Below are 72089 nucleotides of genomic sequence, written 5' to 3' on the forward strand. Positions count from 1 at the left end.
ATTATCTAGTTAATTCACGGAGTGCATTTTTAATTTTTAACATCATCAAAAACACTGAAGATGTCTTCGGATAGAAGTGTGCCAAGACAAATTCCGTATTACATGTTGGGGTGACACACTACACTGTAATCTTCCTCAGAAGAGGGGGTCAGATCAATTTTGGGACTGCCGCAGAAAATCATTTCTTTGTGTGGGATCCATTTAGTTATGTGGGATCTGTCACTTTGATAGATGACAGCCGCGTAATGGGTCGCATAATTTTCAAATCGTCGCTACGCTCACACTTATAACACATCATCTTTTTAGATGTGACAGGTCAATGACAATACGGAGTTATATAAATCTCTTTGAACTTATAGCGTAATCTGTCACCCCCTTAAATAAACCACTCACGTGTCAATGTCAAGTCAAATGACGTTGACTTGCGAAAATTACAGACAAAACTCGAACCCAAACCGGTTCTGTTATTTTCGCAGACAGAGAGACAAAGATCACACTGGTCATGATAAAACACAACATGACATGAGTAACTTTACCACATATAATACATTGTTTAATATGATATGTTGTATAAGCTGCGGTACGTTGTGGTTGTGTAAAGCAAATTGGTACCTAGGTAATTTGTAAATTAATTGGGTATTGCATGGACTGCGTGGTTGTTGTCGCTCTTGTTTATCGCTAAAGTTGTAATTTTATAAAAGTGTTGATTACGGAGTTTTTATTGTGAATAAACAGTTTAAAAGTAAGTCAACTGTTTACGAAAAGCATTAATATTGTGACGAAGTTGTTTTCTATATTAGTCGAGGCATTTCTGAAGTGAATATCGGTGTTGTTTTCATGATAAGAGTTTGCGTAAACAGGTCATAATACGAGTATTATTCTATCAACATTTTTAGTTTTTTTGGATTTGGGGACACAATACTCGACCAAACTGACAAAATATTTTTTTTTATCAAACGGTATTGCAAATATCTAGTACGTATATGTCCTAATATATTTATTTGTGTTTTTAATTATGAAATAGAGGCCATTAAATGGTGATGAAACTGCGCTATATAAATGCCATGTTATTATTATTATAATTTAGAGGCAACTTAGGCATTGTAATTGTTAAAAAATAACCTTACCCTACCCACTGTTTTAATATAATCTAATTATCTTCTTCTTCTATCTATCTGTATAAATGTAAACGTTCGTTTGTTCAAAATCTTAAATCTCAAGTTCTTCACAGATTGCTTTGAGATTTTGACCCAACGTTTCATTCAAATACGCGTGTGTTTTTATATAACCTGTATTATATAGATGTCTCCTGTGACAGGTTAAAACATGTTATTTTAAACAGTGTCATCTGTTGGACGTAAAAACAACATGCACAATCGTGTATCTATCAGACAGAGGGGGTACAGCGAGAATATATAAACAAAAATGTAAATAAATGTTAGTTTGTTCAAAACCTTAAATCTCCGAATGTTCTTCACCGATAGCTTTGAAATTTTGACACAACGTTGCATTCGAATACGCGTGTGTTTTTTAATATATCTATATTATATAAATGTCACCTGTGACAAGTACAACAAACTTTTTTGAAAAAAACAGGGATGCATTTACAAGACATTGTAAGGACATGGAGCAAAAAATAGTATTGTATTTTAAAGGAATGTAATCTACGAGTAATATTCTCTATTTAATTATAAGTAATCTGGTTAAAAACGGGACTGCAGACCGCTTCCTGATAATTTTTAAATAAACTCGTCTTTATTGGAACCCGTGTTGTTTTGCGTTTTTCATAATAATATATAATGACAAAATGCGAAAATGTTAGTATTTTTTATGGAAACGTTATCCGACATCGTGACAAAACATTGGTATTTATGAAAACGTTATCCGACATCGTGGCAAAACATTGGTATTTATGGAAACGTTATCCGACATCGTGGCAAAACATTGGTATTTATGGAAACGTTATCCGACATCGTGGCAAAACATTGGTATTTATGGAAACGTTATCCGACATCGTGGCAAAACATTGGTATTTATGGAAACGTTATCCGACATCGTGGCAAAACATTGGTATTTATGGAAACGTTATCCGACATCGTGGCAAAACATTGGTATTTATGGAAACGTTATCCGACATCGTGGCAAAACATTGGTATTTATGGAAACGTTATCCGACATCGTGGCAAAACATTGGTATTTATGGAAACGTTATCTGACAAAACATTGGTATTTATGGAAACGTTATCCGACATCGTGGCAAAACATTGGTATTTATGGAAACGTTATCCGACATCGTGGCAAAACATTGGTATTTATGGAAACGTTATCTGACAAAACATTGGTATTTATGGAAACGTTATTCGACGTCGTGACAAAACATTGGTTTTTATGGAAACGTTATCCGACATCGTGGTAAAACATTGGTATTTATGGAAACGTTATCCGACATCGTGACAAAACATTGGTATTTATGGAAACGTTATCCGACATCGTGACAAAACATTGGTATTTATGGAAACGTTATCCGACATCTTGACAAAACATTGGTATTTATGGAAACGTTATCCGACATCTTGACAAAACATTGGTATTAAGGAAACGTTATTCGACATCGTGACAAAACATTGGTATTTATGGAAACGTTATCCGACATCATGACAAAACATTGGTATTAATAGAAACGTTATCCGACATCGTGACAAAACATTGGTATTTATGGAAACGTTATCCGACATCGTGACAAAACATTGGCATTTATGGAAACGTTATCTGACAAAACATTGGTATTTATGGAAACGTTATCTGACAAAACATTGGTATTTATGGAAACGTTATTCGACGTCGTGACAAAACATTGGTTTTTATGGAAACGTTATCCGACATCGTGGTAAAACATTGGTATTTATGGAAACGTTATCCGACATCGTGACAAAACATTGGTATTTATGGAAACGTTATCCGACATCGTGACAAAACATTGGTATTTATGGAAACGTTATCCGACATCTTGACAAAACATTGGTATTTATGGAAACGTTATCCGACATCGTGACAAAACATTGGTATTTATGGAAACGTTATCCGACATCTTGACAAAACATTGGTATTTATGGAAACGTTATCCGACATCTTGACAAAACATTGGTATTAAGGAAACGTTATTCGACATCGTGACAAAACATTGGTATTTATGGAAACGTTATCCGACATCATGACAAAACATTGGTATTAATAGAAACGTTATCCGACATCGTGACAAAACATTGGTATTTTAGGAAACGTTATCCGACATCGTGACAAAACATTGGTATTAATAGAAACGTTATCCGACATCGTGACAAAACATTGGTATTTATGAAAACGTTATCCGACATCGTGACAAAACATTGGTATTTATGGAAACGTTATCCGACCTCGTGGCAAAACATTGGTATTTATGGAAACGTTATCCGACATCATGACAAAACATTGGTATTAATAGAAACGTTATCCGACATCGTGACAAAACATTGGTATTTATGGAAACGTTATCCGACATCGTGACAAAACATTGGTATTTATGGAAACGTTATCCGACATCGTGGCAAAACATTGGTATTTATGGAAACGTTATCCGACATCGTGACAAAACATTGGCATTTATGGAAACGTTATCTGACAAAACATTGGTATTTATGGAAACGTTATTCGACGTCGTGACAAAACATTGGTATTTATGGAAACGTTATCCGACATCGTGACAAAACATTGGCATTTATGGAAACGTTATCTGACAAAACATTGGTATTTATGGAAACGTTATCTGACAAAACATTGGTATTTATGGAAACGTTATCCGACATCGTGACAAAACATTGGCATTTATGGAAACGTTATCTGACAAAACATTGGTATTTATGGAAACGTTATCTGACAAAACATTGGTATTTATGGAAACGTTATTCGACGTCGTGACAAAACATTGGTTTTTATGGAAACGTTATCCGACATCGTGGTAAAACATTGGTATTTATGGAAACGTTATCCGACATCGTGACAAAACATTGGTATTTATGGAAACGTTATCCGACATCGTGACAAAACATTGGTATTTATGGAAACGTTATCCGACATCTTGACAAAACATTGGTATTTATGGAAACGTTATCCGACATCGTGACAAAACATTGGTATTTATGGAAACGTTATCCGACATCTTGACAAAACATTGGTATTTATGGAAACGTTATCCGACATCTTGACAAAACATTGGTATTAAGGAAACGTTATTCGACATCGTGACAAAACATTGGTATTTATGGAAACGTTATCCGACATCATGACAAAACATTGGTATTAATAGAAACGTTATCCGACATCGTGACAAAACATTGGTATTTTAGGAAACGTTATCCGACATCGTGACAAACCATTGGTATTAATAGAAACGTTATCCGACATCGTGACAAAACATTGGTATTTATGAAAACGTTATCCGACATCGTGACAAAACATTGGTATTTATGGAAACGTTATCCGACCTCGTGGCAAAACATTGGTATTTATGGAAACGTTATCCGACATCGTGGCAAAACATTGGTATTTATGGAAACGTTATCCGACATCGTGGCAAAACATTGGTATTTATGGAAACGTTATCCGACATCGTGGCAAAATGTTGGTATTTATGGAAACGTTATCCGACATCGTGGCAAAACATTGGTATTTATGGAAACGTTATCCGACATCGTGGCAAAACATTGGTATTTATGGAAACGTTATCTGACAAAACATTGGTATTTATGGAAACGTTATTCGACGTCGTGACAAAACATTGGTATTTATGGAAACGTTATCCGACATCGTGGTAAAACATTGGTATTTATGGAAACGTTATCCGACATCGTGACAAAACATTGGTATTTATGGAAACGTTATCCGACATCGTGGCAAAACATTGGTATTTATGGAAACGTTATCAGACATCGTGGCAAAACATTGGTATTTATGGAAACGTTATCCGACATCGTGACAAAACATTGGCATTTATGGAAACGTTATCTGACAAAACATTGGTATTTATGGAAACGTTATTCGACGTCGTGACAAAACATTGGTATTTATGGAAACGTTATCCGACATCGTGGTAAAACATTGGTATTTATGGAAACGTTATCCGACATCGTGACAAAACATTGGTATTTATGGAAACGTTATCCGACATCGTGACAAAACATTGGTATTTATGGAAACGTTATCCGACATCTTGACAAAACATTGGTATTTATGGAAACGTTATCCGACATCGTGACAAAACATTGGTATTTATGGAAACGTTATCCGACATCGTGACAAAACATTGGCATTTATGGAAACGTTATCTGACAAAACATTGGTATTTATGGAAACGTTATCTGACAAAACATTGGTATTTATGGAAACGTTATCCGACATCGTGACAAAACATTGGCATTTATGGAAACGTTATCCGACATCGTGGTAAAACATTGGTATTTATGGAAACGTTATCCGACATCGTGACAAAACATTGGTATTTATGGAAACGTTATCCGACATCGTGGCAAAACATTGGTATTTATGGAAACGTTATCTGACAAAACATTGGTATTTATGGAAACGTTATTCGACGTCGTGACAAAACATTGGTTTTTATGGAAATGTTATCCGACCTCGTGGCAAAACATTGGTATTTATGGAAACGTTATCCGACATCGTGGCAAAACATTGGTATTTATGGAAACGTTATCCGACATCGTGGCAAAACATTGGTATTTATGGAAACGTTATCCGACATCGTGGCAAAATGTTGGTATTTATGGAAACGTTATCCGACATCGTGGCAAAACATTGGTATTTATGGAAACGTTATCCGACATCGTGGCAAAACATTGGTATTTATGGAAACGTTATTCGACGTCGTGACAAAACATTGGTATTTATGGAAACGTTATCCGACATCGTGGTAAAACATTGGTATTTATGGAAACGTTATCCGACATCGTGACAAAACATTGGTATTTATGGAAACGTTATCCGACATCGTGGCAAAACATTGGTATTTATGGAAACGTTATCCGACATCGTGGCAAAACATTGGTATTTATGGAAACGTTATCCGACATCGTGACAAAACATTGGCATTTATGGAAACGTTATCTGACAAAACATTGGTATTTATGGAAACGTTATTCGACGTCGTGACAAAACATTGGTATTTATGGAAACGTTATCCGACATCGTGGTAAAACATTGGTATTTATGGAAACGTTATCCGACATCGTGACAAAACATTGGTAATTATGGAAACGTTATCCGACATCGTGACAAAACATTGGTATTTATGGAAACGTTATTCGACATCTTGACAAAACATTGGTATTTATGGAAACGTTATCCGACATCGTGACAAAACATTGGTATTTATGGAAACGTTATCCGACATCGTGACAAAACATTGGCATTTATGGAAACGTTATCTGACAAAACATTGGTATTTATGGAAACGTTATCTGACAAAACATTGGTATTTATGGAAACGTTATCCGACATCGTGACAAAACATTGGCATTTATGGAAACGTTATCTGACAAAACATTGGTATTTATGGAAACGTTATCTGACAAAACATTGGTATTTATGGAAACGTTATTCGACGTCGTGACAAACTATTGGTTTTTATGGAAACGTTATCCGACATCGTGGTAAAACATTGGTATTTATGAAAACGTTATCCGACATCGTGACAAAACATTGGTATTTATGGAAACGTTATCCGACATCGTGACAAAACATTGGTATTTATGGAAACGTTATCCGACATCTTGACAAAACATTGGTATTTATGGAAACGTTATCCGACATCGTGACAAAACATTGGTATTTATGGAAACGTTATCCGACATCTTGACAAAACATTGGTATTTATGGAAACGTTATCCGACATCTTGACAAAACATTGGTATTAAGGAAACGTTATTCGACATCGTGACAAAACATTGGTATTTATGGAAACGTTATCCGACATCATGACAAAACATTGGTATTAATAGAAACGTTATCCGACATCGTGACAAAACATTGGTATTAATAGAAACGTTATCCGACATCGTGACAAAACATTGGTATTTATGAGAACGTTATCCGACATCGTGACAAAACATTGGTATTTACGGAAACGTTATCCTACATCGTGACAAAACATTGGTATTTATGAGAACGTTATCCGACATCGTGACAAAACATTGGTATTTACGGAAACGTTATCCTACATCGTGACAAAACATTGGTATTTATGAGAACGTTATCCGACATCGTGACAAAACATTGGTATTTATGGAAACGTTAACCGACATCATGACAAAACATTGGTATTAATAGAAACGTTATCCGACATCGTGACAAAACATTGGTATTTATGAGAACGTTATCCGACATCGTGACAAAACATTGGTATTTACGGAAACATTATCCGACATCGTGACAAAACATTGGTATTTATGAGAACGTTATCCGACATCGTGACAAAACATTGGTATTTACGGAAACGTTATCCTACATCGTGACAAAACATTGGTATTTATGAGAACGTTATCCGACATCGTGACAAAACATTGGTATTTACGGAAACGTTATCCTACATCGTGACAAAACATTGGTATTTATGAGAACGTTATCCGACATCGTGACAAAACATTGGTATTTATGGAAACGTTAACCGACATCATGACAAAACATTGGTATTAATAGAAACGTTATCCGACATCGTGACAAAACATTGGTATTTATGAGAACGTTATCCGACATCGTGACAAAACATTGGTATTTACGGAAACATTATCCGACATCGTGACAAAACATTGGTATTTATGGAAACGTTATCCGACATCTTGACAAAACATTGGTTTTTATGGAAACGTTATCCGACATCTTGACAAAACATTGGTATTTATGGAAACGTTATCCGACATCTTGACAAAACATTGGTATTTATGGAAACGTTATCCGACATCGTGGCAAAACATTGGTATTTATGGAAACGTTATCCGACATCGTGACAAAACATTGGTATTTATGGAAACGTTATCCGACATCGTGACAAAACATTGGTATTTATAGAAACGTTATCCGACATCGTGGCAAAACATTGGTATTTATGGAAACGTTATCCGACATCGTGACAAAACATTGGTATTTATGGAAACGTTATCCGACATCGTGACAAAACATTGGTATTTATGGAAACGTTATCCGACATCGTGACAAAACATTGGTATTTAAGGAAACGTTATCCGACATCGTTACAAAACATTGGCATTTCACTAAAAGTTTATCAGGATACCTATTATTAATTCTTTTATGGCCTGCAATCCCGTTTTTAACAGTATTACGAATAATTTGAAGATTTTCTTAATAAATTTGCAATATTTGCAGTAATCTCTTTTATCAATGTGATGTGAATAATAAGTTGTAGTAAGTAGAGGTCCCGAAAAAAATTATAATAAAATTACCCCCCCCCATCTGAATGCTATAGCTACGCCCTTGATTACGATTTGCAAAGTAAAACTACGATTATGTTAGACGATTTTTTTTGTATTTTGTTTGAAAAACTTTGTTCAGATTTTATTTCTTTGCTTATCATAAATAATCACTCCAAAGTTTCGCGGTATGAGCGTTGAGCACGGTGTATACAAAACATTCAAACCAAGTTGACGTTTTTTACGTCCAGTTTGTCGAATATCTGAAATGTGGGTTAGTATAAAATTACATTGCTAAAAAATTAATTTATCTGTAGAAAAACACGTTAAACTCGATTAGGCAGATTGTGGGATGGACGCTTTCTGCGTAACTGCGTCCCATTTTTCTTACTTCTGGTGAAATCGATCCAACATTATCACATATAATTATTTTTTTAAATATATATTATCGTTAGATAATCATTTTTTGGACTGAATAATTGGATAATCATTTTTTTGGACTGACTATGAGTCGAAGAGTCTTCGCTTTCTCGCTAATAACAAAAATAAAGGGTTAACAATACAAATAGCTTTTTCTCAGTGACGTTTGGCAAGAACATCATAGTCAGAAGTGCGTATACATGCACCAGTAAACTGCCCTAGGTTTGTGTTGTTTGGGTAATCTCTAATTACGTAATATTTAAGTTACATACTAATAACAATTTTTGGTAAAGGTTCTGAACATTTTAAAGTAATTACTAGTATTTTTATTTCTGATTCAAAACTGATTTGTTCAATTTTTTTCATTCTTGACTTTACTTGTTAACTTTAAATTACAAAAAAAACAGTTTAGGTACTGACAGTAAGACGACATTTTGAGATTTGGTACTACATATGGCACAACGTGACACAACTGCTTTCGTACCGAATACAGCACTACGTGATACGAGTGATTAATATATAAAATTGATTTTTCTGTTTGTTTTTCCAGCAACAGCAAATCAGGCGGATAAAAAATAATCACGATGAAACCAGCGATTTTGGTTTTTATTGTAATTGTTACTTATGTTTCAACGGCCGTAGTTGACAAATATGAAAAGAAAACAATCATTTCAGATGAGAGTGTATTGGAACCAAACATAGAAATGGTTATATCCGAAGAAGAAGATTTTGAAAGTGAATTGAAACCTGTCCAGGAGTTTGGATCTTTGAACCCGGTTCAGGAAATCGCATTTTTGAAACCGGTCCAGAAGAAAAATGGTTCTTTGAAACCTGATCAGGAAAGTGCGTCTTTGAAACCGGTTAAGGAAAGCGGATTCTTGAAACCTGTCCAGGAAATCGGATATTTGAAAGCTAATCAGCAAAGCAACTTTGACGAGACTGAGAATGAATTAAAACCTATTCAGAAAGGTACTGAGAATCCCGTTCCTGAAGAAATAAACAATGGAACTCCATTGAAAATTTTATTTGGAGGTAAGTTACCTGGAGGATTTTTCATTTGATTTTGATATAGTTTTGATTGTAAAGTTGCTGAATTCCGTTGCACGCATAGACATATGAATATTAGTAGACCTGCCCTAAGTGATTAAAAGCGTATTATCCCCACTCCCCATACCGGTTCCATTGGAACCGGCTGTGCTGGCGTATGGCCTCAAGTGAAATTTGAAAACGTGACGTCATCATTCTTGTGCGAACTATGGTCGAGGCATCATCGGTTCATTGTACGAAATAACACGGCAAAATGTTGACTTGTACCATGAAAACTTGTAAAAATAGATGTGAAAAAGAGAATAAACCCAATTGTCGTATTACATTCCATATATAAGCATTATTTTACTTTATTTTAAGCATATTCACATCGTATAATATAGATCAGTTTTAGAAACATATTATACTATCACATCGAGTAACGTCTGGACGCGAAACACAAAGCTGGTTGGTTGCTGGGAAGTAAATTATGAACATTTATAAAAGTGTCTTAACTAAATACTTAAACGAAATATTCGACTCTGAAAATACAACCGAATTTTTTTGCCGAATTTGGACTTCGCAAATTTGTTCATAACGTGGCGAGTAATTTGCGCTCCCATGTAAAAATGTCTGGTGATATTATAATGCGAGATGCCTATTTACTGTCAGATTGATTTATTGACGAATCACAGTCAGCTTTACGCCCTTCGTTCTTCAACAGTTGATTTTACCCCTCGCCATTATCTTCTCGTCTATTAATTCCTATGTCTGTGGTTGCATGCTCTAATTTTAAAAAATATACATTTATTTCATATTTTAACTGCTGTAATATCATAAAATTTTCAGAAAAATGGGTCCCTCTCAGGTTTTTTTTTTACAAAAGTTCTCTAGCGACCCCCTTTCATGTTTTTACACTTTGAGGAACCGGTTCCAAAAAGTAACTGGATAAATAACCGGTTCTACTTTGATGATGTTGTTCCACCACCGCGATGTTGCCATCTAAAACCGTTTAAAGGATTACAACACCGTCCATACTATCGTAACGAACTATTATAACAACTTATTATCAATTGAAACACTTAAAATAATTTATATGTCAATGGCAGAATCTATTATAAGATATGGATTAATCATATGGGGAAATACTACTATAACCAATCTGAAACAAGTCCAAGTTGTACAAAACGCAATTGTAAAATTACTAGTCGTCCCTAATATTTTTAAACAGAGACATAATACACCGTTGCTGTTTCAGAGTGCCAAAATTTTACCTGTTAAGGCTATTCTATGGCAAAAAAAATCATAATTCAGTATATATTTACCCCGCAGCATAAAGAAAAATTAGAACATAAATACAGTACTAGATTCACGCGCAATGACGGGTTAATAGTTCCGAAATTTTAATAATAAATACGGACAGAGAACGTTTGAATACAACAAACCGAAGATATTTAATTTATTACCTGACACTATAAAGCAATGTCAGTCTATGAATAAGGTTAAATATATGATGAAAAATTGGCTATCGGAAAAAATATTAACTTTAATATGTATGAAAAAATTATTGATTCTGTAGATATAAGATGTAAATTATAACTTATAAAGATGTATATGTAACTAAACTTTAAGCACCTGTTGACAAGCCAATTCAATTGGCTTAGCAGGACTTGTTTGTTGATATGTATTAACTATTTATTCAATAAAAAATTGTAATTTCAGGTAACAAATGCAAAGAAGTAATCTCGAAGAACGCAGATGGAAAAGTGTTCGTATCGTGGCTGGACAAGGACTGTACCAAACCAATTCCACAGACGCAAGCGCCCCTCTTTAACTCCGGATTTGGACTCCTTCCTATCCCCACAATACCCCCAAGGATTCCGGATGACTTTCCGAAACACCTTCGTCCTCTTGTACCAGTTCAATAGAGTTAAATAACAATCGCAAACGGAAAGCAAGCACGTATTAAGGACTCAAAATGAAAATTATTTTTATCAATAAAAAATGTAAACTTTAAATAAATTTATTTTTATAGGTATGCGTTTTCTTTTCTTGTATTATCTGTTTAAGGCGATCGCACTACGTAGTAATGCGAAATCATGTGTTTTTAGTTTGAAAATTTGGTCGCCTAGAAATGTTTCAGATGCTTTAATTAAATACTGCGAGTAGAATACATCTTCGCCTTTGAAATGATCGAATATTTTTTAGATAAATCTTTATATAAGCCCAGAAAAAAATTATGTATACGGCCTATGAAAACTGCTTTAAAGTTCAAAATCTCCTACTTACGAACCCATTTTCGGTTATGATTTTATTGTATAATGTGGCAAATTTAGTTATTTATAAAATGATAGGAAAAAAATTAAATATTTATGCCTGAACATCCACAAAATAAAATAAAAGGCACTTTTTGGCCATGTTTTTTTCTTGCATAAATCAAAGCAGGCGGATGGTGTTAAGCGGGAATTTAAACCTTATCGCCATCTACGTAAGGGGTGTTATTGATAGCGGCTCAATTTAAAATATTACACATGCTGCACAGATGGGGCCTTAAAGAGTCAACGATGTGTGAATGTAATGCGGTGCAGACCACCGAACATGTGGTCAACGAATGCCCGCTCCATTCATTCCCTGGCGGGATTGATGAGGTTCACATGGCGACGCCTGAGGCAGTAGAATGACTTGCAGACCTATATGTCCCCCTCTGACCCCCCACCATACGAAAGAAGAAGAAGATTCCCAAAACGAAGTCAGAAATGTTTTGTGCTTATTTTTAGTTTTTGTGAACATTGAGATATTTTGAGAAACGCTTCTATTCTGAATTTTATGTAACATGGCAATACTGAATAATTTAATACTATCGATTTGGGAGGCGGGTATGGGTAACGCCGCTCGGGAACGATTTATTGGATAACTAACACCCCTGCCATAGGTATTTATTTATTTATTTATTATTTTTTTTTTTATGAACCACTCCAAGTGGTTTGCCACGCTTGGTGACTTAGCAGGGGTTCCCGGGTCTTGGCGGCGAATGCATTTGCGGTCAGGATCGGGAAAGACTGGTTGAGGGAGACATTTCGACCTCTCCAGCCAGGCAATGGGAGCGATGGATACATATGCCCGTCATTCCTGGACGCAGATTCCTACCTGCCCCTCATTCCCATTTCTTCCAAGGACTTTCTCTCATTCCCTTTCCCAAAAAGACCCTCCACAAGCACCCCCAACGATGACATAGACCTCGAGGATTTTTCAGGGCCTCCTGTGTTGACCTAATGTAAAAGAATATATATTTTTCATCATCAAAAACTTGAAGCAAATTCGCTATGATATAAAAATTTATTGAAATATTTTTTGTAGCTAATGAAGAGTATTTGTATTTATTTCAACTGTCCACGCCGGGTTTCGAACTTGTCACTTTTGAGTCTACAACAGTTGAAAACAGTTCTGCCACGAAGGTATTTAATTATGTAAGTATTGAAAAATTATTGGTTTTAATCAATAACAATGTTTATTTGAATCAGTCATAATCAATATTAATTTGCAATTATTTTTCTCATAGATGCTGGTTTACAAAAATTGGCGTAAATATTAGTAAACCAGCATCTATGAGACATGGGGTTCCACAAGGAACAGTTATAGGTCCGCTTTTGTTTCTAATTTATATTAATGACCTATGTAATATTAGTATTCCGGGAAAACTTTTCTCGTATGCTGATGATACTGCAATCACAGTTCATGGTAAATCCTGGGACGAGGTCTCTAAAAATGCAAATAAGTGCACAATTATTGTCAAAGAATGGCTCAATCAAAACCTTCTAACTCTGAACTGTGAAAAAACTATATATATTCCTTTTTATAATACCAAAAAAGCGGCACCCTTAACTCATCTAAGTATAAGGTTTCACAAAAATACTTGCAATCCTGTCTTATGCACTAACTGTACAGAAATGAAATCGGGGAATACAGTTAAATATTTAGGAATTATAATAGACAGCCAACTCAAATGGACAAATCATGTAGAAAAGCTTGTAAATAAACTTAGATATTTAACTTATATTTTTAAACGTTTAAATAACATAGTAGATATCAAAAGAATCAAATTGGTGTATCATGCATTGGTGCAATCATCAGTATCTTATGGAATAATTGCATGGGGGGGGATTTATAACACCCATATTAAGCCACTAGAAATAACACAAAAACTAATACTAAAAATAATGTTGCATAAAGATATGACCTACCCCTCCTTGCAATTATTCGAAGAGGCTAAATTGTTAGAGATAAGAAAAATTTACTGTACACAATGTTTAAAATATATATTTGCTCGAAATTTTCTTTTTATAAAAAATGAAAATCGGTCTAGTAATAGGGTAAATAATGTATTTAAAGTTCCACTGTGCAAAACAAGGCTTGCGCAAAGACATGCTTATTTTATTACACCAAAAATTTATAATGCACTCTATACCAATACAGAAATCAAATGTGAAAATATATCATCCTACAGGAAACATAAAAATGTAATAAAGTTTTGGATAAATACCATAGATATTAATATTTACCTGCTGTAACATCTGATCTTAATCTCTATTAACTTTTAACAAATCCTTATTAACTTTTATTTTTCATATTTAATCCCGTAAATACAGTAAATAATGATTTTACTATAAATATTTTCATTCTTTTCTTTTCAATTTTCTACAAAGATAAAATATGTATATTTAGAGTAATTTTAACTGAACTGCCTTAAAGAAACACAAGTATACCCACGAACTGGCGATGCCTATGTGGGATTTTTTTTGCTATCATACATTTATGCATATTATTATTTTTATGTATATGCTGTTTATGAACTCGTGTGTGTGTACGTGTATTGTGTGTGTATGTTATGTATGGTGTGTAATACACTATATATGAATACATATGTGCATGTGTACATATACTTTTCTGTAATTCGCATTGTTTCTTTCTTTTTTTAATATGTATGTAAAAAACATAATTTGTATTTTAAAACCATGTATGTAACAAAAAAAAAAAAAAAAAAATCAGTTAATGTTTAAAGCATCAAATACCGAAATAACTAAAATTGAATTTCAAACAGTACTCTTTGAAAAGGTAATCAAACAAAAAACCATAAAAGAAATAATGAAATAAATGGATGTTGACTAACAAACTTAAGTATCAAAGACATCTAGGCATATTTGACTCAACACCTAACGACCAATGGCCGCTCCATATCTGTCACCTGACAACTGTCAAAGAAACACGAAACATAACCACAATCGCCCTTTCGCTGGTCGACGTCGCTCACGTAAGGTACGCTCCGCAATTTCACACATTTAATCGTTATTAATCAATAATACAACCGTATAAACGCTAAAAATCAACCCTTATAACATTAATACAACCATTTACACTAATATTATCTCTTTATATTGTGTTTTTCCCTCATTTTTACCTGTTTTTAACGCAATTACCGCACGTGATAGCATTTTTTTCGCACTATTTTACGTGCTCTACATTTCCAACTCCGCCCTGTTCACATAAATTGTGTCAGAACGTAATAATTGAAGTAATTTTTAAAAGGTTTTAAACATTTTTAACAACATTTTAAAAAGCCGATATTTTTACTAACAAGTTTACGTAATTCGGGCTGTACTGCAAACCCATGTAAGAAATTCAAGGACAAAGGTTAATTTCTATACTTCATAGGACTAATAGTTTTAAATTAAAACTCTTTTTCGCTTATTATCACTCCGAAAGTAACATTTGACTAGTTTAATTTGTTTGCTTCAGTTCTGGTATTGATTAAATTGACATTTTGTGTCTTCGACTTTATCTATGTTATTATGTAACAAGATTTTGAAGCCTTTTTGATGTTTGTTTTAAACGCCTTAAATTTCAACTTATGTTTTTTTCCTCAACAGAAGCATCGTGTTTATATCAATTATAATCGTTTTTAATGTTTTTTTTTTTTAAATTTAAAGTTTTCGTTTTTAATTATTAGAGATCATTGTTTTGTTTGTTGACTCTGAATGGTGGAAATGCTGTCCTTGTTCTACCGATGTTTCAATGGAAGATGCTCTGAGGAACTAGCATTATTGATCCCTTTGGCTCACTTCGAGACACCAAACACATATCTGACATTTGCACATGGTTGATGTTTGTCACATAAGAATGGGTCGCTTCTACGATTTCTCGAGTTCAACATCTCGGCTATGGAATGATGTGCCGGCATCTTCTCAAGATCCAAGTTCATTTGTTCACTTGAATAGACTCCACACAGCATTCCCTTAGATAGTTTTGAATTAAAATGTTCACCTTTCTGAAACCAAAGGTTCCGACCGCAATTTGAAAAAAACTTATGAGATTGTGTGAATTTTACTATCAATTATTTTTTTATGAAATGACATAAAAGTGAGGTTACTTGTTTCTTCTTCTTCTTTATGTGCCGTATCAGGTCCCCCTGACGTTGGCGATCACTCTAGAAAATGTCTCTTTGTCTTGCGCTGCCCGGAATAGCTCCTCCACACTTCTAATGCCAGTCCACTCTCGTATATTTCGCAGCCAAGACATTTGTCTCCTACCAGGCCCTCTGCGACCCTCTATCTTGCCTTTCAATATTAACTGGAGCAAGTGATACTTCTCCCCTCGAAGTACATGACCCAGATATGAAATGATTTTTATTAATCTAAGCAGTTCTCTCTCTGCTCTAGCCCGCCTGAGAATTTCTGTGTTGGTGATCATGTCGGATATATCATGTGATCATGTTACTTATTTAACCTCTCAGAAAGGGACTTTTATTTACTTTGTGTTCCTTTGCGAACTGTCAAAACGCGAAAATTTTTGTGTTATTCACGAGTTTTGTTAAAAGCTTCATAACTCACGTTTTGGGAAACGTAGCCTCATTCTAAAAAATGTTTTGGAAAGATTATAAAATCACTATCGTATTGTTTTGTTATACGTAAATATTTGCTTTTCTAAATATACATTTTCTGAAAACGTCAAAAATATGTAAAAATCGCTGACCATTATTTCAAAGCTGTGAAAAATGTACTTTTTTCTGAGTATCATAAAGAAATAACACTTTATATATTGAAGAAATATAATTAAAAACTATTAGTCACCTCAAAATATTAACCGTCCAAACTAAAATATTTTTAATAAATTATTTAGAAACGCAATAAATTATGAACGAACAAGATGACAGATCCAATCGACTTAGATAATGCACCTCTACATTCCATAGATATTGTTGAATACAGACGCGTAGCGTTATTCATTATCGATACTCTGTTTTTTAAATCATGGCAATCCGTATACTAGTGATGGAAATAAATCGATTTTTGTAAAATCTCGCGCGTTTACGTGAAAAGACGTTCTAATGTCTTGACCGCTATTATCATATTTACGTCTTTTGACGTTCTAATGTTCCGAGTGGTTAACACTTGTAAAAAATTTATCTAATAAAATAAGTAAAAGGATTAAAATAAATTTTTGGCATCATTATTTGTTATTTTGACCTTGTTTGTGTATCTGAAGTGTAATGATAGTTGTTTCGCCTGCAGGTACCCCGCCACAATGTTCTCCTCGTTTGTGGACCTCGCCCGCAACAGTCCCTTCAGGGGGCCCGTTGCCACCGCGCACTGTGACAGCCGCGAGACCGTACACAATGCCCTCGTGCCCGTGAGTATACCATGCTTCATCACAACCACATCAGCTGTAATGCGTACTCATTTCAAATTAAGCAATCTTATTTTGCTAATTATAATAATATATGTTTATCTGTATAAAAATGCGGTAAATATACATAAAAGTGAGACACAGTTAATACGCACACTTTGTATAAGTTACAAAAGTGGGACACAGTTAGTACTTACACTTTGTATCAGTTAAACTTCAGCAATAACTGAACTATGCGTCCCGGAAAACACTGGTCTGAGGCAGTCAACTCTTAGATCAGCAACATCAGCTGTAGGCAGACTGATGGAACCTAAGCGCAAGCCAAATACTGAGTTTGGTGATCGCGCTTTCGGAGTATCTGGGCCGAAGGCTTGGAATAAACTCCCTCCGGAACTAAGATCCATAACAAGTCCAACAGAATTCAGGTCTAAACTAAAAACTTACCTTTTTAAGCTGTCATATCCTTAAATTAAATGTACCATTCCTGAGAGAAAGTCCAGTTATATTCAATTTTCCAATTATGTCCTAAATCCTGTATCTAAATTTCGCTAATAAACAATTAGATAATGTTAATTAAGTGTTAATCTCAAGTGACCTACCAGGCAAGTATTGTACTGTATATTATCTCTATAAATAGTTAAGTAATAACATAGATCACTGTAGAAATGTATTATAAGTTTGTACAGTGACCTTGAGGTTATTTTGCACAAAAACGGCGCTATACAAGTCATCCAATTATTATTATTAATAAGTCAAACTTAAGCAATAGACAGCTTACTTTAAGGTCAGCAGATCTAGATGTTAGTAATCGTCTAATCGAACTTTCTAGGTGAAATCGAGCCGTTTACTATGATCGCTCTTTTAATGTAACAGGCCCGCTCATCTGGAATAGACTTCCCTCAGCTCTTACTAATCTCCAGAATTTGGCTGAATTTAAACGGGCTTTAAAAACAAAATTATTTAAAAAATCTTATCATTCATAAATCTAAACTTCTTTTCAATATTTTAAAATAAGCCATATTCTAAAACTTCCGGTAAGTGTTTGGTTTCGGTTGTCTCCTTATTGTACCTTTTATGTAAAATGTTTGTTCAGAAGATTCTCATTTCTGAGCACAAACTGCCTCCTGTTTTAAATTATGTTTTAGTTTTAATTTTCTTGTTTTGTCCTTTTGTGCTGTTATTGTCAATCTAAGTTTTGTCATCACTTTGTATAAACAGTGTATTTAGTGTTATAATATTAGATCTGTATTGGGTAAGGCACACTGTAGGAATAATTTTAAGAATATGACCACTAATAGGTTTTTAATTTTGTTACAGTTAAGTGCACTTGAAGTGAAATGACACTAAGCTGCGCTTTATAAATGCCAGGTTATTATTATTATTAGTAAAGTGGGACATGATTAATACGGTTCCATGATAACTCAACACAGTGACTATTCAACACACATTTAAAAAGTGATATAAAGTCATTAAAAACGATGAAAAAAATAAAATTAAAACCTAACCTAACCTAATCTACTTAACCTAGTTAAAAAAGTTTTTGTTTCATCACTTTCCATGACTTTATATAACTTTTTAAAGATGTGATGAATTATCATTTTGAAGATTTATCCGGTCACCGATTAATATGCACACTTTGTATCAGCTAGAAAAGTGGGACATGGTTAATACGCACACTTTGTATAAGTTAGAAAAGTGGGACATGGTTAATACGCACACTTTGTATAAGTTAGAAAAGTGGGACATGGTTAATACGCATATTTTGTATCAGTTAGAAAAGTGGGACATGGTTAATACACTTACTTTGTAACAGTTAGAAAAGTGGGACATGGTTAATACACTTACTTTGTAACAGTTAGAAAAGTGGGACATGGTTAATACACTTACTTTGTAACAGTTAGAAAAGTGGGACATGGTTAATACACTTACTTTGTATAAGTTAGAAAAGTGGGACATGGTTAATATGCATATTTTGTATCAGTTAGAAAAGTGGGATATGGTTAATAAGCACACTTTGTATGAGTTAGAAAAGTGGGACATGGTTATACAAAGTGTGCGTATTAACGCACAATTTGTATAAGTTAGAAAAGTGGGACATGGTTAATACGCACACTTTGTATAAGTTAGAAAAGTGGGACATGGTTAATACGCACACTTTGTATAAGTTAGAAAAGTGGGACATGGTTAATACGCACACTTTGTATGAGTTAGAAAAGTGGGACATGGTTAATACGCACACTTTGTATAAGTTAGAAAAGTGGGACATGGTTAATACGCACACTTTGTATGAGTTAGAAAAGTGGGACATGGTTAATACGCACACTTTGTATAAGTTAGAAAAGTGGGACATGGTTAATATGCATATTTTGTATCAGTTAGAAAAGTGGGATATGGTTAATAAGCACACTTTGTATGAGTTAGAAAAGTGGGACATGGTTATACAAAGTGTGCGTATTAACGCACAATTTGTATAAGTTAGAAAAGTGGGACATGGTTAATACGCACACTTTGTATAAGTTAGAAAAGTGGGACATGGTTAATACGCACACTTTGTATAAGTTAGAAAAGTGGGACATGGTTAATACGCATATTTTGTATCAGTTAGAAAAGTGGGACATGGTTAATACACTTACTTTGTAACAGTTCGAAAAGTGGGACATGGTTAATACACTTACTTTGTAACAGTTAGAAAAGTGGGACATGGTTAATACACTTACTTTGTAACAGTTAGAAAAGTGGGACATGGTTAATACACTTACTTTGTAACAGTTAGAAAAGTGGGACATGGTTAATACACTTACTTTGTAACAGTTAGAAAAGTGGGACATGGTTAATACACTTACTTTGTAACAGTTAGAAAAGTGGGACATGGTTAATACACCTACTTTGTAACAGTTAGAAAAGTGGGACACGGTTGATATGCACACTCTGTATCAGTTAGATAATAAAGAGAAGTGAATATATCAGTTTCCTGAAATTAAAATAATGCATTTTAATAGTTATTTCGTAAAAAATGAATTATTGAACACATCGTTTCGACTTCATTACTACAAGAAACAAATATTTACGTCTGACGTCGAAGGAAATGGTAAAAGATACTTTGAAATTCCATATTTTTCAAAGTTCAAAATGCCTTGTGAAAACATCTCTTGCCGCCATGTTGGATTTTGTTAGTATGAAGTGACGTTTCAATTTAAATATGCACAGATTTTAAAAACCTATTTTGCGCATGTTTTTCGAACTCCCCCCATGTAAATAGTTGTTTCTTGTAGTAAGATTAAGTAGAAACGAAGTGTCACTTCAATAATTTGGACATATTTGGCAGTATCAAACCAATTAACTAAAATATTAATTTTTGCTTTTCTCAGTATCAACAATTTTATAATTCTCATGATCTTTATCTGACACTTTTCTTCAGAGAAATTTCGCAAGCAACTATTATAAATGTGTCATCTGTACCACTGTCATTTTGATTGACGTATATATCAATTGATAAGATAAGGTGGTTAATCTAAGACCTTCGTCATTGACATCACAACATAAGCATGCGTAGCGCATGCGGGCAAGCTTCAGTAATGTATATCATACGCAAATAGAGTATTGTGTGTACTCTACCTGGGCTACTTGCGTACAAACAAAAACCAAAAAAATATTTTGTATTAGATTACAATAATAATAATATTTGGATGACTTGTATAGCGCCATTTTTGTGCAAAATCACCTCAAGGGCGCTGTACAAATTTATAATACATTTCTACAGTGATCTATGTTATTACTAACTATTTATGGAGATAATAAACAGTACAATACTTACCTGGTAGGGCACTTGAGATTAACACTTAATTAACATTAACTAATTGTTTATTAGCAAAATTTAGGATATAATTGGAAAATTGGATATAACTGGACTTTCTTTCAGGAATGGTATATTTAATTTAAGGGTATGACAGCTTAAAAAGGTAAGTTTTTAGTTTAGACCTGAATTCTGTTGGACTTGTTATGAATCTTAGTTCCGGGGGAGTTTATTCCAAGCCTTCGGCCCAGATGCTCCGAAAGCGCGATCACCAAACTTAGTATTTGGCTTGCGCTTAGGTTCCATCAGTCTGCCTACAGCTAATGATGTTGCTGATCTAAGAGTTGACTGCCTCAGACCAGTGTTTTCCGGGACGCATAGTTCAGAGATGTAGTGTGGGGCCATTTCATTGATGGATTTAAACACCATCCAGCACAATTTGTACTGGATTCTTTCAGGGCACTTGAGCCAGTGAAGGTTACGAAGGTGTTCTGAAATGTGCGAATATTTAGAAACCCCGGTTATGAGCCGTGCTGCTGCATTAAACACTGATTGAAGTCCTATCTAAGTCCTATTTATTTGACTTTTAAACGAAAAGTCTGAATCTAAATTGACACCGAGAAGTTTGACTGTTGTATGTATTGGAATTATTTTATAATTTTCTGACTATTTTTTTTGTTTAGTTTTTGGAACAAACAGCTGATACCCGTAGAGTCAATTTGATTGCTTTTTTTAATACTCTTCATAGTTAGAAATATGAACTAAATGATGTTAAAAAGAGAAATCACCATGCTTAATATTCAAATATTGTAGATAAGCACAGAATAATCAAAACGTACACCTTTATCAAAACAAAGGTTCCGATCGCAATTTGAGAAAAAATTATAAAATTTCTGAATTATTTTTATGTGTAATGACAAAAAGTATGGTGACAGTAATGTTTAGAATACATTTGCATATTTAAATGTGTATTTTTTTAAATCAATAATTTTAGTTCAGTGTTTTTAGACGAAAAAACTCAAGGTGAGCCATTTTTAAAACTTTTTTATGTTTGTTTTCATTTTCGGATAAATTCAGAATTATATCATTTATTTGGATTTAATTGAGAAGCGGAAATACACACAATTTCTTAGATTTTTTTGTCAACGTCTTTAAGAAATATAAGTCAGGGGCCTGGAACGGTTAAAAAACTTACTATTCAGAAAATGTTTCGAAGACTTATTATGTACGGTCCTCATTCAACAGGGATACTCAAGTATTCCATACTTGAAAATGCAAGTAACTTGGAGACTATCGGCATATCTATGCGGAGTTTCGTATGCAGGCACACATTGTCGGCATTTTGTAAACTCGGCGTGCGCCAGTCTCCCGCGGCTACGCCATAAGTTTCATGTTGGTCAATAGAGTTTTAGTAAAATACAAAAATTATTATTATGTAATGAGCAGGCAGCATTCTGCTGATGAGCTCATATCTGATTTCACAACAAGTTAGACAGTAATTGAGTTGTTTTAAGTTTGAACTAAGTCCTTTCTTCTCTCCAAATGTGAATCCAATAGAGCTTTGAATTGATTTATATTTGTTGCATCGATGACATGTTGTGGGAGTTTGTTCCAAGCATCCACTACTCTATTTGCAAGGAAGTGTTTTCTAGGATTAGATGCAAAAGGCGTTTTGGTAATAGTGTCCACGGAGATTTATATTTTTATTAGTAGTGAAGATTTGTTGGATGCTAGGGCAACTGTAATGTCCAGATAAAAGTCTCGATCAAGTCACCCCTTTCTCTTCTTTCTTGTAAGGTTGGTAATCTTAGTTCCTTGAGTCTATCTTCGTATCGTAGATCTTTCAGAGCTCTTGGTATTTTGTCTCTGTACTCTCTCTAACAGATTTATATCCTTTGCGAAGTGAGGACTCCATATTTGGAAAGCATATTCCAGGAGAGGTCGCACATATGTTTTATATATTTTTAACATCATGTCCGGTGTTAGGTCAAGGAAGGATTTCCTGATTAGATATGTTAGTGAATTTGCTCTTTTCACAATTCCAGCGATGTGTGGTTCCCATTTCAAGTCCTGTGATATGGTAACTCCTAAGTCTTGTTGTAATGTCACTGCTTTTAGAGGTGTTCCATTAAGTTTGTAGGCAAGTGTAGGGTTAGTTTTTCCAACATGTAGGATTACAATTTAGTAGAAGGTATTCTTACAATTTTTTTCAGAACAATTTGCGTTGTAAAGATTATATATATATTTTTAAAATGTTTAGTCGATTGGTGTGCAGTGTATAATGAATAAGTATTGACAGGGACGCAACATTGCGGCGGCCGCAGCTGTTGCCAACGCCGGAGGAGACTCTTGCGAATTCGCCTCCAACAAATACTACGCTCTCTGCGGACTCGGAGGCATCCTGTCTTGCGGTGAGTACCAATACTGTTGTTTTGTCTATTTATTTTATTGCATGTATAGATCTTCTTTCCCTTGACCTATTTAGATGCTAGACCCGTCGCATCGACGAAGCGCCTCCAGGCGTCCCTGTCCTGCGCTACTTCAGTGACCCCCGTCCATAGCAGGCCCATGATTGGCAGGGTTTTATCAGAATGTACGATTGGCAGGGTTTTATCAAAATGTACGATTGGCAGGGTTTTATAAAAATGTACGATTGGCAGGGTTTTATCAAAATGTACGATTGGCAGGGTTTTATCAAAATGTACGATTGGCAGGGTTATATCAAAATGTAAGATTGGCAGGGTTTTATCAAAATGTACGATTTGCAGGATTTTGTCAAAATGTACGATTGGCAGGGTTTTATCAAAATGTACGATTGGCAGGGTTTTATCAAAATGTATGATTGGCAGGGTTTTGTCAAAATGTACGATTGGCAGGATTTTGTCACAATGTATGATTGGTAGAGTTTTGTCTAAATGATTGGCAATGTTTTTTCGTTGACAGTTAAAATTATTTATACCATTTAAATATTTAACACAAGATTCAACCTCAAAATCAGAAATTGTCAAATAGATTATAAGAATTTGTCTTTGCAAACTCTGACACCTAATAACATGATAAGGCGAAGTTAGAACCCTGTTCAACCAAAGTGACTAACTACACTGCGCCTCGTAAAAATGATCAACTTTCAGATACGATTGAAAACCTTGTAAAATAAATGCAAGTTTTTAAAGATTGATGTTAGAACTTCGTCGTACAAAGTATTTATAGAAATACAACATAGACGACTCTGAACATTATTTTGGTTATGGAAATGAGCAAAAAAAATTTCAGGTAGAACCTTGTACAACCAGGGTGACGATTTGATTCTTACTATTCTGCTTCTTTACTAATGTCAGGTAGAACCTTGTCCAACCAGGGTGACTGCCAACCAACTGCTCCCAATCATCTGGCGCCAATGAGACTGGCATCCCTAATCGCGCTATGCTGTTAGACTGAAGAGTATTAGAGAAGGAGATGGGGAAGATACACCAGGGCGATACTGACAGCAGGATCGCTAGTGGAGAGCCTTGCCCTTCGACTCTAGACTCGAGGCTCTACTCGCACAGCCGCCGATGTGTACATATGTATATATATATTTACTATAACCTGACATGATGAATGTCTGCAGGCATCACACACACGGCCGTGGTGCCCCTGGACCTGGTGAAGTGCCGCCTGCAGGTGGACCCCGACAAGTACAAGAACGTGGTCAATGGTTTCCGGGTGTCCATGCGCGAGGAGGGACTCAGGGGCCTCGCCAAGGGGTGGGCTCCCACTTTCATTGGTTACTCTATGCAGGTAATCTATATACCTTACTTATTATCTACATGTTTCTACATAGAGGGTTGGCATGATTTTTACATGAGTTTTTGGTAAAATGGGATTTTTCTTAAAAGTTAGTGGGTTTTTTTAGTAAAAACCCAGTGGGTTTTTGGCTTAAGTAATTCCCGCTAATGAAAACACCCCAAAATGCGTGTTTTCTTTTGTCTTGTAAAGTTCAAAAACAAATGATAAAATATTTTCTCTTCATAATCTAATAAACTTAATTTGCCAAACTATAACATAAAACCATATTCGAGAAAGGGTTTGTAATCAGGAGATTGCACTTGAAAGCCTTTTTTATGTGTCTGATATTCTGGGCTTATGGAAAGTGTTTGATGCTCGATTATTTCAAAGTCCACGGTATGTTCTACTCACAGTATTTTATGTTTCGAAGCGATCAAATTTTCAAAACATACGTTTTTATTTATTTTTTGGTATAACTTTATTGAGTAAAACGTCAAATTGTGATATTTAATTATTGAAGACAATATTAGCGATTTCTAAACGATAATCTGAAATGGAAAAATCAGAAAAGGATATGGTCACACCTAGGACTTTTGCCCGGCAAGGCAAGGATCCTGGGTTCGAGTCCTAGATGTGACCGTATCCTTTTCTGATTATTCTGTTTCAGATTTTCGTTTAGAAATCGCTAATATTGTATTCAATAATTACATACGTTTTTGTATGATTTTGCATTACTTCGCATTGGATCGCCTTAAGCCCGAGAAAACCCACCCAAAAAACCCCTTAAAAAACATGTTGCGATTTTTTTTGTCATGTTCTATTATCTCACTGTTATAAATTATTTGGAGTGAAAAAGTGTAGATATCATTTTGCTGTTCTATGAAATTTTTTTTTTCAATTAAAAACGATATCACATTGTAACTAAATATTTGCTATGTATTTTTTTCCAGGGTCTCTGCAAGTTCGGTCTGTACGAGGTGTTTAAGGTACAGTACGCCAGCATGCTGTCGGAGGAGAACGCATACGTCTACCGCACCTTCCTGTACCTTGGAGCGTCCGCTTCCGCCGAGTTCTTCGCCGACATCGCCCTCTCGCCCATGGAGGCCGCCAAGGTATGTTACGGTTAAGTCGAGCGAAAAGAGTTAATTGTGGAATCTAACAGTTTATTCCAGTCAACATCCAATTGGTATCTGCAATTCCCCATCAACATCCAGTTGGTATTTGCAATTCCCCATCAATGTCCAGTTGGTAACTGTATTTCACCATCAACATCCAGTTGGTATCTGCAATTCCCCATCAACATCCAGTTGGTATTTGCAATTCCCCATCAACATCCAGTTGGTATTTGCAATTCCCCATCAATGTCCAGTTGGTAACTGTATTTCACCATCAACATCCAGTTGGTATCTGCAATTCCCCATCAACATCCAGTTGGTATCTGCAATTCCCCATCAACATCCAGTTGGTATTTGCAATTCCCCATCAACGTCCAGTTGGTAACTGTATTTCACCATCAACATCCAGTTGGTATTTGCAATTCCCCATCAACATCCAGTTGGTATTTTCAATTCCCCATCTACGTCCAGTTGGTAACTGTATTTCACCATCAACATCCAGTTGGTATTTGCAATTCCCCATCAACATCCAGTTGGTATTTGCAATTCCCCATCAACATCCAGTTGGTATCTGCAATTTCCCATCAACATCCAGTTGGTATTTGCAATTCCCCATCAACGTCCAGTTGGTAACTGTATTTCACCATCAACGTCCAGTTGGTTTTTGCAATTCCCCATCAACGTCCAGTTGGTAACTGTATTTCACCATCAACATCCAGTTGGTATTTGCAATTCCCCATCAACATCCAGTTGGTATTTGCAATTCCCCATCAACGTCCAGTTGGTAACTGTATTTCACCATCAACATCCAGTTGGTATTTGCAATTCCCCATCAACGTCCAGTTGGTAACTGTATTTCACCATCAACATCCAGTTGGTATTTGCAATTCCCCATCAACATCCAGTTGGTATTTGCAATTCCCCATCAACGTCCAGTTGGTAACTGTATTTCACCATCAACATCCAGTTGGTATTTGCAATTCCCCATCAACATCCAGTTGGTATTTGCAATTCCCCATCAACGTCCAGTTGGTAACTGTATTTCACCATCAACATCCAGTTGGTATTTGCAATTCCCCATCAACATCCAGTTGGTATTTGCAATTCCCCATCAACGTCCAGTTGGTAACTGTATTTCACCATCAACATCCAGTTGGTATTTGCAATTCCCCATCAACATCCAGTTGGTATTTGCAATTCCCCATCAACGTCCAGTTGGTAACTGTATTTCACCATCAACATCCAGTTGGTATTTGCAATTCCCCATCAACGTCCAGTTGGTATTTGCAATTCCCCATCAACGTCCAGTTGGTAACTGTAATTCCCCATCAATGTCCTGTTGGTAACTAATTCCCCGTTAACTTACAGTTGTTAACTGTAATTCCCCATCAACGTCCAGTTGGTATCTGCAATTCCCCATCAACATCGAGTTGGTAACTAATTCCCCATCAACGTCCAGTTGGTAACTGTAATTCCCCATCAACGTCCAGTTGGTAACTAATTCCCCATCAACGTCCAGTTGGTAACTAATTCCCCATCAACGTCCAGTTGGTATCTAATTCCCCATCAACGTCCAGTTGGTAACTAATTCCCCATCAACGTCCAGTTGGTAACTAATTCCCCATCAACGTCCAGTTGGTAACTAATTCCCCATCAACGTCCAGTTGGTAACTAATTCCCCATCAACGTCCAGTTGGTAACTAATTCCCCATTAACGTCCAGTTGGTAACTGTAATTCCCCATCAACGTCCAGTTGGTAACTAATTCCCCATCAACGTCCAGTTGGTAACAATAAATATCAGTTAACTGGTAACAATTTATCAATACTGATCACATTTAGTTGGAATAATCCTCAATATACAACTGGTAACAGGACAAAAAGCAAGTGTTAACAATGTATGTCTGTGTTGCAGGTCCGCATCCAGACCATGCCCGGGTTTGCCAGCACGCTGCGCGAGGCCCTGCCCAAGATGGTGAAGGCCGAGGGAGTGACGGCCTTCTACAAGGGTCTGGTGCCTCTCTGGCTCAGGCAGATCCCATACACCATGATGAAGTTCGCCTGCTTCGAGAAGACCGTCGAGCTGCTCTACGCGTGAGTTATTCAATACATCATTATTTACTACAGGGTTTTCCAATAAGAGGTGTTATTTTGAATAGCCCGCTATTTCGGTAGATGTTACTTTTGAAGCTGTCATTTTTTGACATTTGACAAGTAGAAACTACGCCATTAATAAAAATGGAACGATACACGCTTCAACAACCCATTGAAATTATTAAAATTCACTTGAGTGAATCAAATGCAAATCATCTTCAGTGATGAGGCCCATTTCCATCTCGGTGGTTTCGTCAACAAGCAAAATTGTCGCATCTGGGGCTCGGAAAACCCAAGAGTTATGTTGAAAAGCCTCTCTATCCTCAACGTGTGACTGTGTGGTGCGGTTTATGGTCCGGCGGAGTCATTGGACCTTACTTTTCGAAAATGAGGCTTGAGCAACATTTACGGTGAATGGATTGCGCTATCGAGAGATGATTAATGATTTTTTATGGCCGGAATTGGATGGTATTGATCTGGACAACGTTTACTTTCAACAAGACGACGCTACGTGCCACACAAGCAACGAAACCATTGATCTTTTACGATTAAATATCAAAATAACACCTCTTATTGGAAAACCCTGTATGATACACTTTACCCCTCGGTCCTCAGGCTTATTCTGAAGGGTATGTCCGCTTTGCAATAAAATCCAAATAAATGGAATATTTCTGAATGTATCTGAAAAACTTAAAACCGTTATTGAAAGGTGATGAAATACACTTTATTATTAGAAGTTTCTCACCATGACAGTAAGACCATATGAAATACACTTTATTATTAGAAGTTTCTCACCATGACAGTAAGACCATATGAAATACACTTTATTATTAGAAGTTTCTCACCATGACAGTATATGGGGAGGCGGGAATATGTATCGCCGCCCCGGGAACCATTTATTGGACAACCAACACATCTGCCGTGGATCACCCCGCATTGTTCCCACTTTTGGTGACTTAACGTGATTGTTTTCGTGAACCGGGATTTTAGATATTTTTTAAATGTCTGACAACGAGTTCAGCGCGTTCTTTAAGTAACTTTAGAACATTTTGCAAAACTTCAACAGTCCTAAGAAGACCGAAAACATAAAAATTTAATTAAACATAAAAATGAGAAAAAGTACAGAATGCTGTTGTTTTTTTTTATAAGAAAACAGTTTTCAATTTTCTACTAAAAGTACCTTCTGCATGTATCAAACAACACATCGAAATCCTTAAAATTTTGATTTTGATTAAACAATTTTTTTGATTTACATTTTTATCCCTAACACAAACATTTCTGCACGTCCTACCAATGACGTTGTATTTTAAATAGAGGATACTCACAAAATAAAAAAGTAGAATCTTCAGTGGCATTAGTGCAAGCGATTTTGTTTTTTTTCCTCTTTACAGTTTTCAAAATTTAAAGGTTAAAATCGCTTCCAAAAATTGGACGTGGACGGTATTAGAAACGGTAGTGCTCGATCGCCGAACACTGTCGTAAAAATTGTAGCGAACATCTTGTTAAACAGTTAGTTAATAATAATATTATTAATTGATGTATTGTTGCAGTTATGTGGTGCCCAAACCACGCGAACAGTGCTCCAAGGGCGAGCAGCTGGTGGTCACCTTCGCCGCGGGTTACATCGCCGGTGTGTTCTGCGCCATCGTCTCCCATCCCGCTGATACCGTCGTCTCCAAACTCAACCAGGTACGCACCCACGAAGCTGGCCACATTCACAGATTACTCGACATCAGATTGTACGCACTAAAAATGACAAAAATGGACACGAGAAAAACTTGAATATCTAAAATTTAAACGACTTGAAAATGCAAACGGTTTATTGCCTTTAATTAGCGATTGGAAATTGTAAAATCCATCTGGTATAAGTACAGATAAAAACAGTGCCAATCTGCGTAAAACTAATTTTTTGTTTTACCGAGGATTGAATCTTCCTCCCTGGTGACAGACTAAAATGATTGAACACCGCTATCACTTAAGCCAAATACTAATTGGATGGTACTGAGATTTATTTAGCATGTTAACTGCTTTTAATTTTTATAATGTCATCAACGAGTCTAACTGCTGAGTTTCAGCTCGATCGGATACCAGAAGCCTAAAGGGTTGAATTCAAATTGATGTGAATTTAACTTTAAAATTTCTTCAGATTATTTAATAGTAATTTAACCCCTAAATCCAACTGGTCATGGTAGAGAAAATTTGACTAACTCGATGCGGTGTTGTTGTTTCCAGGACTCCACCGCCACGGCTGGCTCCGTGCTGAAGAACCTCGGCATGGCCGGAGTGTGGAAGGGACTCGGCCCAAGGATTGTGATGATTGGTACCCTCACCGCCCTGCAGTGGTTCATCTACGACGCCGTCAAGGTAAGCAGCCATTTTTTTTTTAAACATTTAATTCATATCGTGTCCATAAAAGTGGCTCCCTAATTGCTGAGGATGATGACCCAACTCAAATTAAAGTCATGCAGCAATGTGCGGTAGTGGATGATGGAAGAAGTCGGAGACGCCTGAAGAAAGACAGGCAAAAGCGAAGCATTGTGGGGTCTATTAGTAATTAGATAAGAACGAGATAATCATGACTAATCTTAGCTTGTATTATCCACTGATACATTGCGAAGAGTGACTGTGTTTCATGCCCAGAGTTGCTAAACAAGATTCCATTCAATGTACCTGCGCATTCAACACGCTCTTGTGTCCTGTCCAGGGTTGATCAAAGCAAAACAAACTCTAAGCAGAATTCTTGCCTGAACAGACTAATAGCGTATTATCCAAGGTTGATATTTTCAGTTGCAAACTTACCAAATACAAGAGGTCCATAAAAGAATATTTCTCTGATGGTTTGTGAATAATGTTTATATCTCTATTTTGATTTGATTTATACCTACAACCGCTCTCCATGGCTATAAATGTATTTTTTTCGTTTTATATAATCTTTGTTTTGTATAATTTATTTAAATAACTTATTCCATATTATGCTGTCTCAGTTAAAGTCACGAGGAGGAAATCCATAACTGGTTTTATTTTACTAAATAATACTTATGTACAAACTGATTAAATGTAAACTGTCGAATTCCCGATAATGAATATATAAATAAATAAAGAATGTTTATGAGTGTGTCGACTGATGGTCGTGTTAATTGTCCAGGTGTACCTGCGAATGCCCCGCCCCCCACCCCCGCAGATGCCAGAGTCCATGAGGAAGCGACTGGAGGCGGAGTCTAAGACCGAGTAACTCGCACCATCCCTTAACAACTGCAGCCGCCATCTATTGATATTATTACCTACATAGACAAACCTCCTTCAAGATACCACTCTTCGTTTTACTCGTCAAAATTCTGTGCTCCCGATATTTGTGATTGTGGAATTGAAGATAACCTCACTTTTATTGTGAGAAAGTTTGGTCGTTTTTAGTGTGAAAACTAGACCTTTCGCTTCCCGTTAACTTATTATAGTGCTAGGAGTCTATTTTTTGTTACTCTTCAGAATTCTGTGCTCCTGATTTTTGTGATTGTAAATTTGAAGATTATCTATTGTAAAATTCAGACTAGTATGAAGTATACAGAAGCTAGCTTCAAACTTGCCGTATTCTGAATGAACTCTTTTGATATTTGTAAATTTGATAATAATCTCACGTTAATTGGTATTTTAGTTTGCTTCTCTTCAACTGTATGTTACCAGCGTTGAACTGTTTTTTGGGAAAATGTGTAACACACATTGTTCTGCATTATATAATACTGTATTACTGATATTTGCGATTGCATAATTGAAGATAACCTCACTTTTAAAAGTATAATTAGTACAATTCATCAAATAATGCACTATCGTACGAATTACATGAATTTATTATCAATTATGTTTATATTAGAAATAACCTGTTTGTGGTAAGTGAATGAATTCTTTTCACGCTAGCGAGATTTAACAATTTGAGGTGTTTTTGTAATTTATTTTTTCTCGTGCATTCCATATCGATGCGTTAATAATGGCGTCTGGTAAATTTAATGCATTTATTTTTCATTGCATTCCGTAGGTCAAATTAAATTGTGTTTATTTTTTCTATTTTTTTTCCGCAGGCGTGTAAATGTTGATATTTAGACGAATAAAAAAATAAAAACTTTAAAACATTCTAATTTTTTGTGTTTTTTTTTCAATCCTTTTAAAATATTGTATCTATAAATGATTTAAATGTGAGTCCCAATCTCGACTACGAATGTGGAGGTCGCGGGTTTAAATCCCGGCGGGCGCAATTAAATTTTATTTAATTAATTAGAATAATATATTATATTTGTGGCTCGTTCCAGATAGCAATATACTCACAGTATCGCCATGGTAAAAGACAACCATTCAGAATTGAAGCATTACTTGAAATGGCTTTAGCCGTGCCTTCTGATGTCCGGTCAGGTGCTCTGTAACCGCTGAGCTATGTCGGCTTATTTCCAACCCGCCAAATGATTCAATATGTACTAGTACCTCAATCAACAATTACTGCTTATTATATTAATTCCACCTGTAAACAACCAACTTTATTTTTGTAGGAAAGGCTTTGTAAGTGCTAAATTTCTCACTAGATGGCGTTGAGACATATTATATCTTCATTTATTGGTGAAATATTTTTTTTGACTTGTCAAATATTATTATTTTTTAATGATAAACTAATGTTTATAAGACAAGGTTTTATGCATAGCATAAAGGATAACAAATAATTATAAGCAATATTACACCGGTTCAATTCTCGTTAGCGGCATTTATTTTTACTCGGGAGATATTTTCAATTTGTATTAATATTTGGGGTGACTAATTATTGCTTATAATCATTTGTTATCCTTTATGCTATGCATAAAACCTTGTCTTATAAACATTAATTTATCAAAAATAAAAAAGGCTTTAGCCGTGTTTGGTAACAAGATCTGAACAGTCACCTTCCTTTTACCCCCCTCCAACTACCTTCAGCCTCGCAACACACCCGAATTGGGGGATGCCATAGTCTCACTGGCTCCAGACGGTTGTCGAACTGTTCGGAACCAGTGCATCATCAATCAGGGTTCGTTGTGAGGCAGAAGGGAGAGGGTAGGGAATGTAGATGAGAAAGCGGAAGGTTGGGAAGTAGTTACTTGTCCTATATTGCTATTGCCATTTCAAGTAATGCTTCGATTGGGCATCAGACCATCGCAAGTCCCAAAGGCTACAATTGTGCTGGACAATGATATGCGTTACCTGTATATGAGGGAATATAGATACTAACCATTCCTGTATCCATCCTTGTTCTTAACAGGAATGCTCGATTTCAATACATTAGAAGCCGGCAGAAAAATATTTTTAGGCAAACACTTTTTGAAGTTAATCTCTGGTACAATACACAATCCGCCTATGTTGAAAGAGGTTAACTAACAATTATACTCGAGGGAGATCCCATGCACTCTTATATGCTCCGAAAGCGAGGACTTCTGCCTATCAGAACGCGCCAATAAACAGAGCGACTCAACTGCTTAACGATTCTGCATTAGCCATCGACATTTTCAATGTCACCTACAGACAATTCAGTAACTATCTTTTAACACATGTCACTAAATAGTAAAACTGCCTCTGTAAACTTTTTAATTTGTAATCTTCTCCATGATATATTGGTGTATAACCGTTTTATGGAGAACATGAAAAAATAAATATGTCTGTAGAAAGAATGGCTGATGACATGGCACTGGAGTGAGAGAGCGGGTGAGCGGAAGCAGTGGCCAGAGTTGGACCGAGGAAGAGGATTGAAGGATGGAGGAATAGCGAGGAACAGCAGTCAGTGGAGAACATCTACGGAGCAGGACGAATCCCACCCTCGGATGTTCCTACATAACGATGATGATGATTATTAAATTACTGGTTTGTTCCGACGATAAGTATCTTTGTACCGAGATTTATTGGTGTGTAATTTCTGAAAAGTGTGTAAACATATAACTCATGTGTTGCACAATCTTAAATAAGGGAATCAGAAATTAAAGAATTGCGTCAATGCTCAGAACAAAATTTATTGAGTTTAATTATCAAAATACTTAATCATCTATTAAATTACATTGTTATCAAGTTAAATAGCAAGAGACTCTACGTTCATTATTAAGATCAGGGCATGTTCAGATCGTTAAACAAAATCTGACTAGTGATGCGAATATACAATACTAATATGTTAATCTGCGGGTAGTAAAAATTAAAAGGATAAGTTTCACATCTCAAATATTAATCTTGCTTGATTATATAGGGCGCCAGCTCTTCCCAATTATCTTGTGAAGAACAAATTTATAAAATTAAAATAAACCATTTTGTGAAATCTAATTAGCATGATGACAATCGCTCACGTTTTTGATGGCGCAAATCTCTCTGGAATCCGTTCCGTGACGCGCGTCCTGACTGATGTCCGAATTCCCTAGAACTGGCTTGCAATCTCAGATGTCTATGATTAAGTACCCGGCCGTGGCTGTGTTCACAATTGCACGCTTCTTGAGTTAATTAGTTCTTCCAAGCGCTTGACAACGGGGCGAGTAGTTTCAAATCGTTACATCTTTACCCCTATGTTTTATTATTATGATATTTAAACATATCTAAAGATCAGTTAGTCACATTAATATGTATTAGTTAGTCACATTAGTCACATTTTTTTATTTATTTATTGCATCTCACTATACATAAAACACATTTTTTCTCATAAAAATCAACCTCACTAGGACTGAGCCTGTATCGAGGTTAACAATTTACATTAGAGTGAAGCAAACATAAGAGTAATCACAAACATAAAGTAATTCTACATACAAACACAAAATATTTCAAAATTAAAGAAAAAATAAGTATTAGATGTGTTACCAGATGGGTAATTTGACAGTATATTGTAACAATATTTTAACCATAACTAATCATTATTCAAAAGAAGAAGCAAAGTAGATGATAAAGACAGATAGGGTGACATTCAGTTTTTAGTAAATGGGACTTATATAAAATGTTATTATTTGAGAAAGGACAAGGATGAAAAAATATTAAGACAGTCGTCTGTCAATACAAAAATCTTAATTAAATTTTTAAATTTAACTAAGGAATTGGTAGACTTAATATGATTTGGAAGAATATTAAACATAAGTGGTGCCTGATATAAATAATTTCTTTGACCAAAAGAAATTTTAGTATGTGCAGCCACAAAGTTCAATGTAGAGCTAATTCTAGTTGTCCGCATTTGTTGTGTTCTTTCAGCAAATTTAATATTGATAAAAAATCGACAAAGTATTTGAGTGATATATAGCTGTTTTATACACATAACATTACATTCCTTATAAAGTAGGTTGGATGGATAACAGAATTTTTTTTTGTACATTACTTTAAGGATCAATTTTTGAGAAATATTTAGTGGTTCAACATTGGACTTTAAACATGATCCCCAGCATACTATGTTATAAGAAAGTCGAGATTGGACTAAGGCAAAATAGACAGTTTTTAATTTCTCTTTGTCCAATATGTGTCGCAGCTCTTTAAAAATAAATGTAAGTCTCCTGATATTCTTTGTTAACATATCGATATGGTCATTCCATCTTAAAAATGTATCAATCTTTACACCTAGATACATGATACAATCTACACTTTCCAAGGGGTGGCAATTACAATTACAATTTAGCAGACAATTATGTATAATTAGATTATGAGTGCCAGAAGGCTGACTTTTTGATGATATACTAAATGTCACATATTTAGTTTTTATTGTATTCAAAGTTAAGATGTTATTATTCAGCCAACTCTTTACTGCTCTTAATCCTAAGTCACATTTGTTAAAAGCATCTCTCCAGGTTTTACCTTCAAATATTAAAGCAGTATCGTCTGCGAAACTAACAATGTTACCTGGAATATATAAATTACACAAATCATTAATGTAGATTAAAAACAATATTGGTCCAAGCACACTACCTTGCGGAACCCCAAAAGAGATTGGTTTGCTATTGCTTAAATGATTATTTATCTCTACTTGTTGCGTTCTATCACTTAGATAGGATGTGAACCAGCCTAGTGCTGTACTATGAATGCCAAGAGAAGATAATTTTTTGAGGAGTAATCCATGGGACACCGTATCAAAAGCCTTTGATAGATCTAAGAACACAGCCAAAGCTTTGTTTCCATGGTCTAACGCACTAATGACTTTGGACAATACTCTCAACACTGCATCACTTGTTCCTATATTCTCTCTGAAACCAAACTGATTGCTAGAGAGTATATTATATGTTTCTAAGAAAGATACCAATCTCGACTTAGCCAATCTCTCTATTACTTTTGAAAGAGTATTGAGTAAGGATATAGGTCTGTAATTATTGACATCTAGACGATCTCCACCTTTAAAAAGGGGAATTACTTTAGCTTTCTTACAATGAGAAGGGAATATCCCACTCTCGAAGCTAATATTTACAAGGTGAGATATGGGACCAGCTAATTCGGACACATGCATTTTATACACCATAACACTTAAAGAATCAATACCGCACGAGAAAGACATTTTTAAATCATTTATCACATTTGTGACTTCAGAAATGCTAGTTGGTTTAAAATAAAAATTGTCCCCTGTAACGTGATGTTCAGATTTAAAATCATTCACAAGACACATCTCACTAGTTTTATTAGCACTGCACAAATTATTAGCGAAGCTTGGACCAATGTCACTGAAGAAGTTATTTATATGATTAGTAATTGTATTTGGACTCTCTTCCATTGAAGTAATAATATTATTAATTTTCAATTTTTTTATGGTAGTTTGTTCCTTTTGTAAGTTGATAGCCTCCTTTATAATCTTCCACTGTTGTTTAATGTTACCATTGACTTCATCCAATTTTCTTCTGTAGTATGCTTGTTTTGTTGTTCGTATTATCTTTGTACACCAATTCCGATATCTTTTATAGTATTCCAACAGTTCTTTGTTATAGATTTCTCTTCTACATTTATTGTGCAATTTATCACGTGTTCTGAGGCATTTGATTATTCCAACATTTATCCATGGTTTTAGATATTTTCTGTAATGTTTCTCAATTTGTACTGACGTACAACTTTCTACATGAGTTTTCAAACATTTAATGAAATTATCTGTTGCCAGATTGACGTCTTTCGTTGATAGTACTGTATCCCAGGATTCCTCCTTTAATTTGGTCTTCAAAAGGTTGTTGTCAACAATAAGTTTTGGTTTTCCATTATTATTTGAAATGTTTTTAAGAGTTAAGCTCATAAACTTCATCAAAATTGCAAAATGGTCCGTTATGCCAGTAGTAAAAGCTGCTCCCTGTGGTTTTAATTTTGATTTCGCCATAATGTGATCAATGCAACTTGATTTGTTAGGAGTTACTCTTGTTGGTGAGTTTATTATGGGCTTAATACCATGAAATGCTAGAAGTGATAGATATTTTTGTGTTTTTATGTTCTTCAAATCTAGAGTATCAATATTTAAGTCCCCACATAATATGATCTCCTTATATTGCAAGGATACAGAGTCAAGCAATTCATCCAATGAATCGAGAAAGTTATCTATATTAGTCTGAGATGGAGACCGATATATAGCTATTAAACATATGTATAAGCTGTTTGTCTCTTACCTTTACCAATAAATTAAATATTGTATTGGAAAATTGCATTTTTAAGCAGTTGGCATTGGGGAGAGAAATTTCCTCAACAGTTACATGAATGTTTTGCTTTATATAGATAGCTACTCCATCATTTTGCAGATAGTTCATCTTTGTTTTGTAGACTACATACTCAGGAATGATAGGCATATTAATCAAACTGCCCAGCCAAGCTTCTGTGAAGACTAGTACATCTAGACGATGATTAATGCAATCAAGCATAGTAACAGTTTCATCAAAATTTTTGCTTAAACTTCTAATATTCATGCACAATAAAGAAAATTTTGAATCCTTCAAAAATTTTTTGCAAGAATGTGAATCTTCTAATGTTACGTTAGGTTCATTATTGTCAGCCAAATCAATTATGTTGTAAATATCATCCATTTAATTTATTTTTTTTCGATAAAAATGACAGTTTCTGAGTGATGATTAGGACAATTGATTCAAGTCATCCGCGTGTTTAATGATTAGAACTCTTGAGGAATGTTCCGTGTTCTTTTTCAAACAAATTTTATTGTTACGAAACCATACAAATTGAAACTTAGCTTCTTTAGCTTTTTGTTTCGTTTTCCAAAGAAGGTTTTTTGAATAAGAGGATAAAACTTCACCAATGAATACTTTACAGTCCTTCAATTGCTTTATTTTTTTGCGTGCGTTAAGAAATTCAGATTGGGACTTGTCATCTTTGAAATGAATGATCATCCTCTGAGCTCCAGGTTTATTGGTAGATTTATCAGGATATTGAGTAATTTTATTGATTCTACCTGGTTCAATCGGAATGTCAAGTTGTTTTATAAATCTTACAACGGTTTCCATAGAATTTTCTCCCATCAAAGTTTCTACCCCAGACAATTCAGCACAATTATAGCTTATGTTTTGTTGTTCCATTTCAGCTACACGGATTTCTAAATTTTTAATTTTTAAATCTTTGATAGAATTTGCGTTTTCTAAGTAATCAATTTAAATATCATCAGATCATTATCTGGCGTTTGGTGGGGAGCTCACTCTACTTGCATTAAGTTGCTTTACAACGCACTTATTCGAAGCCATCTCGATTATGCCTGCCCACTTTTTAGTACTGCCTCAAAAAATGTACTTGATAAATTAGACAAAATTCAATCTAAATCTTTGCGAATTATAACTGGAGCGATGCAATCGTCACCCATCAATTCCCTTCAAGTAGAATGTTCTGATCCTCCTCTTTATTTAAGGCGTCAACTATTTGCTGACAAATTTGTTCTTAAATGTTTAAATTCTAAATGTCATCAGGTTATCCCCAGCGTCTCGTTGTTCATTGACTCAACCCATTCATCTACAATCAGAGCTTCAACTAAACCTATTCCTGACATCTGTAAAAATTTTAAGTCTCTCTCAGAGCTTCACATCATCCAAAATGATCTACTTCCCTTATACAAATTAAAATATAGTCACGTCACCCTATCCCCAACAATAATAGAAGGGATCGGAATCCTTAAAAGTCATTCCAATCTCCCGGCCCGAACTGTCAATAATATTTTCAATGACATTATTTCATCTAAATGGCCCAACTTTTCTCTTTTATTTACTGATGGATCCAAATCTCCCGACTCTCCTAACTGTGGTATAGGTATTAACGTTTACCACAATAATTCTAATGACAGAATATTTCATTCAATTTCAAATCAATTTTCAATATTTTCAGCCGAGTGCATTGCAATAATAGAATCTCTCAAATATATAATCAAAAATAATTTCGAACATTCCCTCGTTCTCTCTGACTCTCTCAGTTCCCTCCAAAAACTTAAATCCAGTCCTCTTCTTCATCCTGATGATCACTTTGTATGCCTTATTCGAGAGATGATAGCCTCCATTCAAAGCTCTGGTAAAACTGTAACTCTGATTTGGATTCCTGGACATGTTGGTATCATGGGTAATGATATTGCGGATGCCTTGGCAAAACAAGGAGCGTCCAACCCTGTTGTTACCCTCGTAAACCACATTCCCCTATCTGACATTTTTTCCATCATCAAAGATAGATCCCGCAATGTTTGGTCGGAGTATTGGCACATTGCTAGTCAATCCAAGGGAGCCTGCTATGCCTCAATACAAAGAACTATTCCATCAAAACCGTGGTTTCAGCAATTCCCTCATTTTTCCAAAAAAGAAATTTCTTCACTCATTCGAATGAGGATCGGACATTGTTCCGTTCCTTCCCATATTTTTAAAATTCACGTCGTTGACTCCCCAGATTGTACATTCTGTGGTCTAGAAGTGGGAACTTTAGATCACATATTTTTTGGTTGTCCCTCTCTAAACAAATATCCTCTCTTCTATCAAGCCTTATCTAAAATTGCCTCCCCTCCATTCAACATCTCATCTCTTCTAAGTCTGAACTCGACTCCAATTTTCATTATAATTTTGAAATTTGCCCATTTAAATAAAATTAATATTTAAATTCACCTTTCATTTCTCAATAATTTTAAATGATGGCCAAGAACACCCTTGAAGGGTGAAAGCCAGAAATAATGTTAAAAAAAAAAAAAAACAACCAACTTTATTTTATATGAGAAAGGCATTGTAAGTGCTAACTCTCTCACTAGATGGCGTTGAGACAAATTGTCTACATTTTTAGGTGAAATACTTGAACTTGTCAAATATTAATTATTATTTTTTTGATAAATTAATGTTCTCAGGTGAAAAAATGTAACAAGCAGTAATTGTTGAATGAAACACTAGCATATATTGAATAATTTCGCGGGTAAGAGATAAGCCTCCATAGCTCAGTGGTCAGAGCTGTCGACCGGAAATCGAAGGGACACGGGTTCGAGTCCCGTTGGCGTCATGTATTTTTTATCAGGAGATTTTTCAATGTGGATGAGTGTTTCAGGCGAACAATTATTGCTTATAAAAATAATTGTTATCCTGTGTGCTATGCATAAATAAAATCTTGTCTTAAAAACATTAATTTATCAAAAAAATAATATGTTATGTTTAATTACCAAACTTTGGTGAATTATTTTTAAAACTTGATTGTGCCTAAATGTATACTTGGACGGTGCTAATACGGAACAACCCGATACAATATGTTCTATAGTTTCCGGAAAAGCCAAACATTTTCTACATAAATCATCAATTTTATATTTTTATTGTTATTATTTTGTAATGTATTATCACTTAATAAATAATAAAAATGAGATAATAGACAAGATAACAAGTTCATGTTGCCATTCCACTTTTTATAGATTATAGAACGTGTTTACCAATATAAATAGCAAATTGGGTGGACGACAAATGGGATCCATGTCAAAAAGTGCAGGTTCACATTTGTGTAATGCCCACAAATAAACCACACACTAAATTGATAACTCCATAAATAAAGCACTCACAATAAACCTGATGACTCCGTGCAGGAACAACTTGGTCGCCAGTGTGCACACGAATATACAAACTGGATAACAGTGTATAATGAACTACAAGAGATTGAAGCTTGCTCCAGGAGTGGTGCCTTCATTTCTGCCAAATTGTCCAGCCTACCTGTCAGCGCCTCCGACTGCAGCCCGAGGAAGTGTGGATGCAAGGAAACGCAGGAAAGAACTTCTTAATTTATAAATAGCAGTAGAAAATAGCATAGTTTCTAATGAATTCTTTGAATCGAGAACCTATTTTCAAATTTTAATGAATTTTTAGGTTGCATTGAAAAGAATAACTTACCAACTGATTGTATTACTGTGGAAAGAGAAAGTTCCGTGGTTTTATTTTATCTTGCCACAACTCCTTCTCCAAAAGTCATTGCATCTGCAGTTGTTGATATAAATTTACAGTTGACTTTAATTGTTGAATGCGTAGAATTAAATCAATTAGGTGAACAAATTTTTCCCCAGCAATTAAATAATTACAATGAACTTAATACTATATTATTATCGATTCAATCCTTCAAAAATGTTTCTGTCAATACTATAGATACTGTATTACAAACTGTAGGGTAGACCGAGGCTATTCGGATCATTTTTTTATGTTTTCTTGAAAAAAATTAAAAGTAATGCATTTTCTAAAAAAAAAATTACTTAATATTAAGCACTTGACATTTTTATAGGTTTTAATTTTAATGATCATAACATAAAGTAACTTTAAAATAACATATGACTATTACTGTAGACCTCTCCACTGATCCGAATCATCACATATATATGTGGTGATTCGGATCAGTGGTGGGGTTACTCAGATCAAACCCGAAAAAATAGTTAAGTATGAAAAAAAACAAAAAACAAAAACCAAAAGTAGGTTTTAGAACCCATAACTTATATGAACGTATCATGACACTTATTACACTCTTATTGGCTTACACACCGCACAAATAAAAACTTTATTAAACACTTTCTTGTCGTAACATTTTTCGTGGCACCAATTCTTCGCAAGAAGAACATTGAATCCAATCTTCCTTTGGAGGATGTACAAAAGCTTCATAGCAATAAATGCAAAACCACTTTCTTGAAGCCCCAGCCGATGAAGAAGCTGTTACGGAAGATTTTTCAACTTTAAGTCCCGGGGTACATTTTCCTTCGAACTGTAATTTTTTGGCGGTTTTTGGCGAGAGATCTTTTGATTTCCTTTGCGTTCCTTTGCGAGGCTTTTATTTTTTCTTCAATATCTTTACGCAATTTGGAAACGTTTACTGGAGATGTAATTTTAAAAATTGGGACCTTTGCATCGCGGGAGTTCTTTTAAGTTGGCACATCGTTTTCAGGAGTAAGGAGAATATTTCTAATTTCAAAGTTAGTGGATGTAGATGCCTGCTCTATTATATTCTTCATATTTTCTAATTCAGGTGCAGCTATTTGGTGAAAGTTCAACAAATTTATATGTTGGAATCGCATGACGGTTAAGTGGAAAAATTCCAGTGGCTTCAAAGCCACTAAAAGCATTTCCAACGGTGGCAGATAAATTCCATGCACTTTTGAATATTGTCCCAAATATCACCTTGTTGATGCTTTTTCCAGGATTGCTATGTTTCCATGTTGTAGCGTTTTGGTGATAGTAGGTTTTTAGAGGCTTAAAAACACTTACATCTAATGGCTGCAGAGCATGAGTAGTACGTGGAGGGAGAACTATGAGTTTTATTTCAAAATTTACACATATATCAGCAATACTCAATGCCATGTGTGAACTGTGATCATCCAAATGACAATAACTTTTCCAGATGTGCAAAATTTTCTGAAATGTTTGACCCATAAACCAAAGGTTTCAGTTATAACCCAGCCTTTCTCTGTCATGCAAACTTCTGTACCTGGTGGCATTCCAATCATAAATTCATCCTTCTTACGTTTACCCTTATACAGAACAAATCGAGGTATGAATGATCCAACTGCATTCATACAAGCCGAAACAGTTACATTTTGACCTCGCTTGACACTTGTCGTTGATACCACTTCACGACTTCCCTTTTCAGCAATAATATGCGGAGAACAATTATTTAGGGGCATGCCTGTTTCTTCTATATTATAAATGCATTCTAGCCTTCCTTGTAACTGACAGACTCTTATTACCTTTTCCAGTGTGTCATAAAAATTTGATATTTTTGTCTGGATCCATTCCGTTAATCCTTGCTCGAGATAGTCCTTCTGGTTTTCTTATGGAGTACGCGTATGACGCGTAAAAAAACGATGAAACCAATCTTGACCTGCCATTCTAACTTCTGAATTAAATCTTTGTTGAGCTTGATTACCAGGACGATTACAATAATCAAAAGCGTATTTCCTGACCATTTTTGGAGTAATGCCGAATCCACGTTTAGATAAATAAGCCAACCTTTCCGCAAACTATTTTTCAGATTCAATATCTACTGCAGGTCTTGCTCCTGAATTAGAGATGATTCCAGTGATTGAAGTCGTATGTCTTTGTAATGTCGTGTATGGGATTTTGTAGTACACAGCAGCACTGCGTAATCCCATTTCACCGGATTTTACTTTCCTAACGGCTTCATCCATGAATTTTCGACCATGATTCAAATAAAAATATAAAACAATTAAAGCGTCGAATTTTAAAGAGTTAAAATATGATCCAAATAGCCCTCCCACCGTCGGTCCGTTTAACCCCACATTTATTAATATGATATTTACTCAAAGTAAAGTACAAAAACATACAAAATGTAATTTATTCCGCTTTAATTCTGTTTACTGTGCATTTGATTGATAAATATATAACATATGAACATGACCAAATAGCTTACCTTTTTAGAAAAAACACTAAGAACGCAGAGGACAATATTACATCAGGCGTTTATTTGAGACGAAACTTGTACCATCTTCACACATATCGATTTTTAGCAGTCAACCCACGCAATCTGTAATATCGGTAATTTTACTATTATGGCATCCGGTAGGTGAAGACGCTATGTCTAAATTCTTTCATTGTCATTTGGTTACAATAGCCGAGATATATCCATATTGCTTAGCTTGATCCGAATAGCCTCGGTCTACCCTAGTTCATTTACTATGTGAAATTAATCACTTATTAGCAGATGATTCCAAAATGCAAAAAAAATCTGTTTTTAATAGAACAATTAAAATTATTAAATCTAAAATCAGGGGTTTTAAGATATTCAGCACGTTTTGTAATCTTCAGTAGCATTTTGTATTCTATTTCACCTCATTCATATAAATTCCTACGAGGTTCAGATCATTCAACTTTTCCTCATCCTAGAACTAAGAAGAGTTTGCTCCAGTTTTTAAACAAAACCACTAAACGAACAGGGCGATAGTAATTTTGATTTGAATGTAACATTGATGACAGATTAAATACATATAAAGCCATATTTATTACCGCGGAGGCAGCTTACAATAGCAGGAATAGCTTACAATAGCAGGAATAGCTTACAATAGCAGGAATAGCTTACAATAGTGAAAACGCAGCTACTACTGCCCGTGTCTTCATGATTCAAAGTTTACTCTCTCGTTATAAAGAAGTTGTCCAAATTTCTCTTGTTCTGGATTGTATAAAACATTTACTGAGAAGGATTTTTAGCAATCAGAAGCCAGTCTCCTTATTCTTACATACCTCGCAGGTTATTGTGCCCGAATCATGTTCCAATTCCAACACTATCGATAAAATGTTAGACACAGATTGTAGTTACTCGTTAATAAGGAATATGGATGGAGGTGGTTTATTATGTCCTCACCCTGACATCGTCAATGCCATAATTCATAACTATTTAACCGTTCAAAAGCTTTATTCAACTAAATTGGAGAAAATATTTTTAGATTACGATAACCAGCGAGAATTAGTCATACAATTGACAATTGATGCTATCAATGATAGAGATTTTAATTGTTCTGCTGGAAAATCTTCAAATATTATTTTGCAATCAGATCCTCTATAAATTCATTGTTAAATAATTATGTCAAAAAAAGAAATGATAGCTAAAAAAGTTGTGAAAATCGTTAAAACTACACAGTTAAAAAAAAACATTCTTGACTGATTGATGTACACCATTACTGGTACACCATTACAGGCACACCATTACTGGTACACCATTACAGGTACACCATTCCTTCATTTGACTCAACAGGATATTCCAAACATATCAAAACAATATACCTATACTATTTATGTGTACTTAGTTATAGTTATTTGTATTTTCAGATCCACCCACACTAGCTGCCCAGCAAACCTCTGCAGAAGAACAACAGACTGCAGAAGACTGCTACACATTATTTGCAGATCCAACAACTTCACAACATATATTACATATTTATTTATTTTACGCCTATTAAGGCTTTTACATACATATATAACAATATATAAGAAATTATACTCGTAAATACTGCAGGAAATGACTGTTTAAAACACATTATATAAAAAAAAATATTGTTGAATTTGATCCACACAGTATGTAGGTACAAAATATAAATATAAAAACACCAAAATATTTTTTTTCTTTCAGCCGACAAAATACTGTTAACGTGCAAAATACTGTAATACTGTCAATTTAAATAGCTTTATCAAAATATTCCCCTACTTGATGAAAAAACTTCAATAAGATATGCTTATATAATGAAATTGATGTACTAAATATATCAACAACATTGTAGTATTTGTTTCCTAGCTGTTGAATCCGACGCATAGGAGTGTGATATTGGGACGTTGATATAGAATTGCTACAATAATATGGTAGGTACTGTCTTGTAACCGACCTGCTTGGAGTATGAAAAGAGATTACATATAATAAATCAGGGGTATCAAACATTGAATTAATGATTTTATACAAACAGGTTAAATCGGAAATGATTCTACGATCAGATAATTTTATTAAATTTAATGAACAAAGTACATTATCGTAATTAAGGTTTTCTCTAGGAATGCCCATTTTAAAATTTACATATCTTAAAAATTTGTTTTGGATTCTTTCAATCGCATGTGAATGAACCTCATAATTTGGGGAACAAACCGTGAAATTATATTCTACATGACTCAATACATTATAATATAATTATTCTGTTTTTATCAAATGCGGCAATCTAATTCTATTTACATTTCTGGTTTCATAATTTGTGTGTTTTTTTTAAAAACAATTTCATTCATTATTTTTGCATTTGGTTTTTCATAATTTTATGTATAAAAATGAACACTTAGCTCTTCTCTCATTTGATTTATTTTGTAAACTTGCCTTTCCTTAGTGTACATCTCATTAGTTTGTTCAAGTTTCCTTCATTGAACAAATATAATAGCTAGTAGCAGTAATCTAACTATAGCAGATAAAACACACTGCCAAGGGATTTTTGCTCCTAGGCCCTGCAGGCGGCTTTAAAATCAATATAGTAAAGTTCTCTGATAGTAGATTTTTCCTCTTTGTATGTACAAAATGTCTAATAGAATCTGTGCAAAAATTTACTTATCACCTGATAGGTACCTATTAGGCTAAATGACCATTGATGATGTGGAAAAAAATTTTTGAATTTGTTTAAAAAAAAAAACATTAAAAAGGTCACTGGAGCCCAAAATTTTTTGTACATTTTCTACTCCAAATAATGTTAGGAATTATCAGTTAAAGTAATTCAAGTACGTCCGTTAACTCCTGTACGAGTATATATAATTTAAGATACATATTTTTGTTTTCTATGTAAGATAAAAGGAACCGATTCCAAAAATAGCCGCCTCCCACAAAAATCAGAAAATTTAAGCTCGGAAAAAAAATGTATTTTTTTGTTATAAGTTGAATTGCATGAAGTTTAGAAATTTCAGTGATGAGAAAAAAAAAATTCTGGAAAATTGGTGCTAGGGAAATTTTTACAGAAACATACCTTTTTGAGAGATAATGTGAAATTTGATCATTTTCCACTGTGGGAATATTTAATTTTCCAAAAAGAAATTTCTCAGTAAATCGGAAAATTAAAGCTCGAAAAAAAAATTGTCTTTTTGTTACTGCATGAATTTGGGAAATTTTATCTATTTCTGAAAAAATCTTTCTGGAAAATGGTCGGGTAATTTTTCCAGAAACTTTTAAATTTAGGAAATTTCCATTTTGGGAAATTTTTAGTTTTCTGAAAAAAAATTCTCCTTGTAAATTTGGAATATCGGAAAATGGGTCCTGTAATTTTTATAAAAACGTATATTTTTTTAATATTATGTGAAGTTTGGAAATTTTTATTTTCCTGAAAGATTATGATTGGAAAATGGATGAGGAAATTTTATTTTTGTTTTTGAAACTGAAAAAGTTGGTAAATTTGTTTTTGACAATTTCTCATCGGGGATGCTTTCAACGGTTCTTTCAACAATCAAAACTGAACAAACATTCTGATACTCTTACTATCAGATGTGGAGCAACTATACTTTTATAAATGAGCTCTGTACTAATTACTATTTAGTTTATTTCTTAGTCTTATGTATCCCTTATATAATTATATGTACCAATGTGCTGTACTTATCAATGTTGTATTTTTAATTAAGAAATTTTCTCTCATTTAATAACTCATCAATACAATTACCTTTTTTTGTACTTCAGTCTGTATTTAGTATAATATTATCTCATATTTTGCCATAATTGGCTAGAAATTACATTGTATAATCCACACTCATCAGCCTTTAGCGGCGGCCATCTTGATTCAGTGTCCTGGCCTGGGGATCTAGGAGGTATTGGGTGGAGAGGGGAGCATTCGTCACCGTTCGTTCCTTGCATTATAATCAAAAAAGCCAACTAAATGTTGTCACAATCAAAGATAATTAAAATACATTTTTTACTAACAATTAAATTTATTATATAACACAGTAAATATTAAAAAAAAATAATAATAATTTACATCAATGATCACTGATCTATAATTCTTGTTAAATATAAAAATAACTCTTATTGACAACGGGTATATAATATAATCATGAAGAAATCAATAACAAACCACCCAAATTATAAAAATATATTCTAAATATTGTTTTTATTTTGGAGTTAAAGTTTAAAAAATAACTTAATATATAAACATTATAGTCTTTTAGTATTTAAAAATTGTCAAAATGTTATATAGTAGGTCATAAAAACAGTATTAGCATATTATAAAGAAAGTCATAAAAATAAGTAAGTTTTGTGTACAATATAAATTGCAGATAATATAATTAAATGTAATTGTTTAGATAGGTACGAATATGGAAATTAAATACATCTGCACTTAGATGGGCAATAAGAACAATCAATTTAACAGTAACTAGAAACATACAACTTTACATGTAGATATGACTGCAAATAAACCAAAGTTAGTTATTACAAATAATTATTAACGTCTTTTTGAGATTTTATATGAAAATAATATTTTATAACTATTTACGCTTTATTATTTGCTTTATGCTATTGTTAGAAAACATTATATTAAGTTAAAACAATAATAATTTACTATCCCCTTAGGCCTCTGGCATATTCTATCAGAAGGTCGGAGTGTTTCCGCTGTAATAAAATAAATACTTAAATTTATTTTATTTTTACATTTTAATCCCTTTACACACGAGTGTTAGACTCTCGTAAAGGTAAACATGTTAAATTATTATTTGAAATATGTTCTTATTATGTAAATTTAAATAATCATATTGTATTTTATAAAATATTACAAAAAAGAAAAAAACTTTATTTTTTTAATTAAATTTAAAAATGGCACACTTTCCTTATTGTATTAAAAATTACTGAAGGTGAAAAAAAAACATTTTATTAGACAAATATATTACAAACAAAATTTTCACCTCACTTTATGTCATTTCATATATTCACAAAGTTTCATAATTTAAAAAAAAAAATTCTAATTTCATTTCGTTTCATTCCAAAAGGTGTACATTTTCATTATTATGTGCTTAACTTCTAGATTTGAATATAAAGCCTAGTGTTTTTTTTTTTAATGTGAAACATCACGAGAGCTCTCCTGTCTGTACAGTGTAAAGGCAGGGGAACTATGTCGCCACCCGGTTGGGCAACATTGTGAGCCGGGTTAAGGTAGGGGCTGTAGGAAGGGTTTTATTGATGCAGGTCTTGAAGTGGCCCGGTTCATATGAGAGAGGAAAAACAGACAGTTTCTAACACAGTTTAGAGAATATTTCTCACCTCATTCATATGAGAGCCTCAGTGGTCGAGGGGTTAGAATCTCGACTAGCAAGCTGGAGGTCGCGGGTTCAAATACCGACGTGCGCAAGTTAATTTTATTTTATCAATTTGTGTTATTTCACAAATTGCTCACTAAAAATAATATACAGTATATTTGTGGCACGTTCCAGAGTGGAAGATACTCTCAGTATCGCCCTGGTGTAAGACCACCAATCGGAATTCAACAGTTGACCAGATCTGGAGAGCCAGGTACTTCCCCAACTTCCATTTCCCCATCTCCTTCTTGAGCCTCACATAGTCCTTCTGCCATCGTTCACTGGTTCTAGACGGTTGGGAGCAGTTGAGACTCTTGCGCGGTTTCACATTTTAACAAAACAGTTTTGCCAACTCAGCTCTTTAAGAGAAATATTTAGCTCTAAATTAAAATAATCAGCTCCAAAAAACTATTTAGCTTCTTTTCAGATATTTATACAGAACTCATTCACATAAAAGGTAGGATGCAAAAATATTCCGAGGAACCAATTCTTTTTTATCAGAATTTCTCTAACTACCTCCAAGATGGAAAAATGTATGTTTTTAAAACTGCTTGCCCTCCAACACCATGAACCAAAAAACCCATGGACGGAGCTATTCGAGAACACTTTGAAGCCGCGGGGTGATGGGGAAGATGTGTGAAACGTCATGTCTTGTCTCATCAAATACCCCAAAAGATCATAAGCTGTTATAACTGCATTAACAACACACAAACAGAATTATAATAGTTCATTATGCACCACTTTACATGGCTGATGGCTGCCAGGCAATTTCCCCTCACCCTTGATTTGGCTTCAATGCCATTCATACAACATCTCTGTCCAGGACTTGTTCGGTCCATGTCCAATACACCTATCATTATATTATTACAATTTGAGTCTTGTTAACTGACAGTTGACATTTGTACTATTTAAACAACTGATTACAGTTACTAACTGTTCACTGTTTCACACGTCAGTAAAAAACACTTTTATAGATGAAATTAATCAGTTTACATATTTAGCAAATAATCATGAAAACTGCTTCAACTTTGAAGGAATCAATAACAAAAATGATGCATGATTGTATTTTGAAAAGATTGAAGATGCTACCTATTAAAAATGTTAAAAAAAACCCTTAAATGCAAACTAAGTATTTCCTGAACCACAATAAAATCATCATTCGCGTATTTGCACATTTCTATTGAAGATTAACACTTGGTCTTATGTCTTCCAGTCTTGGATATGGTCTCCTTCAAATGCCTCCAGCTTTGCCGATTCTCGCGCCATTCACCCATCGGAAGCCGCCAATTCTCTTTAGGTCTGCAGCCCATCTCATCTGTGAGCCATCTCCGTTTCTTCTTTGTCGCCTCCTGATGACGCTGTAATTAAAAATGTCGTCCGTTAGTCGTGTCATATTGTAGAACGAATTTATGAAACTTGATTATTTCTGATGCAATAAAATAAAATCCATTTTGTAATAATACATTGGTTAATTTTACTAACAGCTCGACGGGTTAACTTTGCAGGCGGCTAAATGAGGAAATAACTTATGTTTTAACCCCTTCAAAATATCCACACTAGCGACCTCACCGACTGCAAATAAAGTTAAGTTTGTCAAACTGTATAGACTAGCGTTTTATGTTTTATAAGTACATTATGTTTTAGTTTAAATATAAGTTCATTATCACCCCCCACCCCCACCCCCAAATACAGTTATTGAGGACATCTTTAGAATTGTTATCTTTTGGTTAAGTGAATACCGCACAAGAGTCCCAATTGCTCCCGACTGTCTGGAGTCAGTGAGTTTATGGAATCCCTAATTTGGATACATTGTGAGGCTCAAGTGAGTGGGGACGGGAAGGAGATAGGAAAGAGGAAGGTTGGCGATTAATGACATCTCTATCGCATCTAACTATAAAAGTAGTGTAATATAATATGGTAAAATTTATTTTAAAAAATTGGTCGCTCCGTATTTACTGTTCTTACTGTTACTGTTTAGCTGCTCCAGAACTTTTTTTAACCCTTAAGTTGCCGAAAACCCCTTAGTGTTCAGATTAAACCCGTTAGTGCACAAATCTATTTTTTTTTAAATTTCTCTGTGTGATGCAGATTCACCGGTTTACCGCTTGTACTACGAGTTTCCGGACACTGTGTATAAGTAGGGAAGTAATTAAACAATATCTGCATCTGTATCTAATATTTGAATGAATAAATAAAACAATATATAATGGTGTAAATACGATATAATATAATTAGCAACATTACCGAGTTGTAAACAGTGTCAGTATCGCCCTTGTGTGAATAGAATCACTGCTTTAACTGGGTCTATCCGTGCTAAGTGACCAGGTCTGAATAGGCAGGTTTCACTTTCCTCATCTCTTTTTCCTGTTCACTTCCTTCAGTCTGAAATGGGAATGCCATAGTCTCACTGGCTTTGGGCAGTTGGCACTCTTGTGCGGTAATCAAGTAAATGTTAAAAGTAGTAGTTTTTAAAATGATTTATTTACTTGAGGGATTGAAGTGCGTGGTGCGTGGTGGGTGGTGCGTGGTGCGTGGCGGGTGGTGCGTGGTGCGTGGTGTTTGGAACGTGGTGCGGAGACGAGGGCTTCTAGAGATGAAAATAAAAATTTACAATATCATTTTCTAGTCCACCTTAAACTCACAGGTTCCATGAAATAGTATTTTAGTGTTTATTGTGCACTACGCCAACAGTAAAAACAATTAGCAACACAGTGTCCGGAAACTAGTAGGACCCAGAACCATGAACCCTTTCAATCTTAGCATTTAGGTTTTCCACACTTGACCACACTTCCCGACATGTGATCGAGCTGCAGCCGGCAGATAGGACTCGTTGTCGATGACAATGCATTCTATCAACTTTCGGTGGCTCTGTTTCAACTTTCAGTTGATTTAAAAAAAACTTCTTTAGTTTTTTTCGGTAACTAAAGGGTTAATAATCCTTTTGAAAGCAGGTCTATGCTTCGACGCCTATTAAACTGTGACGGCTTCGCTGGACAGGACGCGTTTCTACCAACAATGGAAGAGAGGTGTCCAGTGAGAGAGAATTCCCTTCAGCAGGAATATGGGAGGCCTACACTTGGTGGCTGCATGTGTGGAGGCAAACACCGCAGTCCTGGCCGTGAGGAACTGGAGGGAGACAGCAGGACATTTCCTATAGGTGGACAACTCTCTTGAAGGGTTGCATAAGGTGTGTATCTACGTGGATTTGAAAAGACTCGGTGGGCTGTCATTTCAATTCGCATTTTAAATTTACACAATAGATATTGTAAAATAAATATGTATTAAAAAATATTTGCCACATTCTCATAAAAAAATATTGAAACAATTTTAAAATAACGACTTGGGCTTAAAGCTTTGCCACATTTGAGGTGATTCGTAGGTTGTGGCAAAAGATTCTTGCTTATTGTTTGCTGCCTGAAATAATAATTTGTTTCAAATACTCGCTTCATTACCCAAAAACATTATCTGAATACTTACCTTATATGTAGTTAAGTAGATTCTGGCTGCATTTAGAGTATTCCCCTCGAGAGATGTCCAGGGGAAGAGGTGGATTCTGGCTGCATTTAGAGTGTTCCAGGGGCAGACGAAGATTATGGCTACATGTGACACTGTGGTTGATTTTTGGGGTTAGGTTTATCAATTTATTTATTTTAAACATTATTGATGCAGGCATAGAACATGTAATATTGTCAAATTGATAATAAATAACTCATATTTTCATACATCTTAACACAATTATTATTAACTTTAATTTTAAAAAACTTCAAATTTTTTTATTATTATGTACTATTATTATGTTGAAAGTTTAAAATATTTTTTAAGTTAATTGTACTAAGTTTAAAATCTAAAATGTTAATTATAGTTTTATATGAAACTTGTCAATATTATAATCACAACTTAAAGGTATTTGTTGTTCAGTTGACCATTTGGGAATAACTCTTAAATAAGCACTTTTGGTGTAGAATTTACGTAAGTTTTATTTTACACTTACACTTTAACATTATTAAAAACAGTTAATTTTTATATTTCTATCTTATTTGGATTTAGAAAACATTTTTTAAAATATTATTTATTCACTGTTTAGAATGGATATTGTACTTAAGTTATATAACTAATATAACAGTTGTTACAATTGAAGTCCAGCTGAAGGTGGTATAGTCCTATAGGTGTTCAGCGGGTGAGGCTTTCTGGTGACCACGGAGAAGATCAACTATCTCTTTGTGTCCCTTCCGTTCAGCCTTGGAGAGAGCTGTGCACCCATTTACGTCCTGCGATGATGTAGTGGCATTGAACTCCAGAAGTAACTTTACAATATTCACACGTCCAGCGGATGCTGCCTCAGACAACGCTGTTTTACCCATTTTAGTCTGAGTGTTTATTTCTGCCCTGCGCTCTAGCAGCATGCGTGTCACCTCGTGGTGTCCCCGCTGTGCAGCGTATATCAGGACAGTTTTACCATCGGTATCTGCGGATTTAATATCTGCTCCGGAATCTAGCAGCATGCGTGTCACCTCGTGGTGTCCCCGCTGTGCAGCGTATATCAGGACAGTTTTACCATCGGTATCTGCGGATTTAATATCTGCTCCGGAATCTAGCAGCATGCGTGTCACCTCGTGGTATCCCCGCTGTGCAGCGTATATCAGGGCAGTTTTACCATCGGTATCTGCGGATTTAATATCTGCTCCGGAATCTAGCAGCATGCGTGTCACCTCCTTATATCCCCGCTTTGCAGCGTATATCAGGGCAGTTTTACCATCGGTATCTGCGGATTTAATATCTGCTCCGGAATCTAGCAGCATGCGTGTCACCTTGTGGTGTCCCCGCTGTGCAGCGTATATAAGGGCAGTTTTACCATCGGTATTTGCGGATTTAATATCTGCTCCGGAATCTAGCAGCATGCGTGTCACCTTGTGGTGTCCCCGCTGTGCAGCGTATATAAGGGCAGTTTTACCATCGGTATTTGCGGATTTAATATCTGCTCCGTAATCTAGCAGCATGCTTGTCACCTCCTGATATCCCCGCTTTGTAGCGTATATCAGGGCAGTATCACCATCGCTATTTGCAGAGTTAGTATCTGCTCCGGAATCTAGCAGCATGCGTATAATCTCGATGTGTCCCCCCTGTGCAGCGTTTATCAGGGCAGTATCACCATCGCTATTTGCAGAGTTAGTATCTGCTCCGGAATCTAGTAGCCTGCGTGTAATCTCAAGGTGTCCCCGCTGTGCAGCGTTTATCAGGGCAGTATCACCATAGCTATTTGCAGAGTTAGTATCTGCTCCGGAATCTAGCAGCATGCGTGTAATCTCGAGGTGTCCCCGTTGTGCAGCGTTTATCAGGGCAGTATCACCTTCGCTATTTGCAGAGTTAGTATCTGCTCCGGAATCTAGCAGCATGCGTGTAATCTCGAGGTGTCCCTCCTGTGCAGCGTTTATTAGGGCAGTATCGCCATCGCTATTTGCAGAGTTAGTATCTGCTCCGGAATCTAGCAGCCTGCTTGTAATCTCGAGGTGTCCCCCATCTGCAGCGTATATCAGGGCAGTATCACCATAGCTATTTGCAGAATTAGTATTTGCTCCGGAATCTAGCAGCATGCGTGTAATCTCGAGGTGTCCCCCCTGTACAGCGTATATCAGGGCAGTTATAACATTGCTATTTGCAGAGTTAGTATCTGCTCCGGAATCTAGCAGCATGCGTGTCACCTCCTTATATCCCCGCTTTGCAGCGTATATCAGGGCAGTTTTACCATCGCTATCTGCGGAGTTAATATCTGCTCCGGAATCTAGCAGCATGCGTGCAATCTCGAGGTGTCCCCTCTGTGCAGCGTTTATCAGGGCAGTTTCACCCTTTCTATTTGCAGAATTAGTCTTTGCTCCGGAATCTAGCAGCACGCGTGTCATCTCGTGGTGTCCCCCCTGTGCAGCGTATATCAGGGCAGTTATAACATTGCTATTTGCAGAGTTAGTATCTGCTCCGGAATCTAGCAGCATGCGTGTCACCTCCTTATATCCCCGCTTTGCAGCGTATATCAGGGCAGTTTTACCATCGCTATCTGCGGAGTTAATATCTGCTCCGGAATCTAGCAGCATGCGTGCAATCTCGAGGTGTCCCCTCTGTGCAGCGTTTATCAGGGCAGTTTCACCCTTTCTATTTGCAGAATTAGTCTTTGCTCCGGAATCTAGCAGCACGCGTGTCATCTCGTGGTGTCCCCCCTGTGCAGCGTATATCAGGGCAGTTATAACATTGCTATTTGCAGAGTTAGTATCTGCTCCGGAATCTAGCAGCATGCGTGTCACCTCCTTATATCCCCGCTTTGCAGCGTATATCAGGGCAGTTTTACCATCGCTATTTGCAGAGTTAGTATCTGCTCTGGAATCTAACAGCATGCGTGCAATCTCGAGGTGTCCCCCCTGTGCAGCGTTTATCAGGGCAGTATCGCCTTTGTCGTCTGCTGAGTCAATAATATCAACCCATATATCTTGCCGATTTATGGAAGATTTGTTTAATGTGATATCATTCTTTTCGAATATTTTCTCATTTTCCAAGTATTTATTGCTTATGTCTGCATATGTTTCTTCAGATTGATTTAATAAAAACATGACAATACTAATATACCCCTGCCGTGCAGCGCAATGCAAGGGGGTTCGTCCTTTTATATCATACGATACACAAACTCCTTGTTTTGCAAATAATTTAAACAATGTATGATTTCGTTTACTCGTCGCTAGATTGATGGCAGTATCGCCTTGACCATCAGTGGCAATCAATAAGTAGGCTCGCTCTGTGTCACTTTCCAGGCCACTGAAGATATTCAGCACAGTCTCGTAGTCATGATATCTCACTGCTGTAATAAATGGCTCAAATATATTTTCTCTTATGTGACGTGTTCTTTCCAAGGCCAGGTTTATGCTAGTAAACTGTATTTGTGTATTTGAAATATATTCTTCAAAATAATTATTTTTGCCATGGACGACGCCTCTCATATCTAAGAAAGTAGCAAGCATCAGTCCTACCATTGACTTATCCGAGGAACTCCTCACATTTTCAGTTATTTGGTTTACAATATTGGCATTTCCCTCATCCAAAGCTATATTCAGCACGGTTCTCCCGGCCTTGTCTCTTGCTGATATACAGGACATATAGGCTTCCTCGTATATCTCGCTACTTGGGCCACTCAGAAGGACTTCAACAATGCGTGTATTCTGTTCTTCAGCTGCTATATGCCATGGAGTTTTGTTATTGTCGTGGTAGAATAGCTGACCATGTTCAAACCAATGTTGGTACATTATCGGGTGATTTTCCAGTTCTTTGCGAGGTATTGGCGTTGTTTCAAGCTGACTCTCGATGAACATTCTGATTATTTTATAGTCTGGCTTGAGCAAAAATTTACAAAATTCATTTTTAATCAGTACGTTTTCTTCTCCACTGTTTCTGACCTGTTTTAGCCATCGGACGAAGAAATCAGCGCAAAAATATTCTTGGAACGTGCGGTGAATGAAATCAAAAGTTCCGTCAGCTTTATATTTTATCAGCCCGAGACTACTTATGTCTTTCAATTCATCGATCGTCGGGTCGGATCGTTTTATGTTTGTGAAATATTGCGTAGCGAATGTTGGGTCGATGGTCTGTAAAGCCAAGACACAATACTTTTTCATTGTTCCTTTAACCATGAAATTAAGTAAGGCTTTAGGTATCTGGTTCAAATTAGTCTTCTGCTCAAAATATATTGTTTTCTTGACTTTAATAAACTGATTATACAAGTCAAATAGATTGGTGATTTTGCGTAAGTTATTAACTTGTTCTGGATGCAATACAGCCTGTATGGCCTGCTGGAGGAACACTTCGGCCAACATACGGATTTGCAGCGGGACGCCCATGAAGTTGGCCACGTCAACCCCCAGCACTCCCTCCACCTCATCCCGCAGCTCTCTGGCAAACTTACACAGCCTCTCCTTCTCCAGCTCTCCGTGTTCTGGGAGTTCTAAGGCTAGGTGAGGTAGCCAGAAGTTCACCAAATAATCTTCCTGTTTTTCTCTTGTAATTTCTTCCAATTTTACCGCAAATTCTCCCAAATCTTTTTCAAGACGTTTTTGTTCATGGACACGTGTGGTGACTACTGTTCGGCACGTTGTACCCATTTTCAAATATTTCAGGAGCTCTACCATTTTAAGTTGGTATTCCTCAGAAATCTCGTCAAATGCATCGATCAAAACACAAACCTGCCTCGAATTATCTGATTTGAGGCAATGCTGCAATAGACTGCTTAACAACTTTTTATCGGTAGGTAAACCCGAGGCGTGCATCAAATAATCTGTAACCGATTGGATGGTAAGTCTGATGGGTAATTTTTTGAAACGGTGGTCAATTCTCAATACCCAGGAGTCTCGGATGAGTTCCGACATGCGCGTCAGGCTGGTGGACTTTCCCATCCCAGGTTCGGCAGCAATGATGGTCCGCTTCTTCTTCATAATGCTGAAGTCTTTTTCTTCGATGGGGTCCCTGTAGTCCATGGTGATGAAGGGGCGAATGGCTTCCATAGAGCCGTGGGAGTATTGCCAAACCAGACAAGGGTTACCTTCAATCTCAAGCATTTTAAAATAATGTTTGTTGAATAATCCATCTGCATTTATATTTTCGATATTCAAACGCTTTTCAATTTGAAAGCGATTTTTTGAGACGAATAAATCCTCATTCTCTTCGGATAATTTGAAGGGTCCAATAAGTGATAATTTATCCACCACATCTTTGAATATAAATAAATCCTTATCTCCGCTGAAATGAACGAATTCATTCATGGATTTAATAATAAATCGACTATTTAACTTCCTGGGGATGTATACATTTCCATTGTAAACTTCGTTCAGGGTGAAGCCTTCAGCGGATAAACGAAACCAATAGATTAGTATATTTGACTCCTCTCTACACTTTTTCAGAAAAAATTCCTTTCCATCTTCCTTGGTGGTGAATATCCTCCCCCGCGCAGCCTCCACCCCCTCCCAGTAGTCCTGGCTGAGATGCTCTGGATCGCTGATAACCAGCAGTGGTCCACCGGCCCCACTCCTCTCCAGTAGTGCCGTCAGCCTCTCCCTGTCTACTAGTTTGTTCCCCTTCGAATAGAAAGTATCTAATCCGCAAAGCCTCGGAAGGTTGTTTGGGATTTTTTCTATACTCAGGTTGACCATTGCAAGGTTCATCAAAATGGGTGAAATCAGTTGGTTTATTTTTTCATTGGGAGTTTCGCAGTCATTTCCCAGTAAAAGATCGAGGCTGAGCGTTTCTTCACCTATGGTAATTACATCTCTAGAAAATATTTTTTTTCTAGACGAAGGAGTTAGGTCTTCTAGTTTAAATGTTTCCAAAGTCTTAGTTTCAACGATTAGTTCATATTCGTCATATAATGTTATATCAATTGGTTGTGATAGAATGATCACAAGTTTCTTGCCGTTGAACTCTACTAAATTTTTTAATATTGGTGTCAATTGGTTAGTGAAACTACTTGAAGTTTCAAAATTAAGAATGATCAGGTTACTGATGTTAACATCATTCTCCCTTAAACCTTTGAAATCTACAAACTTAGCTAAAGTTGTCAAATGATTCCAACTCAATATAGTGTGATATTTTTCTTTCAAGTATTTTGCGTCCAAAGCTGGGCTTTCCATGAGAATCAATATATTGTACAATCTGGCAGCTTGAAATTCAAAATCACTAGTCACAATTATTTGTAAAACACGTTTAGAAGATTCCAAGAATGACTTCAATCCCAAGGTGTCCTCGCAGTCCAGGATATCAGGCAAGGTGTGGATGTAGGTCTGGCTAGCCATGTAAAGTGTCAAATCGTTGCATCCCTGCTGTGCAGCATATATCAGGGCAGTTTTACCATAGCTATCTGCATAGTTAATATTTGCTCCGAAATCTAGCAGCATGCTTGTCATCTCGTAGTATCCCCCCTCTGCAGCGCATATCAGGGCAGTTTTACCATAGCTATCTGCGGAGTTAACATCTGCTCCGGAATCTAGCAGCATGCGTGTAATCTCGAGGTGTCCCCCCCGTGCAGCGATTATCAGGGCAGTATCACCATCGCTTTTTACAGAGTTAGTATCTGCTCTGGAATCTAGCAGCATGCGTGTCACCTCCTGATGTCCCCCCTCTGCAGCGCATATCAGGGCAGTTTCACCATAGCTATCTGCGGAGTTAATATCTGCTCCGGAATCTAGCAGCATGCGTGTCACCTCGTGGTGTCCATTCACTGCAGCGTATATCAGGGCAGTTTTTCCTTTGTGGTCTGTCGAGTTAATAATATTAACCCATATATCTTGCCAATTTATGGAAGATTTGTTTTCGTACTTTAATGTGATATCATTCTTTTCGAATATTTTCTCATTTTCCAAGTATTTATCGCTTATGTGTTCATAGGTTTCTTCAGATTGATTTAATAAAAAATTGACAATACTAACATACCCCTGCTCTGCAGCGCAATGCAAGGGGGTCCGTCCTTTTATATCATACGATACACAAACTCCTTGTTTTGCAAATAATTTAAACAATGTATGATTTTGTTTACTCGCTGCTAGATTGATGGCAGTATCGCCTTGACCATCAATGGCAATCAATAAGTAGGCTCGCTCTATGTCACTTTCTAGACCACTGAAAGTCTCTAGCACAGTCTCGTAGTCATGATATCTCACTGCTGTAATAAATGGCTCAAATATATTTTCTCTTATGTGACGTGTTCTTTCCAAGGCCAGGTTTATGCTAGTAAACTGTATTTGTGTATTTGAAATATATTCTTCAAAATAATTATTTTTGCCACGGACGACGCCTCTCATATCTAAGAAAGTAGCAAGCATCAGTCCTACCATTGACTTATCCGAGGAACTCCTCACATTTTCAGTTATTTGGTTTACAATATTGGCATTTCCCTCATCCAAAGCTATATTCAGCACGGTTCTCCCGGCCTTGTCTCTTGCTGATATACAGGACATATAGGCTTCCTCGTATATCTCGCTACTTGGGCCACTCAGAAGGACTTCAACAATGCGTGTATTCTGTTCTTCAGCTGCTATATGCCATGGAGTTTTGTTATTGTCGTGGTAGAATAGCTGACGATGTTCAAACCAATGTTGGTACATTATTGGGTGATTTTCCAGTTCTTCGCGAAGTATTGGCGTTGTTTCAAGCTGACTCTCGATGAATATTCTGATTATTTTATAATCTGGCTTTAACAAAAATTTACAAAATTCATTTTTAATCAGTACGTTTTCTTCTTCACTGTTACTGAACTGTCTCCTGAGCCATCGGACGATGAAATCAGCACAAAAGTATTCTTGGAACGTGCGGTGAATGAAATCAAAAGCTCCGTCAGCTTTATATTTTATCAGCCCGAGACTACTTATGGCTTTTACGTCATCGATCGTCGGGTCGGATCGTTTTATGTTTGTGAAATATTGCGTAGCGAATGTTGGGTCGATGGTCTGGAAAGCCAAGACACAGTGCTTTTCTATAACATCTTTAACCATGGAATTACGTAAGGATTTAGATTTCTGGTTAAAATTAATCTTCTGCTCAAAAAATATTGTTTTCTTGACTTCCATGAACTGTTGATATAAGTCAAACAGATTGGTGATTTTGCGTAAGTTATTAACTTGTTCTGGATACAATACAGCCTGTATGACCTGCTGGAGGAACACTTCTGCCAGCATACGGATCTGCAGCGGGACGCCCATGAAGTTGGCCACGTCAACCCCCAGCACTCCCTCCACTTCCTGCCGCAGCTCTCTGGCAAACTTGCACAGCCTCTTCTTCTCCAGCTCTCCGTGTTCTGGGAGTTCTAAGGCTAGGTGAGGTAGCCAGAAGTTCACTAAATAATCTTCCTGCTTTTCTCTTGTAATTTCTTCCAGTTTTACCGAAAATTCTCTCAAATCTCTTTCAAGACGATTTCGTTCATGGACACGAGTGGTGACTACTGTGCGGCACGTTGTTGCCGTTTTTAAATATTTCAGGAGCTCTACCATTTTACCTTGGTATTCCTCAGAAATCTCGTCAAATGCATCGATCAAAACACAAACCTGCCTCGAATTATCTGATTTAAGGCAATGCTGCAATAGATTGCTTAACAACTGTTTGTCGGTAGGTAAACCCGAGGCGTGCATCAAATAATCTGTTACCGATTGCATGGTAAGTCTGATGGGTAATTTTTTGAAACTTTGGTCAATTCTCAATACCCAGGAGTCTCGAATGAGTTCCGACATGCGCGTCAGGCTGGTGGATTTTCCCATACCGGGATCGGCGGCAATGATGGTCATCTTCTTCTTCATAATGCTGAAGTCTCTTTCCTCGATGGGGTCCCTGTAGTCCATGGTGATGAAGGGGCGAATGGCTTCCAGAGATCCGTGGGAGTATTGCCAAACCAGACAAGGGTTACCTTCAATCTCAAGCATTTTAAAATAATGTTTGTTGAACTTATCTGTATTTATATTTCCGATATTCGATTCATGCATTTCAATATTAAAGTGATTTTCCTTGACGAACAAATCCTCAACCTCTTTGGATAATTTGAAGGACCTAATAAGTGATAATTTATCCACCACATCTTTGAATATAAATAAATCCTTATCTCCGCTGAACTGAACGAATTCTTTCATAGATTTAATGATAAATCGACTATTTAACTTCCTGGGGAGGTATACATTTCCATTGTAAACTTCGTTCAGGGTGAAGCCTTCAGCGGATAAACGGAACCAATAGATTAGTATATTTGACTCCTCTCGACACTTTTCCAGAAAGAGGTCCTGTCCATCTTCCTTGGTGGTGAATATCCTCCCCCGCGCAGCCTCCACCCCCTCCCAGTAGTCCTGGCTGCGCTGCTCTGGATCGCTGATAACCAGCAGTGGTCCACCGGCCCCACTCCTCTCCAGTAGTGCCGTCAGCCTCTCCCTGTCTACTAGTTTGTTCCCCTTCGAATAGAGAGTGTCTAATTCGCAAAGTCTCGGAAGGTTGTTTGGGATTGTTTCTATAGTCAGGTTGTCCATTGCTAGGTCCATTAAAATGGGTGAAATCAATTGATTTATTTTTTCGTTGGGAGTTTCACAGTCATTTCTCAGTAAAAGATCGAGGCTGAGCGTTTCTTCACCTATGGTAATTACATCTCTGGAGAATATTGTTTGTTTAGACGAAGGAGTTAGGTCTTCTAGTTTAAATTTTTGCAAAGTTTTTGTTTCAACGGTTAGTTTATAGTTCTCAAATATTTGTTCATCAATTGGTTTCGATCGAATGATCACAAGTTTCTTGCGGTTGAACTTTTCTAAATGTTTTAATATTGTTGTCAATTGGTTAGTGATTATACTTGTAGATTCCAAATTAAGAATGATCAGGTTACTGATGTTAACATCAGTTTCGATTAAGCCTTCGAAATCTACAAACTCAGCTGAAGTTGTCAAATGTTTCCAACTCAATATAGTGTGATATTTTACTTTCAAGTATTTTGCGTCCAAAGTTGTGCTTTCCATGAGAATCAATATATTGTACAATCTGGCGGTTTGAAATTCAAAATCACTGGTCACAATTATTTGTAAAACACGTTTAGAAGATTCCAAGAATGACTTCAATCCCAAGGTGTCCTCGCAGTCCAGGATATCAGGCAAGGTGTGAATGTATGCCTGGCTAGCCATGTATAAGGGGGCTGACTTTATACTCTGGTTCTGTAAACGCATAGCTTCCATGATCTCTGCGGGAAACCACCGCAATAGTTGTTTAATTAAACGAATAACATTTTCTAAATCTTCCTTCGAATCACAAGTAATAGTGTTTCTTCTCGAATCAATCTCAAATGGTGGAAAATCAATTTTTTGAAGTTTTTGGCAAGAGAGAAAATTTTCAATTTCAGTTTTTTTTATTATCGCATTGTTTTGAAAAAAGCTCCAATTTTCTATAAATTTAAGCTCTTCTGTGGAAAATACCCCGAGCTGGCATACTTTTCCCAGCGATTTAACAGTGCTGTATTGAAATATTGGTGTTTCTCCTGAGTGATTGATGTCAGGAGGAGCTTGATTAGCTTCTTGTAAGATGTGGGAATTGGATAACATTTCTATTCCGTGGTAATAATTGCGTTCATTCCGTCCTTGGGGCCAGTTCAGTACCACATATGTATCCTTCTCTTCATCAAAAGCTTCGATGAAAACGTCTAACGCATGTTTGTCTAAATTGGATGTGAAAGTGGGTTTCTTCGAATCACTTGGGAGAGCAACCCGTTCAATATGGACTTGAAGTAAGTTTCCCACCTGATGGCCAGTGCAGTTTACAAGATTAGGGGCAGCGAAGAAATTGGTTAGATCCAAGTGCTTAGTGCACATGAATCTGTCGTATCTTTTACCATAATTTCTGCGTATCTCGGTTAAGATATCTTTGGTCCCCGGGCTATCTAGAGCTAATGTGTGCGCGTGTAGACCTTCGTCAGGGCTGGCAATCCTACGGAAGCCACCGCCTTCACTCTTCAGATATTTCACAGTGTAGGTGGTAATTCCGGCCAGCCATCCTCCGAGGGAGTGCCCTGTGAAGGACAAAACGAAGCGAACTCCACGGTTTTTATTTACTTCGATGATTACCTCCTTGATCTTATCTGCGAAAGAGACGGCGGAATTCATCAAGTAGGTATATTTATTACGCCAAATACCTTGTATGTCAGCCCAGTAAGCTCCCAACTTCCATTTTTTTGTCCCCCTATGGGCCACTGCTATCTGCTGCTGCAAAGGGTTCCAAACCGCGCAACCGAAGTACCCGTTATTGTTGTTTCGTGCCGTGGTGAGCAGGTACCACCCTTCAGGCATTTCCCCCGGACAGTCCGAGTACGCCAGGTTGGCGAAAGCCGCCAACACTTTTTTATCTGGATAAGGTTCCATCGCCAGTTTTATATTGTTATCTACAATGTCAGGGTTGTAGGATATGAGGGTATTTTGCCAGTCAGAGCAGTACTTCAAGTTCTTGTCCACCTGCATGTTGGAGTGATGGAGATTTCTGGAGACTGATTCTGCAACAAGGACAACAACAGCCAGAGTTGGTATTATGGCACTGCATTAACATAAGGATTTTTGTAGTTTTAAAACATTTCAAACAACAATAAGAAAATTATTATTTTTTCTGTAAAGCTACTGATCTGTAGTTTGTTAAAAGGGTTCCTCACCAAAATGAATTTATTTAAATAATGTTATTGTAGAAAGAAAAAAAAATCAAAAGTAGTTTTTTTCACCGATGTAAATATTTACCAATGTTTTGTATACATGATGAACAACACATGACAAGTACACTTAGAACAGTTGTTTTATATAAAGCTTTAGAATGATAATTAGTAGAAAATAATACAATAAAACAAGGGAATTTGTCTACAACACCGCTGTAGTATCCTCAGATTTAAAATTTCTGTATTAAAAAAGTAGTCGATTTTGTGGTACAACTTGTTTTAAATTAAGACTTTCGTTTTCGAGTAAATCCAGTCAAAGTTGGAATTTTAAGTTTAAATTTGAAAAAAATCGAGGGGTTGATATCAGCCAAAAAGAAATAAAAAGAGTTGATATGTTTTCTGTGTGCTGTCGATTCACCAGTTCTATATTTGGAGTAAAAAAGCTTTTTTTTCATTTTTAGTCCGATGATATATTAGTCAATTTTAAATAATCTATCATTTCCTGTGATGTCATCCAATTTCAGAGAAATGCGTGTGTGTGTGAGTGCCACCAAAAGTTGGTAGAATGCATTTTCATTGACAACGAGTCTATTTGCCGAGTTTCAGTTCGATCGTATGTCGGGAATACAATCCCATACAGACCTGTCACTCCTAAAATACATAAAGGGGTGACAGCTGATTACGCTTTAAGTTCAGAGCGTTTTAAATAACTCCATATTGCTCGCCATACAATCCCATACAGACCTGTCACTCCTAAAATACATAAAGGGGTGACAGCTGATTACGCTTTAAGTTCAGAGCGTTTTAAATAACTCCATATTGCTCGCCATACAATCCCATACAGACCTGTCACTCCTAAAATACATAAAGGGGTGACAGCTGATTACGCTTTAAGTTCAGAGCGTTTTAAATAACTCCATATTGCTCGCCATACAATCCCATACAGACCTGTCACTCCTAAAATACATAAAGGGGTGACAGCTGATTACGCTTTAAGTTCAGAGCGTTTTAAATAACTCCATATAGTTTCTTAAAATTGTAATAATAGCATAGTTTTTCCCTGTAGTTCAAATATTGAATTATTACGTAATACGGAGTCTGTTGTTATCGCTAGCGGAAACGGAGCATGTTGCCAAGAACTATAAATAGGAATTAATCACGGACCGGCCAATCTCTGCGGTTAGAGCTTCATTATAAACTTAATCAAATTGAGTCAAATGTTTTATTTGTATTTCCAAATTATTATTGTCTTTTATCCAGTTGTAAAAATTTGATAATAATTTCTTGTCCAACGACGCAAAGGATCACAATGGAGTACTGATACCAACCCTGAAGTATGGCAGTGAGGCAAGGAATTGTCAGAGGATGAAAGTAGCATGTGTGTGAGAACGTCAAACGTGAACCTAAAGTCTAGGCCGACGTGTAAACTACTGAATAACGGACCTTTCCATACAAATTTAAATTTGTATTTACGGCTAAAATACCAAATAAAACTGATTTTTCTTTTTTTAATCAAAGGGTGTGGCATGTAGAAATTACGGATGAGAGTCCGATTGTCGATTTTTGCTTTAAATTATAAAATATAGCCCCGAAAAGATTACGATTTTTGGAGTCAACTTTGATAATTTCTGTGACTAAATGGAAGTCACTTTTGAAAAAAATCTTACACATCATTATTATTTAATAATTCATCAAGAATATGATGAATTATTAAAAAATAAATAAAATTATGAATTAATGAAACGTTTATTAGGGTACGTACGTTATTGATTGTTATAAAATGTTGAATTGTGTTTTAGGTCGAAAGTGGATATTACTAACCGTCCAACTGTTTGTATATTTTTAACCATGTGTACCTACGTACAGAAGATTGTAATACAATGTGCTTGTAGTTATATAATATATATAGCTACAAGCACATTAAAATATAACATATACATTGTTTTGTTATTGTGCTGCTATTTCAATGTTATTTATATTTATTCTGTTTAAATAATATCCAGCTTACATAACACTTGCAGCAGGTCTTGTGAATATAAATTATTAACACTGTATACATTTTTTTGCCCAAATGTTGTTTTTGTTTGTTGAATATGCCTTTGATTGTAACATCAGTGTTTTTGTTTGTTGAATATGCCTTTGATTGTAACATCAGTGATTTTGTTTGTTGAATATGCCTTTGATTGTAACATCAGTGTTTTTGTTTGTTGAATATGCCTTTGATTGTAACATCAGTGTTTTTGTTTGTTGAATATGCCTTTGATTGTAACATCAGTGTTTTTGTTTGTTGAATATGCCTTTGATAAAATTGACCACAGTCTTCTTTTGTCCAAATTACTAGCTTTGGGAATTCATGGGGATTTATATAGATGGTTAGTCTCCTATCTTAATGGGCGCACTCAGGGAGTAACAATAAATGGCTTCATCTCTGAGATTGTAAATATACCCTCAGGTGTGCCCCAAGGATCTCACCTGGGACCGTTACTGTTTACAATTTTCATCAACGACATTATAAAATGCTTTAATTATGCAAATGTTCTACTTATCGCTGATGATATGAAAATATTCCTGCCTATTAATTCTATAATTGACTGCTTTAAACTACAAGAAGATCTGTATAGGCTTAATGATTATTGTATCCGCAATCGTCTCAACATGAACACTTCTAAATGTTATGTAATTACCTTCACTAGAAATAAAATTAAGTTTGACCATAATTATCATATAGCTGGCCAACTACTCAAAAAAGTTACACAAATTCGTGATCTAGGTGTTATACTTGACAGTAAACTTACATTTGAGGCTCATATTGATATGATTGTTAAGAAAGCCCTTAGAATGCTAGGATTCTTATTCCGTATTGGAAAAGAATTTAATAATATCATAACACTTAAAATATTGTATTTTTCTTATGTTCGCAGTCATCTTGAATTCGCTTCTCCCATATGGAATCCTCAATATAATATTTACATAAATCGCATTGAAGCCATCCAAAGAAAATTTGTCCATCATTTAAATTTCAAACTAAATTCAAACCTTGACGTAAACAGCTCGATGGACCTTTATGGACTTAAGCCATTAAAAACTAGAAGAGACTCCGCAGATATAATATATCTCCATAAAATTATCAATGGCTTTATTGATTGTTCTCCCCTTCTGTCTGAAATTAATTTTAGAGTTCCGAGCGTTAGAACTAGAGAAAAATCACTTTTTCATCTCCATAAATGTTCTACTAATATAAGACAAAATGCGTTTATATTCAGAGCCTGTAGTATATTTAATAAGAATTTTAATGATATGGACATATTCTCAAGTAATTTAGGAACCTTTAAAAGATATGTAATAACTAACATTAAATAATTTTAAATATTCTACTTGAAGTTATCATGTTATTGCTTTGAATCCTTTCCAGTTACTTACCTTCCAATTTATACTCATGTGTTCAATTTAGTTGTAGGTATACATTTATTATATTGTTATTATTGCTATTGTGTAGTGTTATTGATTGCTGCTGTGTTGAAATTTTACAATACATTTTGTTTTGAATTTTAGTTGGTTATTAGTATATCAGTTAAATTTAAATTTTTGAAATTTAGCTGGTTATTAGTATATTATTTGTGTTCCTAGATCTGTTATTATTTTTTTATTTATTATTTACAATTTTGTATTTTTTGTAAATTTCTCAGGCCACGGGTACAGAACCCTTAGTTTCTTGTTTTAATATTTTTTATTATTATTATAATTTTAAGTGAAAACCTGTTATTGGATTTTATCTTTATTATTTAGTTTATTCTTATATATGTAAATAATCTGTTGATTTTCCCAAATAAATAAAAAAAAAAAAAAATAAAAATAAACATCAGTGTTTTTGTTTGTTGAATATGCCTTTGATTGTAACATCAGTGATTTTGAGTGTTTGGAAAGTCATTCAATTATTTATTGTTATCAATTTGCAGAACTCCATCTTGTATTTTTAAATTTTATATACATATTTAATGATCCTTTTTTAATTTATAAAAACTGTTACAAACATTAGACAGCCGAACTTGTTTGTAAAATATAATTTAAAAAAATCAATTATAATAAATAATTCAAAAAAATTTGATCCGAATGTTTTCTTTTCGCGAAAGTGCCTATACGAGTATAAGTATGGTTTTAGTAGAGAGTTTTGTGTAAGTTAATTTTTTTTGTAAAGTTTTTGACAAATTGAAATAATTATAAAATAGAGGGAAATAAAAAAAAAAAGTGGGTGTGTCAAGCCTACGCAAGACAGAAGTGAAACTTCTTTTGTTAAACCGTATGAACCACAATCAATTACGTATTTCACTCGTATTACACTCACGACGCAGTATACTAACCAAGCAGCTGATGCTTGGCGTGGCGCAGTTCGCTGGTGTCTGAGAGAGAGGAAAGAAGAGAAGAGAGAGAACGTTCGTGAGCGGCTCCCCCACCTCAACAAGCGCATATGGTGAGAGAGGGACAGTGAACGGTGAGCGGTGGTGGGGGTACCCGCATTTTCGTGTCGATCCTGACTCGGTTTTACTCCGTCCATCGAAAATCCATTACGCGCCTAAAGAAGTTTCACTTCAAAAATGTAAACACGTATTATCGGATGGGGCAGTGCAAATAAAAATATACTAAATCCAATAATTAAAACTCAAAAAGCTATAATGAAAATTATACTGAAAATTCCTGTAAGAGCTAGCACTGTCGAAATCTTCACCAATCTAAACATCATGTCAATTAAACAACTATATTCTAAAACTATATTCATTTACATAATAAGTACAAATCCCAAGAAATAACAACAAACACGTACAATAGAAACACTAGATCTCATGGTCAAAAACTTATCCAACAAATAACTACTAATACAACTTTTGGGCAAAAAAGCTTCTTATATCATAGTATTAAACTCTACAGTAAAATACCACTTTCACTCAAAAACCTCAACATTATAACATTTAAATCTCAAATAAAAAGCTGGATACTTAATATAGGGAGATCTGAAATTGAAAATATACTGATATCAAACACAGATTAAAACAGAATTTACTAAACTGAACTATTCAAAAAAACACTATCTTACTTATTTTAAAATTGCTTAAAAAAAAATATGCTACATTATAGGTACTTTGTTGTAATATTAATTTCTTATAATTAAATTATAATATGTAAATGACATCCTCAGCACGGGAGATCCCAGTGAGGATATCATTATAAATCATTATTATCATTATCATATTCCACACGGATTTTTATTTCCCTAATTTCAGAAAGAAATTTTCCTAGACATTCCAACAATGCTGCCAAAGTCAATTATTATAACGGAGAATTGTACGATGATATCTCCATATACAGTTAGTAATAGCATAGATCATTGTAGAAATGTATTATATATTTGCACAGTGCCCTTGAGGTGATTTTGCACAAAAACGGCGCTATACAAACCATCCAAATATATATTTTTTCTCTGCTTCCGCGACATGCATCATCCGATTTCCGTACAACAATATATTTCTCCGCTAATTTGAATGAACTAAACAAAAGGGTAATTCCCGTTTTGATGCAAATATATTCACACATACACCTAAAATGTCGTTTTTGTCTTCCGTCACCGGCTCACCTGCAACTGTCTGTCTGCGTCGCACATCTGTGTGCGCTATTTCGAATGAACTAAACGAAAGGCTCCGGCTTCGTGCAAGTTTTCAAATAATAAAACTAAATGTTCCCGTTTATTTGACCCCTTATATAACTTTTTGTCGCTACCAGGTACATACCCCGGATAGTTTACATCGTTAAGCGGCCGCTACACTACTCGCTTCGGCGCTTCGACGAAGTCCTCGACGAAGTTAGCCGAAGTCCGAAGTGCGTGCCCACACACTCGTGCAACTTCGCGAGTAGCTCAGTCTCTCGGAGTCCGTGCACTAGGCAACATGGACGTTCAAGTGGCAAATAAAGGATGAAAGTAGATTAAATGCTGTTGAAATGAGATCCCTGAGGCGTATAATAATAATAATAATTGGATAATTTGTAAAGCGCCGTTTTTTTGAAAAATCACCTCAAGGGCGTATGTGTGGTAAAACCATGTTTGATCGTGTGAGGAATGTGGAGATCCGCAAAGAGTGCAAGGCTGATGTAAGCGTAATGAGTAAGATTAAGAAAGGGACGCTTAGATGGTTTGGGCATGTAGAGCGAATGAGCGAAGATAGGAGTGTGACGGCCGGCATAGTCCAGTGGTAACGCATTGGACTGCCATTCCGAAGGTCGCGGGTTCGAACCCGGCGTGCGCAAATAAATTTTATTAGATTAATTTGTGTTATTTCACAATTAATTAATTAAAATAATATATAGTATATTTGCGGCACGTTCCAGAGTGGAAGATACTACCAGTATCGCTCTGGTGTAAGACCACCATTCAGAATTGAAACGTTGCTCCAAATGGCTTTAGCCGTGTTTAGTGACTAGATCTGAATAGCCAGGTACTTCCCCACCTTCCTCTTTCCCTTCCCCACTTACCTTAAGCCTCACAACATCCCCCAATTGGGGATGCCATAGTCTCACTGGCTCCAGACTGGAGCAGTTGGGACTCTTGTGAGGTATTCACTATAAAAAAAAAATAAAAAAAGGAGGATATATGATGCAAATGTGAATGGTAGCAGAAGTCGGGGACGCCCGAGGAAGACATGGCACGATCAAGTGAATCAGATACTCGAGTCGGGCCATGTCAAGAGTCAGAATAATAGAAGAGTATGTATGAGACGATGTATGAATGTGAATGAGGCAAGGAGTGTGTGCCAAGACCGAGTAGTTTGGCGGTCCGTCCTCTCTGCCTACCCCTGCGGGGAAACGGCGTGATGGTTAGTTAGTTATCTTTATGGACCCTTTCAATTGGGTCCCAAATAACCGCCTCGGATTGGAGTGTTTCTAGGAACAAAAAAATTAGGTCCTGTGACCACAGTGTAGAAGCCATATTTTATTACGTATAGTCACTATGACTCTGCGCACGCACAACCACCAAACACGACGTCTCGAAGCGAACTGAAGTGAACCGAGTAGTGTGGGCAGACACTTCGTGTTCGAACTTCGAGTCCTTTGACTCGGGCGCATTTACCGACAACAATCGGAAGTCGGGCCAAGCGAAGCGAAGATGCCCGAAGCGAAGCGAAGTTCGTGCCCACACTATCGTATTAGGTCAACTTCGATCAACTTCGCGAGTAGTGTAGCTGGGCTTTTAGAGAGAGATAAAAGTACAATAGACCTTCTTTCGAGAATTAATATTTCTGGCCGCGAAAACAGACCTCTTAAAATATCAAACAGAACAAAGCAGACATCAAACATTCCTCCTACAACCA

General features: G+C 35.8%; 2 protein-coding genes across 5 annotated transcripts; both read left to right on the plus strand.

The window, feature by feature from the left end:
• Window positions 1-543: 543 nt before the first annotated feature.
• LOC149414251 (uncharacterized) lies at window positions 544-11954 on the plus strand. 4 transcript variants are annotated; one of them, XM_089643883.1, is made up of 3 exons: window positions 544-608; window positions 9445-9926; window positions 11643-11954. In XM_089643883.1, exons 2-3 carry the CDS (start codon window positions 9479-9481, stop codon window positions 11846-11848), a joined length of 654 nt encoding a protein of 217 aa, XP_089500009.1. In that variant the 5' UTR covers window positions 544-608; window positions 9445-9478; the 3' UTR covers window positions 11849-11954. The 4 variants fall into 4 exon arrangements, with proteins under 4 accessions (XP_089500009.1, XP_089500008.1, XP_089500010.1 ...); XM_089643882.1 differs by lacking the exon at window positions 544-608 and adding an exon at window positions 620-742; XM_089643884.1 differs by lacking the exon at window positions 544-608 and adding an exon at window positions 740-860.
• Window positions 11955-15192: 3238 nt separating this feature from the next.
• Window positions 15193-32495, plus strand: LOC149414252 (phosphate carrier protein, mitochondrial-like). The gene is made up of 9 exons (XM_089644077.1): window positions 15193-15233; window positions 17486-17603; window positions 23693-23804; window positions 25004-25173; window positions 26112-26273; window positions 28190-28368; window positions 29919-30057; window positions 30601-30732; window positions 31514-32495. The coding sequence occupies exons 2-9, from the start codon at window positions 17499-17501 to the stop codon at window positions 31598-31600; spliced, it is 1086 nt and encodes a 361-aa protein (XP_089500203.1). The 5' UTR covers window positions 15193-15233; window positions 17486-17498; the 3' UTR covers window positions 31601-32495.
• Window positions 32496-72089: the final 39594 nt, after the last annotated feature.

This window comes from Hesperophylax consimilis, chromosome 20 (assembly GCF_061612785.1).
Source record: "Hesperophylax consimilis isolate HC1 chromosome 20, BYU_Hcon_1.0, whole genome shotgun sequence".
NCBI classification, from domain to species: Eukaryota; Metazoa; Arthropoda; class Insecta; order Trichoptera; family Limnephilidae; genus Hesperophylax; species Hesperophylax consimilis.

Coding starts and splice junctions, on each gene's coding strand:
- LOC149414252 (XM_089644077.1), top strand. CDS start 17,499: ATGTTCTCCTCGTTTGTGGACCTCGCCCGCAACAGTCCCTTCAGGGGG. Junction 25,174..26,111: donor TCATTGGTTACTCTATGCAG/GTAATCTATATA, acceptor ATTTTTTTCCAG/GGTCTCTGCAAGTTCGGTCT. Junction 30,733..31,513: donor TCATCTACGACGCCGTCAAG/GTAAGCAGCCAT, acceptor TTAATTGTCCAG/GTGTACCTGCGAATGCCCCG.
- LOC149414251 (XM_089643883.1), top strand. CDS start 9,479: ATGAAACCAGCGATTTTGGTTTTTATTGTAATTGTTACTTATGTTTCA. Junction 9,927..11,642: donor ATTGAAAATTTTATTTGGAG/GTAAGTTACCTG, acceptor TTGTAATTTCAG/GTAACAAATGCAAAGAAGTA.